This window comes from Littorina saxatilis, linkage group LG14, assembly GCF_037325665.1.
Source record: "Littorina saxatilis isolate snail1 linkage group LG14, US_GU_Lsax_2.0, whole genome shotgun sequence".
NCBI lineage: Eukaryota > Metazoa > Mollusca > Gastropoda > Littorinimorpha > Littorinidae > Littorina > Littorina saxatilis.
Genome location: NC_090258.1, coordinates 20,171,591 through 20,242,985, shown reverse-complemented (window position 1 = coordinate 20,242,985; position 71,395 = coordinate 20,171,591). Strand labels below are relative to the sequence as shown.

The window sequence follows — 71,395 nt, the reverse complement described above, 5'->3', positions numbered from 1 at the left end:
TTTCTCTCACTCTATCACCTTATCTCTTTTTATATTTAGTCAAGTTTTGACTAAATATTTTAACATCGAGGGGGAATCGAAACGAGGGTCGTGGTGTATGTGCGTGTGTGTGTCTGTGTGTCTGTGTGTCTGTGTGTTTGTGTGTGTGTGTGTGTAGAGCGATTCAGACTAAACTACTGGACCGATCTTTATGAAATTTGACATGAGAGTTCCTGGGTATGAAATCCCCATAGGTTTTTTTTAATTTTTTTGATAAATGTCTTTGATGACGTCATATCCGGCTTTTCGTGAAAGTTGAGGCGGCACTGTCACGCCCTCATTTTTCAACCAAATTGGTTGAAATTTTGGTCAAGTAATCTTCGACGAAGCCCGGACTTCGGTATTGCATTTCAGCTTGGTGGCTTAAAATTAATTAATGACTTTGGTCATTAAAAATCTGAAAATTGTAAAAAATAAATAAAAATTTATAAAACGATCCAAATTTACGTTTATCTTATTCTCCATCATTTGCTGATTCCAAAAACATATAAATATGTTATATTCGGATTAAAAACAAGCTCTGAAAATTAAATATATAAAAATTATTATCAAAATTAAATTGTCGAAATCAATTTAAAAACACTTTCATCTTATTCCTTGTCGGTTCCTGATTCCACAAACATATAGATATGATATGTTTGGATTAAAAACACGCTCAGAAAGTTAAAACAAAGAGAGGTACAGAAAAGCGTGCTATATCCTTCTTAGCGCAACTACTACCCCGCTCTTCTTGTCAATTTCACTGCCTTTGCCATGAGCGGTGGACTGACGATGCTACGAGTATACGGTCTTGCTGAAAAATGGCATTGCGTTCAGTTTCATTCTGTGAGTTCGACAGCTACTTGACTAAATATTGTATTTTCGCCTTACGCGACTTGTTTTTTCCCCTCTCTCTCTCTCTCGGAGTCGGTCAATGCCTGGCTGTCGTTTCATCTCTCACCCCCCCCCCCCCCGCATCCCCCCCCCAAACACTCTCTGTTCCATATCTCTCTTTCTCTCTCCCTCACTGACCTCTATATATCTCTCTCACTGACCTCTCTATCTCTCTCTCTCTCTATCTCTCTCTCCCTCTCTCCTCTCTCTTTTGCTCTCTCTCTCTCTCTCTCTCTCTCCCTCTCTCTCTCTCTGCCCCCCCCTCCTCTCTCTCTCGATCTCTGTCCTGTTTGAACTTATTTGTTTGTCCTCTCTCTCTCTCTCTCTCTCTCTCTCTCTCCCTCCCCCCCCCCCTTCCTCTCTCTCCCCCCTTCCTTTCTCTCTCGCTCTCTCTCTCTCTCCCCCCCCCTTTCTCTCTCTCCCCCCTTCCTATCTCTCCCCCCTTCCTATCTCTCCCCCCCTCCTCTCTCTCCCCCCCTTCCTCTCTCTCTCTCTCTCTCTCTCTCTCTCTCTCTCTCTCTCTCTCTTTCTCTCTCTCTCTCTTTCTCTCTCTCTCTCTCGATCTCTGTCCTGTTTGAACTTCAGGGCCGGACTACCGGGGGGTTATGGGGGTTGCGCAACCCCCCCCCCCTAGCCTAAACATGTACCTTACTTATTTAATTTTTTTTTATTATTGCTTATTTTATGCCGTTTCATGCAAGGAGCGACCATTTTCCTATCTCAGAATATGACCTACCCATCAGCTTCAGGGGGCTTCGCCCCCTGACCCCCACAATGGGCAGACCCGCCCAGGGGCGGACGACGGGGTGGGGGGGGGGGGGTGTTTCATGGGTTTCCGGACCCCCCCCCCCCCCCCCCCAGCCAAAAAATAAAAATATTGAATGAGGTATGCATTTCTTCATTTTACATTGAGTTTCAATTTTTGGGGTATTAATCAGTGACAAAATCTGCTGCCTGAAACTGGTAATGATCATCCTCAGAATGCACCAGATTGCACCATTTTGCATCCTTTTTTTTTTTAATTTTCCGGGGGGGGCATGCCCCCGGACCCCCCTAGCAAGCTAGGCACTTTGCGCCGTCGGATCGGCGCTTCGCGCCTTCACACCCATATCTTCACAATATACTTTTGACCCCCCCCCCCCATAAAATGAACTGATCCGCCCCTGCTGCCAGGGGGAACATCCCCCTGGACCACCACTGGCAAACCCCCCCCCCCCCCCCCTCCTCTTAGCCTAGTCCGGCCCTGAACTTCTTTGTTTGTCCTTTCCTCCTCCTACCGCTCCCTTCCCCTGTCCACTGAAGTTGCCACCAATCATAAGCTGTATGATACACACATATCTACTACAGCGGAACCACCTCTCAAGACCTCTTTGTTGAGACTCCACCCTTTAACGATCTTGCTATTCCAGAATCTTTTCTTCATAATGACAATGTCATTCCATGTTAATTGTCCCAATGTTAAGACTCCTTCCTGTTTAAAGCCTGATTAATCGATTATCTCAGCTTTTTGTAGGTCTTAAAAGGAAGGATCTACTGTGTGCGTTCCGGCACGGTTGGCCTAGTGGTAAGGCGTCCGCCCCATGATCGGGAGGTCGTGGGTTCGAACCCCGGCCCCTAAGACTTTAAAATTGGCAATCTAGTGGCTGCTCCGCCTGGCGTCTGGCATTGTGGGGTTAGTGCTAGGACTGGTTGGTCCGGAGTCAGAATAATAATGTGACTGTGTGAGACATGAAGCCTGTGCTGCGACTTCTGTCTTGTGTGTGGCGCACGTTATACGCACGTTGCTTTTTCAAATAGTGAACAGCTCGCTTTCGCTCGCAGTTCAATATTTTAAAAAAAAAACCTCGTGTAAATCTGGTACGACACAGCAAGCCATGTAGTATTCTCTATGTAGTATTCCAGCGTAGTACTCATAGTAGGATATCCTTATTTGGAAAATGCCAAGCGCAAAACTCCTCTCAAATCCCGTGCATTTCGTGCGTTTAAAAAAAGTGTGGACAGCGCTCCAGTGTCAAACTGTTGCTGCACTTGTTTGGGCGTGGCTATAAGCATAGTGACTTGAATTTGATTGGTCAGTATTTTTAGGCAAAGCACATGTTCTCAGGAAACAGAAAACAAAATATTGGAAGCGTGAGGCACGCTACCCAAAAATAAAATCTTTTTTTTACATATATTTTGTTTCTATAACTTTTTCCCCCATGGTTCATTCATCATTTGACATAACTTTTTAGCGAAATCTAACCTTAAGATTATTGAAAAAAAAGCAAAAATGTAGACGACCACCTTTAAGACTCTTTTCTGTTTAAAGCCTGATTATCTCAGCTTTTTGGAGTTCTTAAAAGGAAGGATTCACTGTGTGCGTTGCTGTTGTGATAATCATAAAGTAGGAACGGAAGCAGTTGCCTCTGCATCATCGCCAGCTTATTACGCTATCAGCATCAGCACACGCATCCTGTTTGTGAAGAACACAGTGGAACCTATCTGTACGTCCCGACTTGAAAAAGGAGGGATTTCCTTTAATGCCGTACTTTCTGGCGACTACTGATTTATAATTGGGACCTTTCTATAAACATGCCTTCCCATGCTTTCTCAAAAGAAAGTGAAGCGAAAAAAAGGAAGACGAAAAAGTACATGAACATTCGTAGCAGAATAATGCAATGTCCTTGGCAGTCTTTTCAGTGAAGAGTTTAGGACCTGTTCCTGAAACTGCAGAGAGAGAGAGAGAGAGAGAGAGAGAGAGAGAGAGAGAGAGAGAGAGAGAGAGAGAGAGAGAGAGAGAGACAAGGAGACAGAGAGACAGAGACAGACAGAAACAAAAAGAAACAGAGAGACAGAGAAAGAGACAAAGACCGACATATACTAGAGACAGAGACACAATCTGATACATGTCTCAGCACGATGCCGAAAAACAGGTTCCTCTGTCCAAACAGTCATTCGCATTAAAATGTGGAATGCTCTCTATTCATCTAGTGCACGGGACATTAAAACAAAACAAGAGTAGGAAGTGTATGCTGCGTGAGACTCCACACGTGTCTCCGTTTTCTTACAACGAAATTCGTTTTGCGCCAATGACAATAAAAGCTTAAAAATAAGAGATGGCATTTTTAAAAGCATTAAAGCAAGGACGCGGAAAGAACGGTAAGAATTCTAATATTTTGCTTTCTGATTTGGTCGGTCTTTCAGGAAATGTAAGTGCTTCTTACTACAGGTCCATACCATATTTGTCTATTTGTGTTTTCAGCGGTGGTTCGGATGAGAGAGTCTGTTTTGTTTGTGTTTCGTTTTACATATTATGTTCATGATTGTATTATATACCTTCCTCTGTTTGTTATTGTATACCTTCCTCTGTTTGTTATTGTATACCTTCCTCTGTTCATTATTGTATACCTTCCTCTGTTCATTATTGTATACCTTCCTCTGTTCATTATTGTATACCTTCCTCTGTTTGTTATTGTATACCTTCCTCTGTTCAATATTGTATACCTTCCTCTGTTCAATATTGTATACCTTCCTCTGTTCATTATTGTATACCTTCCTCTGTTTGTTATTGTATACCTTCCTCTGTTTGTTATTGTATACCTTCCTCTGTTCAATATTATATACCTTCCTCTGTTCATTATTGTATACCTTCCTCTGTTTGTTATTGTATACCTTCCTCTGTTCATTATTGTATACCTTCCTCTGTTTGTTATTGTATACCTTCCTCTGTTCATTATTGTATACCTTCCTCTGTTCATTATTGTATACCTTCCTCTGTTCATTATTGTATACCTTCCTCTGTTCAATATTGTATACCTTCCTCTGTTTGTTATTGTATACCTTCCTCTGTTTGTTATTGTATACCTTCCTCTGTTCATTATTGTATACCTTCCTCTGTTCATTATTGTATACCTTCCTCTGTTCATTATTGTATACCTTCCTCTGTTTGTTATTGTATACCTTCCTCTGTTTGTTATTGTATACCTTCCTCTGTTTGTTATTGTATACCTTCCTCTGTTCATTATTGTATACCTTCCTCTGTTCATTATTGTATACCTTCCTCTGTTCATGATTGTATACCTTCCTCTGTTCATTATTGAATACCTTCCTCTGTTTGTTATTGTATACCTTCCTCTGTTCATTATTGTATATCTTCCTCTGTTCATTATTGTATACCTTCCTCTGTTCGTTATTGTATACCTTCCTCTGTTCATTATTGTATACTTTCCTCTGTTCATTATTGTATACCTTCCTCTGTTCATTATTGTATACCTTCCTCTGTTCATTATTGTATACCTTCCTCTGTTTGTTATTGTATACCTTCCTCTGTTCATTATTGTATACCTTCCTCTGTTCATTATTGTATACCTTCCTCTGTTCATTATTGTATACCTTCCTCTGTTCATTATTGTATACCTTCCTCTGTTCATTATTGTATACCTTCCTCTGTTTGTTATTGTATACCTTCCTCTGTTCAATATTGTATACCTTCCTCTGTTCAATATTGTATACCTTCCTCTGTTCATTATTGTATACCTTCCTCTGTTTGTTATTGTATACCTTCCTCTGTTCATTATTGTATACCTTCCTCTGTTTGTTATTGTATACCTTCCTCTGTTCATTATTGTATACCTTCCTCTGTTCATTATTGTATACCTTCCTCTGTTTGTTATTGTATACCTTCCTCTGTTCAATATTGTATACCTTCCTCTGTTCAATATTGTATACCTTCCTCTGTTCATTATTGTATACCTTCCTCTGTTTGTTATTGTATACCTTCCTCTGTTCATTATTGTATACCTTCCTCTGTTCATTATTGTATACCTTCCTCTGTTCATTATTGTATACCTTCCTCTGTTTGTTATTGTATACCTTCCTCTGTTTGTTATTGTATACCTTCCTCTGTTCATTATTGTATACCTTCCTCTGTTTGTTATTGTATACCTTCCTCTGTTCATTATTGTATACCTTCCTCTGTTTGTTATTGTATACCTTCCTCTGTTTGTTATTGTATACCTTCCTCTGTTCATTATTGTATACCTTCCTCTGTTCATTATTGTATACCTTCCTCTGTTTGTGCGATTATAAGTCTGTTGGCTTGTGGTGTGGTTGAGATGGTTTCGCGGTGGCTTTGTTGACTGGCTGCATGATTATTTGACATTTTGTACTTGGAAAACTTACGATTTATGTACTGTTCGTGTGGCTTAGCTCTTTCTCTTTCGTCTTCTTTTTTGGGTGGGGATGGGGAGGTGGGTAATAATTTCTCGCGCTGTCCCTCCGTTTTCCTCTCTTACCTTCCCCACTCTTACCTTCCCCACTCTTACCTTCCCTACTCTTACCTTCCCCACTCTTTTTTCTTTCTATCCCTTTCTTTATTCATGTCTATGTGTTCTCTTCCTCGTCTCCTATATATATATATACGCTCAGTCCCTCACTCTCTGTCCCTGTTTCTCCGTCTGCCTGCACCCCTCTCGTTCTCTCTCTCTCTCTCTCTCTCTCTCTCTCTCTCTCTCTCTCTCTCTCTCTCTCTTCTCCTCTCTCTCTCTCTCTCTCTCTCTGCTTATTTATCTTTTATCCCTCTCTCGTATCTCTCTCTACCCCCCCCCCCCCCCCTCTCTCTCTCTCTCTGTCTCTCTCTTCGTTTCTTCTCACTCTCCGCTCTTCCAGCTCCGCCCCGCTTAAATAACAACTATACTGACATATATCGCCACAAATTATAGCACTTTTCTGCCATGATATCAGTTCTCACAGATATGTTATCATCTGCTCGTTCCCCCAGGCACAAAACAATGGATGCATCCGCCGGAGTCACTTCTGAAAGGGCAGATCATGTACAATGTCAAGGTTAGTATTTCAAGGTCTCCACGATGATATGGCCAAACGGTTTTGTTATAACTCTGCGATTTTGCATGAGGGAGTGACTGCATAAAGTAAATCCCCTAACCTTCCTGTGCATATTCAATTCCATTCCATTCCATATTCGATTCGATTCGATTCGATTCGATTCGATTCAATTCGATTCGATTCAATTCAATTCAATTCAATTCATTGTCTGAATGTGGAATATGCCTTTTGACTCATATACACAGATATTACATCACGTAAGATCACAGTCCTTACACACGAGTCACAAGCTCGATACATAGCAAATCACGCACATCTGCACACACGCTGGGTGTCAACTACCAGTAGAACAACAGACAGACAGACCTTGTGATTTTTATCACTACAATTAAGTGTCATTTGCATTAATCCATGTGCATTAGGTGGAAGCCAATTGAGTGGCATGACATTTTTGTTCAAGGAAGATTTTAATTGTTATTTTGTTGCATTTGTGGCAAGAAAGGAAGAGTGAGCGAGAGAATATGGAGAGTCTGCTAGCGCATTGCAACTGTGGTTAAAAGTGAATCTTTAAAACGTTGAATTTAATCTTTCCTGTGTGTTTCAGTTTCTAGGCGAGTGTGCCGTGGAACAGCCCAAAGGAACTGAGGTGGTCAAAGATGCCATCAGAAAAATGAAGGTAGATATTATTTCTATTTTCCTTTATTTCCTGTGTCTCTCTTTGTCTGTGTGTCTGTTTCTCTGTCTCAGTTTTGGTTTTATATTTCTGTTCTCTCCCCCCCCCTCTCTCTCTCTCTCTCTCTCTCTCTCTCTCTCTCTCTTTCTCTCTCTCTCTCTCTCTCTCTCTCTCTCCAGAATTCTTTTTACATCTCATTCTCCCTGCACATATCTTCTATCTTATATCCTATTGCTCCCTGTCCATTTATATTTATCTGTTTTGTGTCTCAGTTTTGTCTCCTTCTCCCACTTATATTATTTCTCAAATGAATACTATTTTTTTATTATTGCTTTTCACATCATGAGTTTAGTAAGTAATATATGTACAGTGAGCTGCTTTTCTGACGAGTGTCTTAATTTGAATTTCAGTTCAACAAACATTTGAAGAGAGCAGAGGGTCAGAAACCGCCGAAAGTACAGCTGACCATTTCTGTAGATGGCGTGTGTATTCAGGACCCTAAGACAAAGGTGAGCTCCAAGTGAAAGATTGTACCAGATGGTCTCCCATACAATGAAAGATGGTACCAGATGGTCTCCCATACAATGGTTTCGCTCTGTATCGGTATAGGCGCATAATTATGTTCAGCAAATTTTCAGTCTGACTGTAAACCTTACGTTACCAGCGCAAAAGTCAGGCGTTGAAAGAAGCGGTCAAGGTCATACGGGCAGTGTAGATCGAATTTCAGGCCGCCATCGCTGTTCAGATATCCGTTCAGGATTATCAGCCCTATCATTTTAAACTCGTAGCCCCAGATAGTCATACATAGACGACAGCTTTAAACTCTTCACAGGCAGTTGTTTTGGATGGTTGCAATGCACTCCCTAAGTCCCTGAGTGGTGAGATATTCGATCAATGTTAGTATGAACACCTCAGTTGTAGTGAAGGGATTAACTGCTTGCTCCTGAAGAAAGAGGAGACTTTGTTCAGGTTCAGTTTGACATTCGGTTTGGCACGAAATGCACACATGTGGACAAACAAATCAATCAGTGAAAACATTAAGAGAGAGAGAGAGAGAGAGAGAGAGAGAGAGAGAGAGAGAGAGAGAGAGAGAGAGAGAGAGAGAGAGAGAGAGAGAGAGAGAGAGAGAGAGAGAGTATATAAACAACAAGAACGGTTAAAAGAATGATATATGACGCATGAAAGATATGACGCATTACTTTTGCAATTGCAGATGCTTATTCGCCAGAATTTGATATGTGACGCATACAAAAATGACCCATTACTTTTGCATTTGCAGATGCTTATTCGCCAGAATTTGATATATGACGCATGGAAGAAATGACGCATTACTTTTGCAATTGCAGATGCTTATAAATGCACCAGAATTTGATGTATGACGCATGAAAGAAGTGACGCATTACTTTTGCAATTGCAGATGCTTATTCACCAGAATTTGATACATGACGCATGAAAGAAGTGACGCATTACTTTTGCAATTGCAGATGCTTATTTACCAGAATTTGATATATGACGCATGAAAAAAATGACGCATTACTTTTGCAACTGCAGATGCTGATGCACCAGTACCCACTCCACAGAATATCCTACTGTGCTGATGACAAATCCGACAAAAAGATGTTCACCTTCATCGCCAAGGCAGCCACCACCAACGACCACTTCTGCTACGTCTTCAACTGCAGCGACAAATCCGTAAGTGTACTGTCAACTCAACTCAACTCAACTCAAATTTTATTGGCTTCAATTTTCACATAGAAGAACTTGTCTTGCGCTTGGGATTAAGACATAGGCAGAAAGTAAGAGTATAACATATAAAAACAGCATTCATATCACATTTCATGTATCACACACAGTAATCACTAGTATAGGCCTAGGCCTACAGATATCACATTGTCCCTGTATCACACATGCAAATAAATAGTATCACATTTTCCACGTATCACACACAATATATACATTACATAACATACAGTCTTGTCCCGTGCAGAATGAACACCTGTACGTGAGATCATTACTGAAAAACAGTGTATACGGTGGAACCACCCTTTTAAGTCCTCCAAATATCTGAACAAATCATGCAGGTCTTGAAAAGGAGAGAGTCTTAAAACGGGGGTACATTTACAGAGGTTAGGAACAGAAATTCGTAGAAAACAGGGTCTTAAAAGGGAGGGAGTCTTAGATTGGGGAGGGGGGGGGGGGGGGAGGGGTTCCACTGTACTACGTGTATACTGAAAAACCTGGATTTTAAAGGCACATTCCTCCTTGTGAAAACAGATGGTGAGCTGAGTTGGTGAGCTGAGTTGGTGAGCTGAACTGTTTTCGCGAGAAGGAATGAGGGGGTATTTTCCTCTCGTAGAAACGTTTCCTTGGGAAAAAAACCACAAACAACTTGGTTGGCACTCTCAATGATCGATTGATTGATTGATTGATTGATTTCCTTGGGGAAAAAACCACAAACAACTTGATTTACACACTCAATGATCGATTGATTGACTGATTGTTTTTATTTTTATTGATTGGTTGATTGATTGATTGATTTGCAAGGTGAAAAAAACCACGTTTCCTTTGGTGATAAAAAAAACAAACCCTACAACAGCCTGGTTTACAAACTCATTGTTTTATTGATTGATTGTTTGATTGATTGATTGATTGATTAATTTCTTGATTGAAGTCTGAAAATCTTGATTGATTGATCGAATTTTTGATTGAATTCTTGACATCTTGATTGGTTGATTGGTTGATTGATTGAATGAATGAATGAATAAATGAATGAATGAATGAATGAATGAATGAATGAATGAATGAATGAATGAATGAATGAATGAATGATTGATTAAATTCTTGAATTTTTGAGTTCTTGCTTGCTTGACTGACTGCTTGGTTTGCAGGCGGAGGAAATCACGCTGACAGTGGGTCAAGCATTTGACCTGGCCTACAAGCGGTTCCTGGAAGAGGGGACCAGTGCCGCCAGTGCTGGAGGGGACACAGACTACAAGAAACAGTGCCTCTTGCTACAGAGGAGGGTCAGTTCATTTCAGATTTTAAATTTTTTTTTATTAAAAGAACGGAAGAACGGAACAAGAGTATCAATGAACGAAAGAAGAAAGAAAGAGAGAAAGAAAATCGCGCCTTGTTCGTTGTCACATGTTTTCTCAATCTGTCCGCACGTGTCTGTCCTTCTGAATCTCTCTCTCTCTCTCTCTCTCTCTCTCTCTCTCTCTCTCTCTCTCTCTCTCTCTCTCTGTCTCTCTCTCTCTTTCTCTCTCTCTCTCTCGCTCTCTCTCTCTCTCTCGCGCGCTCTCTCTCTCTCTCGCGTGCTCTCTCTCTCCCTCCCTCTCTCTCTCTCTCTCTGAATACCTGTGCCCGTGTGTGTGTGTGTGTGTGTGTATGTGTGTGTGTGTGTGTGTGTGTGTGTGTGTGTGTGTGTGTGTGTGTGTACGTGTGTGTGTGTGTGTGGTTTCGTGCTGGCGACTGTGCGCGCATGCGTGCGAACTTTGATGCAAAACAAAAAAGGGATTTATTTATAGGTTCTTTTTCTTTCGTACTTGTCAGTGCCAGTGAAAAGGATCGATCGATCTCTGTAACTTTTACAAGGCAGATGCGTTTTGAATTGTTCACCTCAAACGGTAGGAGAAGCGTGGATATATATAGATGAACCTGAAAGTGTAGTTCAGCGTGTAGTTCCCTTAGTGTGCACAGCTGGGAATTAGCCAATACATGGATAATACGCGTGTAAACAAGAATATAATAATTACCGGCACGGTTGGCCTAATGGTAAGGCGTCCGCCCCTTGATCGGGAGGTCGTGGGTTCGAACCCCGGCAGGGTCATACCTAAGACTTTAAAAAAAATTGGCAATCTAGTGGCTGCTCCGCCTGGCGTCTGGCATTATGGGGTTAGTGCTAGGACTGGTTGGTCCGGTGTCAGAATAATGTGACTGGGTGAGACACGAAGCCTGTGCTGCGACTTCTGTCTTGTGTGTGGCGCACGTTATATGTCAAAGCAGCACCGCCCTGATATGGCCCTTCGTGGTCGGCTGGGCGTTAAGCAAACAAACAAACAAACGAGAATATAATCAAGTCAAGTCAAGTAAATATTTATTTTTAAAAAAACCTAGGGTTACATTAATTTAAAATTAATTCATAACAAAAATAATTGTAATCATAATTTTTTTTTTACAGGACTGTATTTCACAATTTCGTCATATTTAAACCTTTCCTGTGCAGGTAAATTCTCTTCAGTTTGAAAAAGACGCCCTGAAGAAGCGTGTGGCTGAGTTGGAAAAACTCAAAGACAGGTCGGATCTGGAGGAGTACATGAAAAATAATCAGGTAAGCCACTGCTGCATGTTACTGTGAAAATGTTCCTCACAGCATGTTTTTGTCTTTTCTATGAAAAGTACAAAAGTTTGTGTTGAGTGTTCTGATTATATCGTTGACAATTCTATTCACTTTGCTTATCTATAGAGAATACTACATGGCTTGCTGTGTCGTACCAGATTTACACGAGTTGTTTTTTTAAATATTGAACTGCGAGCGAAAGCGAGCTGTTCACTATTTGAAAAAGCAACGAGTGTAAATCTGGTACGATACAGCAAGCCATGTAGTATTCTGTTTATCCTACATACTGTACTTACGTGTATTTTCCTGAAAATGTCCTGCAGTCGAGGCAGCTAAATTGAAGACGCTTGTTTTGGAACCTCGATCTCTTCTAAACCCTCGTGCAACCTATTACGTCAAAGCAAAGAAACGTCACTCTGAAAGAGGGTAAATAGCGAGCGCAATTTTTTTCTATAATGACGTTTGTCTCGGTGACTTTGGCATCATAAGCAGTGGAAAAACAGGTCCCTGCCAGACTTGCTTGACATGACCTCATTTACATGATATACACACGTGTGATTTGAACGATTATTATCTCACGAGTATCTCTCTCACGTAGTATGTAGGATAAAACAGTTTACAACCATCACCTCGGTTTGGTCACTTTTCTAAGTGCTTGGTGAACATTTGACTTGATCACTATTTGAAAAACTTCCTATTTAAGTCTGTAGATAGCTACCTCTTTCTGTATCAAGTCTGAGCGCGTGATTTGAGTGTTTGAAAAGTGTGTATGAAATGTATAGTCTGCTTGCAAATGTTTGCAGTGCTGATCATCAGACAGATGATTGAGATGGAATTCAGTCAAAGCTAAATATCGCTAGATGCTTCGCCATATTGCATTCGCCTAAATACGTTCCTGTAATATTACGCCTCATAGCTTTCATTCATAACCAGATTACTCAGCGCAGGGTTCAAAATCATCTATTGTAGGTTTGCTTTCTTAGATTAAAGATTGAGAATGAATAATATCTGATACACTCATTCACAGAAGAACACAATTGTGAAGATAACCGAAAAAGTCCTCAGTTAACCACTAGAAAGTTTTCAGACGCCTGCTTGTTTCTGCTTTTTTTTTTAGATTGTTTTTTTGATTCGTTGAAATTATTTGTGGGGATTAATACCTCCTGTAAGCTCTTAGTGAAAAATAAATATATCGCCCTCGTGTTTTTTCCCCAGTTGTATTGATATATGTGACGTTCAACACAAACAACAATAACTACTGAAATACTTCTGTTCTTTTGTGCTATCAGCGGCAATTTTGAAATGTCAGAATTGTTTAATTAGGCACTTGTATGCTCCGGAGGAACACTGGGACAAAAACATTAATGTACCTGTTGGGAAAGTTCTGCAAAGTTTATCCGTTTTGACCACAGTTAACATTCAAAACAAAAGCCACATTTCGTCAATTTCATGGCGTTTTCAAGCATGGCTAAACGGAAGCTGCAGTGAGCAAATATGACAAAGTAGACCTACCAAGCAAGGCATTTGCTGCATGAACACTAAATGCATTGTCACTTTTCTTCTGTGGATCGGTGTATTTGTTGCTTCAGATTTGTAACGTTACTAATGTGAAATAACAGGTTTGACTTGCGTACCAAAATAATTTGTTTGCATCAGGTTGTAAATATTGTGTATATTTGCTGTTTGATACACATTGACATTCCCGTCGCGATATAACCTTCGTGGTTGAAAACGACGTTAAACACCAAATAAAGAAAAGAAAGAAACACATTGACATTTGTTTTGCATGAAAAGAAACACTTTTTCGGATTGTTGTAAGTTATTAGGCTAAAGTTGAATGTGTCCGTGTTTAGGTTGTACATGATTGTATAGCAGCGTGTTTTGTGTTTTGTTTGTACAGTTTCTCACTTTCTGTTTTATGTCTTCTTTTTTTCTTTTGCATCTCTACCTACTGTGCATGCTTTGATGTCTGCCTCACCACGGTGTTTTTCTTCCTTCGAATCTGGATCTGGTTTCTTCTCCACCAATCACAACTGGGGTTTCCTCGTCACCGAATCGACCGACCAATCACATCGACTTTAACATCAAAATGATAACACCCACGCTACTGTTTTTAACCAATAACAATGTGTTTTGCACTTGCACCAATAATAACTGATGATCTATGCACACGATATTAACTCTAATTCATATTCAACCAATACACATTGGGCTTGCATTGACCAATCACCATGGGCCTGGTTTCAACCAATGACGTATTAGATATTAGGTAGTCTGACGGCAGTAACACTGAGCCTTCGAGATAATTCTGATGACGATGATGTGGGTGATGAAACTTCTGATGATTATGAGGTAATAGTAATAATTTTTCTTATTAGAATGCTGTATTTAAAAGTTCCTGGGGCTTTGGTTAAAGAAAGGTTCTGGAGAAGGTAATCTACAGGCGTGTAGTTGCATGCTCTCTTCACAAGCGATTTTAATTTTTTCGTTATTTCTGGGTTAAAGGCACACTCACGTGAAAGTAGTTATCAGTACTGGCTAGGATTTTGCAAGGGATGACACCAACCCTCCAGTTGAGCACATAGCAAAAACAAGTCGCGTGAAGCGATATAAAAACATTTAGTCAAGATCAACACTACAAACCAATCATCGCCTAGACTACATTCAGATAGTCTTGGCTAACCATACCGAAGACCAGGACGGGTCACACTCGCCGCCGCGAAACGCGTCCGTAGTACTTACTAAACCTATTTTCTTTCATTCTGGGCGCATTTTTAGAGTAAACATGACATATCTATATATTTTTGAATTTGGGAGAAGACAAGGAATACAATGCAATCATTTTGAAATCTGTTTGCAAAAAAATCGATTTTAATGACAACTTTAATGAGCAAACACATTAATTAATTTGTAAGCCTCCAAGCTGAAATGCAATACCAAAGTCCGGGCTTCGTCGAAGATTACTTGACCAAATTTTCAATCAATTTGATCTTAAAATGAGGGCGTGACAGTGCCGCCTCAACTTTCACGAAAAGCCGGATATGACGTCATCAGTGATATTTATCAACAATAAAAAAATGTTCTTGGGATATTATACCTAGGAACTCTCATGTGAAGTTTCATTAAGATCGGTGCAGTAGTTGTCTTGGAATCGTTCTACACACACACACACACACACACACACACACACCACACACACACACACACACACACACACACACACACACACCACAACCCTCATCTCGATTCCCCCTCTATGTTAAAACATTTAGTAAAAACTTGACTAAATGTAATGAACAGTCTGGGTGTTCAGTGTGTACAGTGAGAAGTTTTTGATGAATTAGTTCGTAAAAGTCATGTGGCTTTTTAGGAAATAAATTCATCAACAATCCTAACTCACTACAGCAAGCACTCAGTGGGGCTGATGGGGGTCTATGTCGAGCAAAAGAGTGGGATTCCCTGTAGGTGTAGTTCCTGTAGCGTTTCGCTGATATTGCTGCTTAGCGGCATCGGTAGAATTTGATGTTTTTCGATCCTGTTTGATATTTCTTAGAAATTCGAGTATGGTTTGCAAGTTTTATTGAAAAACTCCACCCTGTGGGATTCCCTGTATATATAGGGAATCCCTCTACAGGAACTCCACCTACAGGGAATCCCACTCTTTTGGTCGACGTAGATCCCATCAGCCCCAGTGGGTTGAGCTTCAGTATGTGTCCAAGGGGAGGGTGTGGTCTTATCCAATAGAACAGTCTGGCTAGATAATTATGTGATTGTGAGCTGAAGTGTTTTCGCCAGAAGGAGCCCACTGAGAGTCGAATGTGCCTTTTTGATTTGGTGTCGGTTTTTAGAGTTTTCTTCTTCTCGTTCGCTCCTTGGTTTGAGAGGTTTAATGCTGCTGAATGTCCTACAAAGTTGGTTTTTTGTGTGTGTGTGTGTGTGTGTGTATGTGTGTGTGTGTGTGTGTGTGTGTGTGTGTGTGTGTGTGTGTGTGTGTGTGTGTGTGTGTGTGTGTGTGTGTGCTTGATTAAACTTGAATCATGGGCTTTTTTGTTTTTGCTTTTTAGTGCTTAATTTCATTCTATCCTGACATTTGTTGGGTATATGGTGCATGTCCCGATTAAGACATTTTTCTGTACTAAAACGACGATGTTTACCCAGCGTCGATGGTGTGCCAGGGGGAGAAGGTGAAGAGTAGTACAGACTATATCAAAGCTTGTTTGATTGTAATGCTTTAGATTGCTGAGTATACAATGCAGGTTGAGTTAACGGACAGTACCATGATAAATCTGTAAAGATGTAACTGCTTACCTGCATGTCTTCCAAGTTACTTATCTAGTTTTCGTATTATTTTTCAGGAATGTGGAAGTAGAGGCTTGATTGGCTTGGTTGATTTCATATATTGGCAGTAGAACGCTTTTGTTATTTTTGACATTTATTGGAAAGCAACCTGCGATTGTGTTCTCCATTTATCTGTTTATTTAGGAAAATACATATATTTCGCACTCAAATTAAAGCATTCATTCCCGTGTCATGTCATTCAAACGTTCTATGCCAGTTAAGGCCGTTCACTTGACTTTCTGGATCCCCTTTCGGATTAAAGATTTCTTTTACAGGCTAGGGATCAGGTGACCGCCGCTCAAATAAGGGTACCCTCAAAATAGACCGGACAAAAAACGGAAGGGACAAATTAAAAATCGACCAAGGACTACTACTACATGTACTACTTTAGTAGTAGTCCTTGAAATCGACGAAAAATAACAATAGGCAAAATTTCAAGTGAAAGTCAAGTGAACGCCCTTAACTGGCATAGAAAGTTTGAATGACATGACACGGGAAATAATGCTTTAATTTGGGTGTGGAATTTGTCGCAATGATTTGTTGGCCAAGTTTAGAAGCCTTGCCAGGTCCGGTGATGTTGTACTCAAGAAGGATGGTACCGTTAACGTATTGTTATAAGTGTACTTCTGAAAAGTTTGGTTTGAATTGTTCTCCATTTTTTTTCGTCTCCTGTTTTATTATTCTTATAATTAGCAGAAAAATAAGTCTGTTCAATTGTTCACCATTGCCACTGGTTTTTGTTGTTGTTGTCACCGGTCTACTTCGGGTACGTATTTATGGCTTTTGTATAGTTTTTGACGTGCGACTTGGATCTGAAATCAATGTTTTTTGTACAGCTTGTTTTCTCTTGCTTCAAAGTTGCCTCTGTCTGTATAAAAACATTTTTTTATTGCAAATAGAGCGGCCTCTGAGTTATAATTATTCTCCTTCCTTTCCTCCACTTCGTTCATTTCGTCCATGGTCTGTATACTTTATTTCAGCCACCAAAACAGAGCGCACAACAATCCTCGGTGGGGCGACGACTGCAGAACTTGGTGTTTGACAGTGACACCGCGCAAAGCAACGGCACGTCCAGCTCGGGGCCACAGTCTCCTGCCCCAATGTGTACGTTGTGTGTGTGTGTGTGTGTGTGTGTGTGTGTGTCTGGGAGGGGGGGTTATGGTGGTGTGTGTGTGGGAGGGTGTTTGTGTGTGGTGTGTAAGTGTGTGTGTGTTTGTGTGTTTGTGTGTGTGTGTGTATATGCGTGCGTGTTTGCGTACGTGCGTGCTCGAACCCGTTACACAGGTATTTAGTCACTTTTGTGTGTGAAAGAACAACCCTTTTTTTTTTTTTTTCTTTTTTGTGTGCCTCAGTTGCATGCAGTCCGCTTCAAGCTGAAAAATAAAGGAAAAGAATGAAACCCTACCTTTTTTCTTTTTCTTTTTCCTTCTTTCTTTCTTTCTCTCTACAGCTGAGCGTCCTTCTTCATTGGAGTTTTATAAGTTTATCAATTGTGTGTGGTTTTCTACAATGGACAAAATCTTGCATCTTTAATGTTGGTTATTCTTACATATGTCTGTGTTTGGGTTGACTTAAGTGTTGTTTGTGGCGGTGTCATAATGGAGTTAACATAGTAACAATCACAATAAGTAAGAAAAGAACAACCCTTGTCACAGTATGATGGCGTCATTCTAGTCCCCCAGTTATTTCACAATTTAGAATTAGCATGATGGAACAATTCTGATGCATGAAAACGGGTTTTGTTGCAGTACCCATGTTATACCAATAAATGGTTGATTGTTGAATTCCAGTGAGCCCCCCACCCCCAGCCACCCGCCATCATCGTAGTCTGGCGCCGGGCATTACCTCCCCTGGACAGGCCCCGCAGCTGTCCACAGGCAAGCCAATCAGGCAACAGTCACGTGAGTTATGACGTCACTCGTCGTGTTTTCCTTGATTGATCGTTAAAGGTCTTAATGTTATTTTCAGCGGTCAGTTAATTTTGCTCTCTTGACTGACTGTTTCTCCTTTTGATCTTTGCATATTATCTAAATCACTGAAATTGTCATCACCATTGAAAGTGACATATTTGTTACTTACACATTAACATGCTTCCATTTGAAACTTCGAGGTCTTCATCGGGGAATATAGCTATTCTGATGGACACGTGGGGGGATTCGGGGGCTGTGATTGGATGGTCTCACACATCCCTTTTCCGATCATCAAAGCATAACGCTACGAAAGTTGGCCATTTTTGCCGATATCCAAACGATATCGGCAATAACAAAGACGCATGGTTCCGGTTTCTTCCACGCCAGTGTATAAAGTACACGCATACCTCGCCAGGCTAGTCTGTGGCTAGCCGAGAGACGATGCAATTTGCTTTGTGTGTGTTTTTGTTGTTGCTTACTGTACATGACATACATTACGTGTAAAATCCAGTTCTTTAACAGGCAGCAAACCTTGCAAATTTCCAGAAGCTGCAATCTGAAGCGACCTATCTCTGATTTTTGCAGACGATCTCTCCAATCACCAATGTTTAACACAAAATCAGCAAACTCTCCTGTCACATAGAACGTCCATTGTGTAGTGCAATGTTGAAATGAAGTTACCGGTCTGAAACATTTCGTCGTTTCTTCTGAGACAATCCTTGTTCTCTTATCATCTACAGATTTACCGCAGTCTTCACCACGCGAATTCCCAACAGAAGTCAGACTTTCGAACATACAATCTACGTAGGCAAGCATGATACGTCATAACGTCATATGATTCCTAACATATTGACGTAATGCTAAGCATCCGGTTATCTTGAGTTTTCTCCGTAATACATGTCCGTGGGTTTTTCAATGTTCGGTTATTTCCGTGGCTTCATGCAGAAAGGGAACCGTCGTCTGCAATCAACGACATGGACCATTCTGGTCCTTGTTGCTGACAAAAACATGATTTTAACACAGAATTTAATGTCAGAATAGCTATATAAACGCTATTGTGTTTTCATCGTAGCAATAGGGTCCGATATTTAGACTCGAACAAGTATAATGCGACTCGTCTTCGACTCGTCGGCATTATACTTGTCTCGTCTAAATATCGGGCCCTATTGCTACGCTGAAAACACAATAGCTGTTATTGACGCCCGACAAAAGCTCATTTGAAGCCCGACGGAGCGAAGCAACGGAGGGCTTCAATTAGACTTTGGGAGGGCGTCAATCCACGATGAATACCGAGAAGTTTCAAATGGAAGCATGTTAATGTTATTGTAATTCAATCTGACGACGATCTCTTTCCTGCTTTCATGCGGTTGTAAACGGACAGAATTGGTTCTGTTCTGTTCACACACTACTTTCAGTCCACCTACCTGCAAGGGTCAAGTCCCAAGAAATATGTCTCTGTATTCCTATCGTATCACTCTGCTCCTGTTCTGTTTTCTTTCACACACATTTTTCCTTCTTTTTTGACGGGTTTCTGGACACCAAACTCTAAAACAAATTCTTTCATCACAAAAGCGATCTTTGGAATTGACTGACGTAGTCCGGAAGAATTCATGCATCAACTTACGTCACGTATTCGACGTTATCACTTCGCATACCTTATGGTCTCGGTATTTCGTTGGCCTTCATATTTCCTACTTGTAAAATGACCCTCAAAGCTAACCGAGACTAGTCAGGCGGTATCAATGCGCCTCGCCAGCAGGTTGTTTATGGATTTTTTTTAGCGAGTGGCTATCGAGAATAATTAGTCACCGGTAATTTTTAATGAGTTGGGGCATTCTGACCAATCACAGGATCTGTTTCATTAAAACGCCAACTTGATTGAATTACAATGTTATTTATGATTATTTGTATTGGCCACATTTCTAGAATCGTTGTCTTTTCTGTGGTACCATTGTCCTTTTTGTCTGCAACTGCCCCTGGAATTGCTTTTAGTTTGTTTTGATTCACAGTTTTCTCGCCCCTTTACCTGCTCTGGATGTTATCATGTCATCGTCAGGATCTTGTCATCCTGTAGGGATGCAATCTGTACCTGTTCTTTCCTTAAAGGTCTTTCCTGTCCTGGCGTTTCGTACAGCATCACTCTTTCTATGCTATACCTCTTACACGAGGATGAACGTCGCTTGTTCATTTCAATTGCTTGTAATTCTCGCAGGTGCCAGGAGACAGGTTCCGAATAACTCGCACTTACTCTATTACACATGTCTTATGCATTTAGAGCGCTTATTTTCCCTTTGTTTATCATACCGTTACATGATTCTTTTTATCTTTTTTTTTTAATTTTTTTTAATTTTTTTTTAATTTTTTTTTATACAGTGGGTGAACTGCCAAGCAGCAATCCGTTCGCCAGTCCTGGACCTTTTGGGGCAACCAACGATCCTTTCGGTATGGGCGCCTTCAACCCTTCCAACGGTGCTTCCCCTCCCCCCGGCAATACCAACGGTGCTGCCTTTGGGCCCTCGTCACACCAGGAGCTTATGGATATACAGGTGGGTGATGTGATGGGATTGGGTCGGGTTGGTGTTGGGCGTCTGAGTGGAAGATGGGGGAGGGGGGTTGGAGTAAGGGGAAGAGGTTCAACCCATTCTACGTTACTTCCCCTGGCTTCTCCAAGCAGTTACGACTGACCGACCTTTGGAATTTTAGCGACATACCAGCAGTAACTTATTGATGTACCTGTAGCAAATGGGCTTAGAGGTAAAATCGGCTTGGTGTAATGGGGATAAGGTGTGGATAGGCGTTGGGATAGTTGATGTGTCGTAAGGGGAAGGGCTTAAGTAAGGGGTGGGGGGGGGGGGGGGGGTGATAAGGAAGATGTTTTCAAAACATCTGCGTTTAGGCGACCGTATAAATCAAACGACTAGACTGACAGTGTCGTTGCAAGCCCCTGGAGCAAATTTTTGATTAGTGCTTTTGTGAACAAGAAACAATTGACAAGTGGCTCTATCCCATCTCCCCCCTTCCCCCGTCGCGATATAACCTTCGTGGTTGAAAACGACGTTAAACACCAAATAAAGAAAGAAAGAAAGACTGACAGTGTAGTGCGCATACAGAGTGAGACACCTCTTAGGCTTGCTATACTGTTTTGTCGAAGACTTGTTTTGCTACTAACTTTTTCCTTCAAACCTTTTTTTGTGTTTCAGGCGGGCTTCAGTCGAGGACTGTCTTTCGGCACTGACGACTTCAACCTCGATGACCTTGACCCCTTGAACCAACGACTTTGAAGGAATGTCAAGGACACCGAACTTTCAACTTGCAATGCTAATGTTTGGATGAAAATAAAATGTCAAATAGCCATCTACAGAAAATACTCACACGCACATTGGCAGTTGCTAATGAAAAGGGATTACCGAATGGTGTATATGCTGGGGCCAGTTTCATAAGATAGCAGTGAACCGACTGACAGTCGATCGACTTCCCAGTCGATGGACTGTGGTTGATCGCCGGGTCACCGAAAAGCGCGTTTCATGAGCGAATCACCGTCACCCGCGGACAACCGCAGTCGACCGACTGTACAGTAATCCGAATGGCCAAGTCGAGGGCTAAATTTAGCAACATTACCACTTCCGTTTGCTCATTCGCACGTGGAAATGGCCGATTTCGAAGAAAAAACAAGTCTCGGCCCGCTCAAAATAACAATGACCGAGACTTTGAGTAATTCCTTCGCGTGACGTCTAACCCTCTTACGCCATAATGTGACGTCTTCAAGACATAACCCTGACTTGTCTCCTGGATTACTGCGTCATGATAGATACATTTCGAAGAACAATCACAAGGTTTGGCTCACAATCCAAAAAAGTGTGAGCATTCTGCCATTGACTGTGCGGATAATTACATTTATTTTCGGTTTACCGCAGTAAGCCGAACACAGTGTTGGGGGGAGAGCATCACCGTGTTTGGCCAACTTCCGGTGAGACGACCCGCAGTCGGCCGACTGAAATTTTGTTCGTGAAACCCAATAACGTCGGATTACTGTGGTTCTCTCGGACAACTGCAGTTGTTCGACTGTGTTTCTGGCTTATGAAACTGGCCCCTGGTGTCTTTGAACGGACGGGTTTTCAACTGAAACTAACGAACGAAGAGGAATGCAAGGTGGAATAGAGATGAATTATGTTGTTGTGGTATGACGCCTGTTAGAGTGTTCTGGCGTCACCACCCCATACGTCACTTAAAGTCGGGTTTTGGGTTTTTTAATTTTCTATCCTGGGAGGTGAAAATGCGCCCGTGCAATTCGAATACACACCGTCGTGGATGAACTTTGTCTACGTTGGCATCAAGCTGTTGACCATGCATGTTATTTTTTTTAACCCACAGCTCGCTAACATTTTACTCTGTGGCACATATTCGTAATTGTTAAACTCCCCTCCCCCGCCCTCCACCGAAAAAAATGTAGGTACTAACAAATGGCCAAAACGAATTATGTGAAAAAGCTATGAAGTGTTCTTGATACAGGTCAAAGAATAGAAATGTTGTGGCATTTTCACATGTATTTGATGCATTGGTATTTTGTAGGTAAAAAGTACGTAGGGCAAAGAATATGTGGTGTTTCTTCGTGAGGTATTGCTTTCTTGTTTACCTGTCTTTAAATAGTGTACATATCATAACCAATGCTGCATAAGAAATGACCGCTACTGAGGTGCAATCAGTGCTAACTATCGTCACCGCCATTGTGCGAATATTTTCTGCATATTGATACAGCTTTTCTTTGGATATATGCATATATATGATATACACTAACTCTTTGTGATGAACCATGATTATGAGTCACGTGACCCGTTATTGTCAAGGGTCCACATTGATATACCGTTCTGCACAAGTCAACACCACTGGGCGAGATAAACACACACACGCACGCACGCACGCACACACGCACACACGCACACACACACACACACACACACACACACACACACACACACACACACACACACACACACACATAAAGAATTCTAGTCTACAGTTGGCATATTCGTATTTGGTACGATCCCATCGGATAAATCTAATATAGGTAAATTCACACATCAGGGGCGGATCAGTTGCTTTGTAAGGGGGGGGGCACTTTGAATCGAAAGTGAATGTGATGGGCGCGAAGCGCCCGAATTTGCTAGGGGGGTCCGGGGGCATGCCCCCCCGGAAAAAATTTTTGCCCAAAGAAGCAAAATGGTGCCATCTGGTGCCATTTGAACTTAGAAATGGTCATAGAATCAGCATAGAAAAATCTTTTTTTTTTCTTTTTTTTTCGGGGGGGGGGGGGGGCACGTGCCCCCTGTGCCCCCCCCCTCGTCCGCCCCTGCACATGATATAGTTTCACACTTGGGAAATTCACTTTTAATATTTAAAGTGTTAGGTTAGTCGATGCATGAATTTGATCACTCTTTGGTCGTAGTGGGAGAACCGTTTCTGCAGATTCCGTCACATACGCAAAGAAGAGTGAGCTATTTAAGATTCACGCAATATGACGATTAAGCACACACAGGGCCGAATCTGAATATTGCCAAGATATTGTTTCTTTCTGTTTGTGGGAAGCATTTGATAGTTCGAATAGAAACATTGATGGCTAGCAGAGAGCTCTCCTCAAACGACCCACCGTTTGCTTTTGTATTCACATAACAGAAATAATAATTATGAACCATCATTTGGTCACAACGACAGGGAAAGACAGATGGTGACTATTCTGTATCTCTGGGGTGTTTTTTAAATGATTTTTTTTTACTTCCCTTTGTAGTGATAAGGTAACTCTCTGGTAAAGAGGTTTGATTAGTGAAGGAACCAAAGATCCATTCAAGTGCGTTTGGTATGCTTCTGTGGTGACACATCTCCTGACATGGTTTTTTTTATGCTAACTGAAATGTAAATCTTTTGTTTTCACAAAATCAGCGTTTTTCATTCCCTTGACTAAATTAAACGGCATGATTTCATTGCTAATGCAAATAATGTGTCAGCGACCATAATGACACTTCGTGAAGTTCTTGCCCACTGCCTGCCTCTTGACCGTTATGACGTCACAGGGGAAGACCCTATTTGCAACATGTGATATGCAAGCACAGTACCAAACTCAAACTGAGTGCCACAATGTGGCGTTATTCATTCCTTAGGATTCAGGCTAAACTGCGATTTTTCATACGACCATATGTTTGCATCTGTTTGCATACTGTGCTAGAAGATCGCCGAGAGAGAGAGAGAGAGAGAGAGAGAGAGAGAGAGAGAGAGAGAGAGAGAGAGATTTCAAAAAGATGTGTGAGCGAGTGTGTGTTAGTAATTATTGCTTTTTCCCTTTAATACAGTCTTTTTCGAATGGTTTGTACAGTACAGCTAAATGAAAACTCTCAAAAGTATTTTACTCTGACATATCCAGGTATCCGAACTGACTAAATAGCCCTTTATTGTACCCTCATGATTTAATACGTACGGGTTTTTTTTCTTCTCTATTTGTCGTATTTTCTATGCAGCAGATATACGTGACCTCTTTGTAGGCAAAACAAATATGGTGCAATTATTAGACAATGAAGTGCTAAAACTGACACGCATTATTTACGTTTGCTATTCTGATCTAATGAATAATCTAGTCACGACACTAGAACGATCTTAGTTTCAGTTTGTCAGCTAAAGAAGTATTAGTTCACATAATTATGGTAACTTCGTTGAAAAATGTGTCTCCCTAGCTTTTTCTCTTGCAACGGTTTTGTTTCTCTTTTTTTTCCTCCTTTTTAAATTAATATATATTTTTTTTTTACCTCAGTTGTATTCAGGCTGCTTCAACCCTGACTTTTTTTGCCCTTACAACTGTTGCTGGTTAGGCCAAAAAAAAAATTGTCTGTTTCTGGTCACCCGACCGACCCTAAATTTCGGCGCCGACCCTAAACTTTTTTTTTCCAAACTCAAAAAAATTTTTTTTTTTTTTTTGGTGGTAAAGGACAGGGTGAGAAAATGAACAACAAAAACGTGTGAAAACGAAAGTCCGCTGACGATTTGTAAATGTGTTGAGTGTCTTGTCTCTATGTATAGTGAATCCAGTCTCTTTGCGCGATTTTTAAAGTTAGTTTTATTGGTCTACATTTGGGGTTAAAAAATAAAAATAAAAAAATAAAAAAAAATCCCGACCTACCGACCCTATTTTTTTTAGCCATGTTACCAGAAACAGCCAATTTTTTTTTTTTGGCCTTATGGAAAAAGAAAAAGAAACAAAAAAGAAACACTATCCACAAGAAATGTACTTGAATAGTGAGAAATGTAAACGGGGTCGTTGTTTGACGGAAACATTATTTGTGAGTATGCAGGGAGTTAGTGAAAAGATTCCAGGAGTTTGAAATTCGGATACTCACCAATGCACACATTTCACAAAGACAAAAATACGCCGGAATGGAGTGAATAGTAGAGAAGAGGGTAGAGGGGTCAAAGGTTACCGCAGCTGATGAATATTCACCCTGCTCCACACATGTATTTGAAGTATATAATTTGATTGACATTTTCGTTCGTTTTGGAAATGTGCAGTTTTGTTTATACCCCCCGCGGGTTTGGGGGAAGAATTTACCCGATGCTCCCCAGCATGTCGTAAGAGGCGACTAACGGATTCTGTTTCTCCTTTTACCCTTGTTAAGTGTTTCTTGTATAGAATATAGTCAATTTTTGTAAAGATTTTAGTCAAGCAGTATGTAAGAAATGTTAAGTGCTTTGTACTGGAAACTTGCATTGCAAGCCCCTGGAGCAAATTTTTGATTAGTGCTTTTGTGAACAAGAAACAATTGACAAGTGGCTCTATCCCCTCTCCCCCCTTTCCCCGTCGCGATATAACCTTCGTGGTTGAAAACGACGTTAAACACCAAATAAAGAAACAAAGATGCTTTTGTGAACAAGAAACAATTGACAAGTGGCTCTATCCCCTCTCCCCCCTTTCCCCGTCGCGATATAACCTTCGTGGTTGAAAACGACGTTAAACACCAAATAAAGAAAGAAAGTTTTGTTTATCTTTTTCTGTTTGCCTTTCAATCACCATTCTTGCCATTTTTGTCGACTTTTCTCACTGTATTATGAAGTGCTGTAATAATCGCATGTTGTTGACTTTTGTTCATTGTAAATAATCTCCATGCAATGTAAAATCACCATGAATAAACTGAGAGCATAATTACGACCGTGTGTAACTATTGTGTGACAGCGAGTACGACCACGGTTTTGAGAGTGTGAGGTTATAGCAGGGGTTAATTAAAAGATTGAACTCTGATGCAGTGCGCGCAAATAGGCCGGCTGGATACTGAGTCAACAGAGGCTGGGATAAAACACGTGTGACAGTGTATGGTGTTTTACCGCGCAGAGCGCCACTGAGAACACAATCTGTCAGTCAATCTGTCTGTCTGTCCGTTTGCATCTCTCCCTCTGTGTGTTTGTGTGTGTGTGTGTGTGTGTGTGTGTGTCTCTCTCTCTCTCTCTCTCTCTATCTCTCGCCGATGTGTGTGTGTGTGTGTGTGTGTTTCGCGGGTGTGTGTGTGTGTGTGTGTGTGTGTGTGTGTGTGTGTGTGTGTGTCAAAGACATTCTAACCATATAAGCTCTCAAAAGAATGCACATCATCCAGTTCCTCCAAAGAGGCGATCTTGACTTCGTTTGAACAAAATAAATAACAAGGCAGGTGAAATCGTTCACCTTGTTGTTCTAAATGCATTGCCGCATCCCTCTCCCTTGGAAAGAACGCTCACGTGGGACGACCTGAGGTCACCCTCGGTCCGGTAAGAACGTTCTCACTACGTTTTCTGAATGACTACTATTCATAATTATTCAACATTCGTCAGAGAATTGTCATCAATCTATTGAATACAACAAGTTAAAAAAAAAAAAAGAAAAAAAAAGCTATTGGTATTATCAACTTTTCTTTCTCAAAACAAACTCATCGTGCAATTTCCTGGAAGAATATTGACGTCATTGTAGTAAATACTACATGTACTACTACTACCACTACTACTACCACTACTGCTACTACTACTACTACTACTACTACTACTACTACTACTACTACTACTACTACTACTACTACTGATGATAACAAGAGCGAAAATGGTCATTAAAATTCTAATTAAAAATAAAATCTTAGTAATCGTTCCAAAAATTATTTCATCTTCATTTCCTGATTCAAAAAAACATTTAGATATATATGATATGTTTGAATTAAAAACAAGCTCAGAAAGTTAAAAAGAATAACTGACCAAAAGCGCGCTTTCCTGTGAAGCGCTTGACGCTACATGAGTTACTTCTCATTGTTACGGGCCGCTACTAGTTTCTGTGCACTGACTACGTTTTTTACGCGAATCAGTGTGTCGGCGCTTTCAGTCTCGGTCGCGGGTGAAAAGTATTGTCTTCCTGGCAATGCAGTGCGTTCAGTATCATTCTGTGACTTTGATAGTTGACTAAATGTATTATTTTCGCTTCACGCGATGTTATGAGTTATTTCTAATATGCTGACTGTTAGCAAATGATAACAAGACATGTCGAGAAAAAAATATATCGAGCATGAGCCTTTTAGGCGAATGCTGATATCTATGGCATTCCGTTTGTCAAATAATTATTTGGATACTTTTTCATGTTTTTTTCACCAGTTTTAGCTAAATAATTATTATTTAGAAGCTCATGTGCTAAATAAGTAATTGTTTATAAACAATGTAAAAAAGATTCTAAATAATTTTTTGTTTACGTAAACCATTCATTGTTTACCTAAACAATTCATTGTTTACGTAAATAATTCATTGTTTACGTAAATAATTCATTGTTTACGTAAATAATGTATTGTTTACACAAATAATCACTTATTTCACAAAATAATATTTTTTGGGTGGATAAAGTGAGCAGTTGCTAAATAAATCATTATTTACCTATAATTATAATGCATTATTTAGCAGATTCGCTAAATAATGAAAACTGCTTTCCCAAAACAATTCATTGTTTATGGAAAGCAGTTTCCATTATTTAGGGGAATCAAGAATTGACTTCTAAGCTTAATTTTGTTTTTCTTTGTGCATATACTATAATTCAATACAAGGTATCTCCAAACATTATTTATCAGAAAATGTTCGTAAATTTGTTTATAACAGCAATTTCGGCTTGTAAAATAAACAAAATAATATCCAAACAACAGCTATTTTAAGATAAGAGTGTGTGGAGAGACCTTGTATTCAATTATAGTAATCACTGAAAGACATAAAACTTAGTTCAGAAGCGAATCCTAGAAACCCCTAAATAATGGAAAATGTGTTGGCTAAACAATTCATTGTTTACGTAAATGATTAATTGTTTACGTAAATAATGATTTATTTAGCAACATTGCTGATTGTTTATAAACAATGCAATATAAGTCTAAATAATATATTGTTTAACAATATATTATTTAGACGTATTTTACATTGTTTGTAAACAATCAGCAATGTTGCTACATAAATCATTATTTACGTAAACAATGAATTATTTACGTAAACAATGAATTGTTTAGGTAAATAATGAATGGTTTACGTAAACAAAAAAATATTTAGAATTGTTTTACATTGTTTATAAACAATTACTTATTTAGCACATGAGCTTCTAAATAATGATTATTTAGCTAAAACTGGTGAAAAAACCATGGAAAAGTATCCAAATAATTATTTGACAAATGGTATGCCATAGATATCGTTTGTGAGACATGTCTGTTATCATTTGCTAACAGTCAGCATATTAGGCAAAAAAAAAAAAATAGGTGTGGTTACGGTAACATAGCCAAAAAGAATAGGGTAGGTAGGTAGGCAATCACTTTTTTTTTTTTTTTTTACTTTTTTTTCTAATGTGTACAAATTAAACCTACTTGACAGGGAAATAAGTGTGCGACTCGGGCGCTTTCGCTTTCATTGCGTTTTTTGCACTCGTTTTTTTTTGTGTGTGTGAAATGTAATAAAAAGTTATAGGATCGGCCCCTAAAAATAGGGTAGGTTACCGTAACCACACCTATTTTTTTTTTAGGCCTTAGAAATAACGGTTTAATTCGACCAAAAGAAATTTCGAAGCAACCCCGCGAATTAGACAGAACAACCGCAATGGGAACTTGACTGAGGGCTTCTACCTGATTATGCCCGCTGTCAGTCAAAGAATTCTCGTGACCCGAGTCAGCCAATCAGAGTAACACACCTGACGTGATGAATATTCACAGGTCAAATGCATTTGACACACAACAATCTCACAAGATAAACCATGTTGAACATGCGTTTCGGTTGCTTCGCTTTTTCTCGTTGAACAGAGAGCGACAGATTTGGAACCGACTCCAGACGGATGGGAAATGACGTAAAGATACATTTGATGTAAAGCGAGTGGCGCAATTTCACTTGATTTTTGCGAACTTTGATCATTTAGATTTCAAGTGAGCGGTCGGGCATTGCACACGCGATCAGACGATGGGCGGCGCCTTGCTGTTCCGTTACGCACCCGGCACCGACAAAACTCGCTTTTCGGTATTTTTTAGATAAAGAGAGTATTACCTGACAGCATTTGAAGTATCATTCTTTAGAATAAATCACGCTGATATTGTTGAATTACATTTTTACTTTGTCTTGTTAATTTTTAGCGTGATAAACAAAAAGGATCCCTGTCTGAACGTTATAACATTTAGAGGGTCACCTAGAATCCGTCCTGATTGGTCAGAAAGCCACACTGAATTGGTAATAAGTTGTCATATCGTTGCAAAGTTACGCGCGGTAAAATATTTTTTCTTTTTTTCTCTTTTCAGTAAAGGGATATCATTCTGTCTCAGTAATCACTGAGTTGTGCTCTGCATTGTGCCAATGTTAGTTTTCGTGACAACTTAAAATTATGCGGCAGTTGATTATGACTCGAATACAATTTTTTTTTAAACACAAGAATGGGAACGTTTAATTTATGACAAAAAAATTAAACGTCCCAATCACTGTACATCGACCCAAAGATGACGGAATCATAGTCAACCTGGTAAAACCTGGGGTCCAGGGGAGAATCTGAAGAATTTGAGCTATTTTATAAACAATTTGTGGCTTATCCTTGATTTTAAACATGATCAACTGGTGTCAGCAGCCACTCATTATTTCTGTTAAAGTTAGTATTAAATAATGGCAATTTATCTTCACTGATATCTGCTCCCGACATCATACAGCATGGTTAGAAGAAAGACATGTCGCATATGAGTGGCAGTTAAAACTGTACAAAAATGATACTGAGAAGGATTCTATTGAAAGTACATGAGTAATGTCAACACATATTTGTTTACAAATTAATGAATGACTCGATGAATGAATCTTTTTTTTCTTCTTTTTTTTCACAGACAAAATCTTTTTTTGTTTCAGTGTTGGACAGCCGGGGGGGGGGGTCTGGAACCCCTGTAACACCTCCCTAAATCCGCCCCTGAGGCCTACCATCATTGACATTTCTCGTCTTTCTTATTGTGACGAAGTTCTCAGTACTTTCAGTTCGAGTCAGTTGATATGTCCACTCAAGGGACATAACCGGACTTAATTTACGGAAATGAACGAGCATTGCCGAACAGTCATTCGTCTGCTTCCGGCTCACGTCCAAAATGGCTGCGACCGATTTTCAGAGTCTTCTGACTCTGATAGATGCTGAAATTCCGGAGGGGCGGAAAAGTTTGCAGGAAAACTACACCCACTTAGAACATGTCGCCAAATATTGCGAGTCAAACTATCTACAGGTGAGTTATTTTGCGCTCGTTATTTATGAAATAAGCGCTTGTTTGCAATGCGGAAGTGCTAATTTCAACACAAGAAATGAGGAATCGATCCAGACAGCAAGACTGTCTCCTCGTTATGCATTAATGTGCGAATGTACTGTCTATGTGCACTTGTTGAAAAAAGTCCGACGCCTTTAGTATTGACAGAGCATTACTAACATTGGGTTGGGTTTCTTGTACATTGAACTTAAAGCTAGGCAATAGGCATACATTTCTATTTGTGTTCATGAGTTTTTCATAGTCGCTGTATAATTTATACTAGTAAAACTCATAGTCATACTCAAGAGACTCATACTCATAGTCATAGTGAATGTCAGAGGCTAGAACTAAGTAGAACCAGAAATATGGAAGCAGTAATGACAATGACAGTGTACATGTTTTTTATTTTTTATTTTTTTTACCACGAACATGATGAATTGATAACTCACATGAAACTATACTACTATTGAAAGAAGTTTGTGGTGTTATGATACCTACAGTGAATAAATCAATTTGAATAATATAGGACGAAGACTGATCGTGGATTTGGATAATTAGACCTTTTCCGAAATCGGAGTACCTCTCATATTCGCAGGACATTCTCTTTTTTATGCTTCAAAATTCTCAGAAGCTTTCTTTGTACATCGTGCTTTGCAAGTCTCGCAAGATAGCTGTACCATGTGCTTTGCTGTGCTTCGGAGTTTTCGGGAGCTTGTGAGAGCTTGGAATACCGATGAGGTCTATAGTATAGATTACAATTTACGCAGACCTTCGAACCCATACAAATTCGCTGTATTTTGTACGCATGATTCATTGATTGTCTAGAATACGAGCACTACGGTTAAACCCCAGTAATACGACGAGAACAATTCCTAGACTACTTTTCTTCACAAGAGCATCCTGAAGCCGATCCAGTATTTTGACACATGATTACAGTTTTTGCCAGTAAACATTGAAAGAAGCATTTGTTTTAGTGCGACAAACTCGTGTGAAACATGTTTGAATCATGGATGTTCAAATGCTGTGAGGAGTACGCTCACTTCTCTGAAAATACACCAAGTTTGCTTGATAATACTCCAAGTGTAAAACAGGGGTTCCCATGTCTGATTACATTTTTTAACAAAATTAACAATAACATGCAAAACAAAGCTAAAACATAGAATTAAGAACATGAGGGGACATCAAAAACCAAGAAACCTCTAAATATTTGACCACTGATCATTTTGAACAAATAAATCATGTACAGGCTAATGACAAGAGAAAAGCTCTGGAGGAAACCAAGAACTACACGACGCATTCACTGGCATCAGTGGCCTATCAAGTCAACCAGCTGGCCACCAACTTCCTGAGACTGTTGGACCTGCAGCAGTCCCAGCTAGCAAACATGGAGTCTTCAGTCAATCATCTGTCACAGGTGTGTTTGCATACATGTGTGTGTGTGTGTTTGTTTGTATGTGTGTTTGTTTGTACAGTCGAGATCGCTTTACACAAAATGAAAGGGACCAATATTTTTTTTCGAGCTAACGTTTTTTCGCGATAACGAAAATGATCAAACTGAATTTTTTTTATTTAAAGCAAGATAAAGAAGATAAAACAGTGGCATACCTTAAAAAATAAGCTTTGACTCGCTTATTCACGGGACATAACTGCACTCCGGACTGTCCACAGTGTTGAGCAATTTAGGAGACTACACTACTGACACCTTCAAACTTCACTGCCTGAGGAGAGTTTATTGATTCAAACGAACGCGTGGTTCTATATCGCGTCACTCGGTCACGGATCGGGGAAAACAAAAAAACAGTTCCAGATTTCGAAACCATGTTCGTCAGCCATTGTTTTTAGCAAGACAGACCACATGTGCACGAGCTTCGCTGACGTACATCGCAAAATGTCATGACGTCATCACAACTTTCGGTTTTGGTTCGATCTGCGGATTACTTTCATGACGTTTCTGTAACTTTGCCTGTTTATAAGGTAGGAATTCCTGCACAGTTCTTTGCAAAATGAAGCAGATATCTGGCAACTGACCTTTATCTAGTCAAAATAAAGTAATGACCTGGATTAGAAATGAAAAACCATGGCTTCAGCCGTTTGAGTGCCGAAGTGATGTTGTACATGTGATGTTGTACACGTGAACACTTCTCGCTTCAATCACGGTCAGAAGGAAAATGAGATATTCAGTCAGTCATGCAAACACGTGAACACTTCTCGCTTTGGAAGCTACAACAGGGTTCGTACAGGTCATGAAAAATCTGGAAAGTCATGGAATTTGATTTTTAATTTTCCAGGCCTGGAAAGTCATGGAATTTCAATTCAAGCCATGGAAAGTCATGGAATTTAACAAAAATAAGAAAGAAAAAAAAATTAATCTTTAGCACGCCAGCGGCGATTTTCGTCGCCCAGCCATTTCCTCCCCCCCCCCCCCCTTTGCCAGCCAGCGGCGATTTGCGTCGCCAGCACAAGGCTTGTTTGTATGACCAACTTCTCGTTCGTATTTGCATACAAGAATAACGGTATTTTTAATGGCACTTGAGCCAAAGCGAGGCTCACTTCCTTCCGTTATCTCATCGTGTCGTCTGCGCTGCATTTGAGTCGGTTTCGTCGAAGTTTTCTGCTTTTGTTTTTGCATCGATAAAGTACTTTAGCGCTTCGACAAGCAAGATGGAGGATGATGAGTTTGAAACTTTCTTTCGAGTTGTTTCTTGACAACAAAAAGTATGCGGAATTGGAACGAATTACCGAGGAAGATCTTCGCAATGAACTGTGTATCGCGGTGAAAAAAATGACAGTTCGTCAAGTCACAGTGACTGTTACGAAACGGAATTTACGAAAGTGCAGATGGATACAAACAGTGGCTGGTCCAGTTTAGTGAAATGACAGGACCAGCAAACATTACCGATAATCTGACTGCGTAGAAAATGCTTGACTTGCTTGTCGAAGAGACACTGCGTAGAAACTGACTCAAATTCAGTGCAAAGCAAGCCAGTCAGTGTCAAAACTGGCAGTGACAAGACGTAAAAAGTTTGCGTGTTCGGAAATGGCGACCTGTGGATCTAGTCATGGAAAATATTATTGAGGCTCATGGAAAGTCATGGAAAAGTCATGGAATTTTGTTTCTAAAAACCAGTGGGGACCCTGTACAAGTTGAAAAAAACAGTTGTTTGGTGGTGCAAGAGACCGAGAATCGGCTTCGTGTAAACGTTTTTTGCGTGAGTCTCAGATCGTTTTATTTCGCGTCATGATGTTTTGTTTAGTAGGGTTTATGAAGGGAATGATTGGGACTGACAACACGTTTCGCGTAATGGGTTTTTTCGGCTTATCGTTTTTCGTGTTAAATGATCTCGACTGTATGTGTGTTAGGTTATGACTGTGTGTGAGTGAATGTCAGTAACTGGGTTTGTCTGTGACTTAGTGTGAGTGCAAATTGTGTTTGTGCATTAGTGTGATTGTGACAAAGGTATGTGATGCGGGGGTGTCGTTTGGGTCGGCCCTTCGGCCAATCGCCGATTTTTTTTTACTTTGGCCGAAAATTTCATGTCCCTATCGGCCAAATGTCCGAAGAGTATTCGCCTGAATCGGCCAACGTTTGTCCAGTTGTATGTGATAAAGAAGAAAAGACAGACCTTCAACAATAGGACAAGGGATGCAACTCTGCTGAATCAAAAGCATAAAGATCACCTGTGAACAATTCTAGGATCAGGAAATCTGAACATCTGTTTGTTTTCATTAGGAAATAGAAATGAAATATAATGCTTAAGCTGTGGTAAATTTGGCTGGTATGCAACTTTTATACTTCTGCTTGATCTAACAGTAATATTAATAACACGGACATAAAGAAAAAGAAACAAAACAAGAAAGCAACTTAGAAAAAGATTTGTTTGTAGTCAGCTTTTTATACTTGGTTTTACACAACAAAAAACATAATTTAGATTAAAAAAAATTGCTGATTTACTCTTTTGTAGTGTGTGTTTATGTGGTAAGTAAAGTTCCACAGTAAATTACTTTGTAAATTGTGTGGTAGGGGGTACATAAATGGGGTAACTTTTAGTGAGGTTTAGTGTGTGATTGTGTGACAGGGTGTGAATGTGGTTTTGATTTCTTGTTTCTTTGTGGCGGCTTTTATTTTAAATTCTTTATTAAAACAAGGTTATTTATCATTATATTAAAACATTGCATTTTTGTCATCAAGTTTTGTGTGTGTTTGTGGTAGTTATTAGTAGTGCAAATCCACATGTATGCATTATAAGTATGAATATGTCTTTTGTGTATGTGGTTAGCACGCGACGAGCCGCTGGGGCGGTTGTAAGAAATCCCGGCAGGTTGGGGGCCGGTTGGGATTTTGGGGGGCCGGTTCAATTTTTGACTTACCGGCCCCCCTGGCCGGTAGCAAAAAAAGTTAAGGTACACCCCTGTATAGAGATAGACTCTCCTCCCTTCTAAGACTAAGAGTAAGACCTGATTTTCTCAGATTTTGTGTAAGTCTTAAAACTAAAAGTGGTGGTGCCGCTGTACATGTAAATTAATTTCTGAAGTGATGTGCTTATTTTGTTTTGTCCTTGTCTTTAGATTGTGATGATCCACAAGGAGAAAGTGGCCCGGCGGGAGATTGGAGTGCTGACTACTAACAGGACGGCGTGTCGACCAATGGGAGTCAAGAGCGGCATCCTGTTTCCCGAGCAGACTGAGCGACCAATCAAGTACACTCGCAAGCCTATCGACTATTCCAGTTTGGACGACATAGGTCATGGAGTCAGAGTAAGACGGAGTTATGAGGAGATGTTTCTTGGCGAAAGCATTTGATTTAATGAAGTCTGGCTGATTAACAAAATTATGTTGCCATGAATTTCTATGAAAAAAAAAAAAATGTGTACTAAATTGGCAGGTGTTAGTTTTTCTTCTAGTCTTTTGATTGTATGTAGATTGTAAGTTGTACTGAAGTGTTTGTTGAGGCTTACACACATACTTAAACACAGACAGACAGATGCACATGCGCACAATATATGCATTATTTTTTTAACCAAAGCCCACTTTCAGACTTTTTCGTGCATCCTTGCTCCTATGTCTGAACAACTGATTGCTGTTTTCAGCCACAGTCACAGGCAAACACACCCCGCACAGGCCGAAGCCCTTCTGTCAGCAGCAGCGGCTCAGGCAGTCAGGCACCGACCACAAGGCCCCCCACGCCCCCTCAGTATCGCCAAGGCAACTCCAGCACCCTGGGAAGGGCGGGGGGAGCGCACTATCGCCCAATCGGCCCTCCGGTTGTGCCTGCTGCACCACAACAGCAACCGAATGCTGGCCAATACTCTCCAGGTGTGTAGAGTTTGAAAAGAGGTGGGGGGGGGGATCGAGGAGGTCTGGTTTGAAAGGGTTGGGAAATATTGGTGATGTTCTTTTGATTATTTGAATCTGTGGTTCTCTGACTGTTTGCACTGGTTAACATGGTTCATTGTGGTGATTGTGATGGCTTTGTCTTTGACTTTGTCCATACTTTTTGTGTGTGTGTCTACTGTATAGTCTTGGGCATATAGGTTTTACTCTATTTGTTCACACTTAAATCTCTCGTTTTTGACTCACATGCGAAGCAAAAGTGAGTCTATGTACTCACCCGAGTCGTCCGTCCGTACGTCCGTCCGGAAAACTTTAACGTTGGATATTTCTTGGACACTATTCAGTCTATCAGTACCAAATTTGGCAAGATGGTGTATGATTACAAGGCCCCAAAAAACATACATAGCATCTTGACCTTGCTTCAAGGTCAAGGTCGCAGGGGCCATAAATGTTGTCTAAAAAACAGCTATTTTTCACATTTTTCCCATTTTCTCTGAAGTTTTTGAGATTCAATACCTCACCTATATATGATATATAGGCCAAAGTAAGCCCCATCTTTTGATACCAGTTTGGTTTACCTTGCTTCAAGGTCAAGGTCACAGGAGCTCTTCAAAGTTGGATTGTATACATATTTTGAAGTGACCTTGACCCTGAACTATGGAAGATAACTGTTTCAAACTTAAAAATTATGTGGGGCACATGTTATGCTTTCATCATGAGACACATTTGGTCACATATGATCAAGGTCAAGGTCACTTTGACCCTTATGAAATGTGACCAAAATAAGGTAGTGAACCACTAAAAGTGACCATATCTCATGGTAGAAAGAGCCAATAAGCACCATTGTACTTCCTATGTCTTGAATTAACAGCTTTGTGTTGCATGACCTTGGATGACCTTGACCTTGATGTATTTTGGTTGGAAAAATGTGTAAAGCAGTTCTTAGTGTATGATGTCATTGCTATGTAAAGGTCAAGGTCAAGCATGTGAGTCGTATGGGCTTTGCCCTTCTTGTTATTTCTTTTTGTAAGGTTTATTTATTTGTTGTGTTTCTTCTTCTTGGTTTTCTTGAAATTTCAAAAACATAGTTTACCTTTTCCTACATATTGCTCTCCAGAGCAGAGCGTGAGGATGTCTAACTCTATCTGTCAACATTGAATTGAATCAAAGTTTTGGTTTTGTTGTGAACGTGTGAAAGTGTCAGCCCTTGACTAACCTTGGTGTGTGAGTAATATTATTTTCCAAACATTTTCTTCTCTGTCTACATTTTCTTTGTGTGTGAATTTAAGCAGTATAGCTTTGCAAATCTTCTTTTTTTTTCTGAACTCATAGCGAAAAGGTATTAGTAAACAAATGATTCAAAAACAATTTCTACACCAACTATCAAAGAACGTTCTCTACATTTTCCTCTTTGTCTTCATCTTCTGTGTGTGTGAAATTGAATAGAATCAACTTTGCAGTTTTTCTTCTCTTCTTAACTTATAGTGAAAGGTATTTCTACACCTTCACACTGGACTAACCAATCCCCAAACTTGTCTCTGACCCAAAAGGCAACAGCAATACCCCAGTCAAAATCCAAGGGCCGTACGCTCCATCTCCTAACGTCCAAATGGGCCAGGTGCGTGTGCCCCAGGGGATGATGGGAAGGCCGGGAAGTCAGATGGGGCGTGAAACCATGCACATCCAAGGTGCCCCGACAATGATGATGCCCGGAGGTCCAGGTATGGTGCCCGGAGGTCCGGCGGGTCAGGGCCCGAACATGCGGCCAAAGTCCAACACACACATAGTCCAGCCTGCGCCTGCACCACTCACTGGGCAAGACTCCATGGGTAAAGGGTTTTTCTCTCCGTCTGTAGTTTTAACTGTGCTCCTGCTAACACTTTATCGTTACAGTGGAACCTCCCTTTTAGGTCCTCCAAAAATCTGAAAAGGCAAGGGGGAAGCTTTAAAATGGGGGAAGTTTTAAAATGGGGGTTCCACTTTGCACTTTAACTTTGTGTATGCTATGCTCAAGGTTAGATTTATATTAGGCCAAAAAAAAAAAATTGTCTGTTTAGGGTAACCCGACCGACCCTATCGATTTGGCGCCGACACAAAAATTTTGATTTCAAAAAAAAAAAGAAAAAAAAAGAGGTAAAAATGCTAAAAAGAGACATTTGGCGTTTCTTTCTCTCCCTTTCTCTCTGTTTTATTTATACGTTAGTTTTGAAACATGTATTCATCAAAATATAAGAAGTGAATGTTCAGCCAACATAGCATTTACACACACACAAAAAAAACACCAAAAAACAAAAAAACAACCTACCTACCTACCGACCCTACTTTTTTTGGTCATGTTACCCTAAACAGACAATTTTTTTTTTTTTGCCTTACAGCATTCAAAAACTTGATATTTCTTTTCAAAGCAAGCAATATGTCAGCATTAACAAACAGTTTCTTTTGAAAGCAGTTATGTTTTTTAGATTACACTTATTTAACTGCATTCAGAAATTCTGCTTCTTTTTAAAGTGAGTTATACAAGTTGTCAGCATTTCAATGCACCTTAGATAAGGCCAAAAAAAAAACATAGGTCTGTTTAGTTACGGTAACCCGACCGACCCTAGTTTTTTCGCGCATCTAGACTTTTTTTGGCATTTGGGGAAAAAAAATTAAAATCTTGTTTTTTTGGCAAAATAACGTAAAAATATGGTTTTTTGGAAAAAAAAACAAAAAAACCAACAAAAACAATCCCGACCTACCGACCCTATTTTTTGGGCCTATGTTACCGTAAACAGACCTATTTTTTTGTTGGCCTAAGAGTGTGAACTTTATGGAAATCTGTTACTCTTTAGTTCAAAGCCAGTGATATGCCAGCGTAAAAAAACTTCCTCTTTCTTTTCAAAGCAGATCTCTTTCAGCTCTTTCAGCTTTAAGAAACTCTTTGTCTTCAAAGTGAGTTAGCTATGTGTGATATTGTGCAGAATATTTCTTTATTTTCAAAGTGCAAATTTATACGTAAGCATGTAATAATTGAAAACTTTTTTAGGAACCAGAATTAAGTTTATGCTTAATCACGGGCGTTTTTGTTTTTTTTCTCTCATCAAAGGCAAGGTTTAAATGTAAGCATGTATTCGTTGAGGAGTTAGTTAAAGAGCAGAACTATTTCCAAGAGTCACATTTTGTTTTGCTATACTGTTAATAACGTATAAAACGTTTGGAACTTTCTGATGGTGCTAGTGTTTTTAAAAAAAGAAAAGCACTGAGAGATTCAGTGATAATGCTTTATGAATACAGAATAGGTAAATATTGTTAGTTTGACAGTTAGGCTGGTGTTTCTTTATACTGCAATGCTTATAGAGCTTGCAAACTGGTATAGACTTTTTGCACTTTTTAAATTCTTAGACCTTAGCAGTAGTACACTTTGATACCAGTAGATGCCCAGACTTTGCAGGCAGGAGATTGTACTCTTGAACTGCTGTGGGGTTTTAGGTGGTGTCGTGACCTGAAATGTCATGTGCTTTATGGCTTTTCGTGCAGCTCTGTTTCGATTCCATTATCAAAGTGGTATGAGGCCGCAGTACACTGGTGAGAGAAATCGACAATTTCAGTGAACACTCGTGAATGGTTATGACTGTCGTTATGTGGTAGATGTTGTTCGTACATGTATTCTTTTTGCAGCATATGAGTAACATGCCTACGTCTTACTTTCTACTCTGGCGATTGAGTTGTGCATGTGACTGGTTTGTTGTTTTTTCTCTGCAGAGAGTACGTCTTGTTTTCAGCAGATGTCATGATGATATTATTTTTTTAGCGATGGTGTGCTTTTTGCATGAGCTGAAGTGAATTGTTCCCTATTACAGCTTTTCTACTATCTGCATAATAAATGTTGCCCTTTTATTTTTTTTAAAGACAGTCAATTTGAAGCTTTGACCTTGAAAACGGAAGTGCAGTCCTATTGCTTTTATATGTATCTTTGTTTTGCTTGGTGTTGTGTTTTGTGAGAAATCGGTCAGTTTACGTGTATTCATGTATCAGTGTTTTGTTATTGTGGAGATGCTAGAATCAAGAGGGAACAGAGATTTAATTTTTTTTATTTTTTTAAGATTAATCAAAGCAGTTCTGGTTGTGGTTTTGCTTGGCTTATGGGACGTCTGTTCGATAAAGACATACAAATACACAAAACATATACTTGGAATCCAAAGGTACGGTGTGTACTGTCATATAAGGAGAAGATATACAAGATAAATGTAAAATTTTCTTTCGGTGCTCACCTTTTCTTAACTCATTGTCTCCCAGGTACGGATATATTCGTACATACTCATATGGCTCTATCTGACCAGGTACGGATATATCCGCTCAGACTGTTAGCTTCAGTCGCTTCCTGTAACATCCATCTAACGCCTGCATTCCAGCGTGTTGATACACAGTTACTACACAGTTACTACAATTCTGAGTGACCTGCTGCAGCACAGCTGGTCTCGGCTAAAAAAACACTTGGTCAACATAGGTGGGGTAGAAAGTGTTAATTGAGATAGAGAGAAAGACTGGCTGACTGATCTTTATTTTATGAGAGAAAGAAAGATAGATAACGCTGCAAGTGCAACTGTAACATGAAACATTAACAATGGTGTATGTTAAACATCTAAAAAAACAAAAACAACAAAGCATAATTTTTGCTTCGGAAACTGTTGTCGTTGTATGGCTTGTTCAGTTTTACTGTAACTGTTCAATATGACTGACAGTGACACTCGAAAAGAAGGTGTTAGTACAAAAATAGGCAAAGCGATGTGCTAGACATTTTGAGTAATCTGACTAATTATTGTTCAATTTACTTTTTGTTATAGTGTGATGGATCTTGTTTTGTGCTTATACTTTTCCTTTGTTTAGGCCTAAAAAAAATAGGTGTGGTTACGGTAACCCGACCTACCCTATTTTTAGGGGCCGACCCTATAACTTTTTATTACATTTGTCAACAAAAAACAAAAAACGAGTGCAGAAAACGCAATGAAAGCGACAGCGCTCGAGTCGCACACTTATTTCCCTGTCAAGTAGGTTTAATTTGTACACATTAGAAAAAAAAGTTAAAAATAAAAAAGTGATTGCCTACCTTCCTACCCTATTTTTTTGGGCTATGTTACCTTAACCACACTTTTTTTTTTTTTTGCCTTATGTATTTTGTTATCTGCAGGATTTGTTTTGTTTCTACATGTGTTGGGAACATTTTTACTTCCAAGCTTTCATTGCTTTGAATGGGTTTTTTTCTGGCTGTATTTTGTTGAATGTTGCGTTCATGTGTTGTGCTGTGAATTCTTTTTCAGACATGCCACCCCCTCCCCCACCTTTGTCAGGGGACACAATGTTGTTGGAAGGTTTGCATGATTACTCCCCTTGTATTTTGCTCTTAGATGTTTCTTCTCGCTCGACTCGGGTCTGGTTCTACTGTAGTGAACTCTGCTAACGGGGGTCATCGTCATTATCTTTGGACCAAGTTTTGTTTTGTTTTGGGTTGTGCTGCTGGGAGCTCCTGATGAAGACTGAAGGCATACAAGCACACAGAAAAGGATTTGTGATTAATTGTTCAAATGTAGACCCTCTTTCCCCCCCCGGGTTAGGGGGAAGAATTTACCCGATGCTCCCCAGCATGTCGTAAGAGGCGACTAACGGATTCTGTTTCTCCTTTTATCCTTGTTAAGTGTTTCTTGTATAGAATATAGTCCATTTTTGTAAAGATTTTAGTCAAACAGTATGTAAGAAATGTTAAGTCCTTTGTACTGGAAACTTGCATTCTCCCAGTAAGGTCATATATTGTACTACGTTGCCAGCCCCTGGAGCAAATTTTTGATTTGTGCTTTTGTGAAGAAGAATCAATTGACAAGTGGCTCTATCCCATCTCCCCCCTTTCCCCGTCGCGATATAACCTTCGTGGTTGAAAACGACGTTAAACACCAAATAAAGTTAAAGTAGACCCTCTATCCCTTCGGCGAAGGATTTATTGCCCAGAGTCAACTTTGTACTGAATCTCCTTGGTATCCGAACACCCACGTGTGCACGCATATGCGCGATAAAGATCCCAAGTTCACAGCAAAAGTCTCAGGGTTTAGAAACATGAAATACCCCCATTGCAGGAAAAGGAAAAAACAAGTCGCGTAAGGCGAAAATACAACATTTAGTCAAGTAGCTGTCGAACTCACAGAATGAAACTGAACGCAATGCAACGCAGCAAGACCGTATACTCGTAGCATCGTCAGTCCACCGCTCATGGCAAAGGCAGTGAAATTGACAAGAAGAGCGGGGTAGTAGTTGCGCTGAGAAGGATAGCACGCTTTTCTGTACCTCTCTTCGTTTTAACTTTCTGAGCGTGTTTTCAATCCAAACATATCATATCTATATGTTTTTGGAATCAGGAACCGACAAGGAATAAGATGAAAGTGTTTTTAAATTGATTTCGAAAATTTAATTTTGATCATAATTTTTATATTTTTAATTTTCAGAGCTTGTTTTTAATCCAAATATAACATATTTATATGTTTTTGGAATGAGAAAATGATGGAGAATAAGATGAACGTAAATTTGGATCGTTTTATAAAAAAAATAATTTATTTACAATTTTCAGATTTTTAATGACCAAAGTCATTAATTAATTTTTAAGCCACCAAGCTGAAATGCAATACCAAAGTCCAGGCTTCGTCGGAGATTACTTGACCAAAATTTCAACCAATGTGGTTGAAATATGAGAGCGTGACAGTGCCGCCTCAACTTTCACGAAAATCCGGATATGACGTCATCAAAGAAATTTATAAAAAAAATGAAAAAAAGTCTGAGGATATCATACCCAGGAACTCTCATGTCAAATTTCATAAAGATCGGTCCAGTAGTTTAGTCTGAATCGCTCTACACACACACACAGACAGACAGACAGACAGACACACATACACCACGACCCTCGTCTCGATTCCCCCCTCTATGTTAAAACATTTAGTCAAAACTTGACTAAATGTAAAAAGTGGGTATAGCGCTGTACTGTAATCGGCAGCTTGCTTTTCCTAGTGAGAAAGCAACCTCACAGGACTATATACTGTAATAACTTACCTTAAAGGGATAACATCTATCAAGAAAACTGTCTCCAATCGCCACCCCCCAAAAATATACAGTTCAGGTTGGGGGTTGTAATTGTGTGACCACACACCAGGAATACCTTAAAATAAACGTGTGAGCGCTGAGTTACTCAAATTGAAAACGGCTGTGTTATGAGCAGGAATCCTGACAGGAGAGCTTGGGCGAAGAGGCAAATTTATTTAATTATTTGGTATAGTTTCGGAGCAGTTTTGAGCAAATCCTTGCAGGTGTTTTTAAATTACAGTACAGCGAATGTCCCTTGAACTTTTGAAGGTCCAAATCGTCAGAAAATTGTCCAAAATGGCGCCTTCAGTATACTCTCTTTGACCTACCTTGAAAAGATAATAGACAAAGGGACAACTGAAGATGTACTTTTATGGAAAGTGCTTCTCACCTTTGGGGCCTAAAACACAGGTGCCACTTTACATGTGTCCTCCCATTCCCCCCCCCCCCCCCCCCCCCCCCCCACAGTCTTTTCTCCTGACCGCCTTTCAAATATGTGACCCTCCACCACGGAAAGAGTCGCATGTCACTTTTGCATGATTTTCATATTTTTACATTTTCTTAAACTTAAAGCGTTTTTTAAGCTCGATCTATCCAGTGGTGAAAACCGTTTCAGAAAAGAGCGAAAACTGTTTGAGTTATAAGCCTGTGACTAAGGTGACCCTCACACTGTTACCAGACACTCCCCAGACTTATATTTAAGCCTCGCGCAGAACTGCGCGAGGTGACATGCGACTCATTTCGTGGTGGAGGGTCACATATTGTACAGTCTCCAGACTAACTCCTAATTTGTCTCTTCATCGTTTTCATAATTCTTTCTTTTCTAGAGTGTCCATGGCTGCAGCTAATTGTACTTGCATGTGAATGTGTTTTTGCTGATGCCATGCCAAGCTGTGATGCTTTGAAAATGACGCTGGTGTGGCCTGCTGAGCATCTTGGTTTCTTTTTTTCCCCTCCAGATTTCTCTCCGTCTTCTGATTTTATCATTCTTTTGTAAGGTCTTGCTTCTTGCCTTTGGGTTTTGTTCTCTGATTTTACAAGTTGGTCTTTTGATAATGCACACATGATCTGACACATTCCGTCAAGTTTAGGAGAGGAATTGACTTTGTTCCTCTTCTAAAAAGGAGAATAAGAAAGGGAAAGAATATTGCAATCAAAAAGAGAGGAAAGACTTTGTTTCTCTTCTTAAAAGGAGAATAATAAAGGGAAAGAATATTGCAATCAAAATGAGAGGAAAGACTTTGTTTCTCTTCTTAAAAGGAGAATAATAAAGGGAAAGAATATTGCAATCAAAAAGAGAGGAAAGACTTTGTTTCTCTTCTTAAAAGGAGAATAATAAAGGGAAAGAATATTGCAATCAATTTTTTGTTTTAAAGTGAGGGTGTGTTTTGATGTTTTCCCTTGTTGGCTGTACTCAAAGATCAACACATGTTTTGGTAAACACTGCTACACGCTTTTAACTGTGATAGGTGTTTTGGTCATGTGTAAGGGGCATTGTCAAAAAGCCAGCCTGATTACTGTGTTACGGTACAGTGGAACCCCCCTTTTCAGACCCCCCCCCCCCCCCAATTTAAGACTTCCTCCCTTTTAAGACCCTGGTTTTTTTCTCAGAATTTTTTTCACAACCTCTGTAATTTTACCTCCTTTTTAAGACTCCCTCCTTTTTAAGACTCGATCCTCCTTTTTAAGACTCGATCCTCCTTTTTAAGACTCGATCCTCCTTTTTAAGACCTGATTATCTCAGATGTGTGGAGGTCTGTAAAGGGGGGTTCCTCTGTACCTGTTATTCTTTCTTTATTTCTTGTGCTACATTTATGTTGTCCATTTTCTTTGTGCGCTTTGATTTAAAAAAAAATGCATCATTCACATTAGATGCTTCTTTTCCCTATGTAGTTACAGGGGAACTTTTTCTTGCATTTGCTTCTTTTGCTCAACAGCTCTTTGTGTGTGTAAATCATGAAGGCATGTGATTGTAAATTGTGCTTTGAATTCAAATATTGTCTGCATGATTGTGAAGGTATTAATCGTTCATCCGGTTTTATTGATATGTTTTTGTTTCAGCTGTTGTCTTCGTGATATTTTTCATGTTTAGAGAATTATTTTTTTGTATCGGTTTGAAAACCTGAATACATGTATTGAAAAGTATTAAAACAGGTTTTATACTTTGAGAGTGTGACAGAGTGAAGAACAGTTAAATGTACTAAAGGATATTATAAGATGTTTGGTGGCTTGTTGACAGACCCGCTTTTTTGTTGGTCCAAGGGGACCATATCGTCTTTTGTTTCATCTTTATCGACCAAGGCCGAAGGCCGCGGTTGATAAATAATGAGACAAAAGGCGATATGCTCCCCGAGGACCAACAACAAAGTGCTGGTCTGACAACGAGCTACCAAACATCGTTTTTGTCATCATTTTGGTTGTGCAACAAAATGCACAATAACCCACAGGGAGACGAATTTTTAGAATCCAACTCCGGGCCACAAAGCATTGTCACAGTAGCACGAGATAACACGTCAAACTTGTATGTGACGTCAAACGTAGCTTGTTGACGCTTTTCTTCCAGTCTGAAAATGTACAGAGCTGCGATCATACCTGTGAATTCAGTAAGTGTTGAGCATATTTCTTTTCTTTTAAGTGTTTATGACTTTTCGTTGTGGATTTTGCGATTACAGAGGTAAGTTGCAAATTGACCATGAGTCGCCGCGGTAATTATAAACATTGATTGGGTCTTTGAGAGTGAATGCTTACAATCGTTGTCCTCGGAAACACAAATCCAAAGCCACGATGGTTCCACACATCAAACAATCAGCCTGATTGGCTTTTACTTTGACAATCCACGTTTCACCTGAAAGCTCAAACCCATTCACCACCTCGAGTTATTGCATGGGGAACATGAGATTTATTTACCAGGTGTTTGTGAATGAAAACTCGTGAAAATGATGACAAACCTCGTTATTGATATCACTTAATTGGACTGTTTCATTAATCAAAGATTTGATACCGATGCATTCATAATTGTTTCAGCAGAGATTTTTTTGTCATGTTGCCAGTTGTCGATGGTAATAACACACACACTTTTGAAATATCCTGTTAATCAAATCAATTCACAACTCAGTGTGATGTAGTATTGGTTAGCATCTGTAGACATGGTTGAATCATGGATGTTCAAATGCTGTGTGGAGTACGCTCAATTTTCTGAAAATACACCAAGTTTGCTTGAGAATACTTCTAAGTGCAAAACAGGGGTTCCCAGGTCTACTTTTCATTGAAGGATTATGATTTCATCAGAGTGTGATTACTGTAGTAGAGATATATTACATGCAGGATTGTAGATCTGACTGTGTTACCATTTGACCATGGTGTTGGAGTAAGCACATCCTAAATCCTCTCATACTGCATGCATATTGTGAATAAAGTGAAGCCGTGGGCCTATTCATATCATTGCCATATAAAGGTCTTGTTTTTTTACCAACAGTTTTTAATTTGACACAGAGAATTGCATGTGAAATCATTCAGTTTAGTGGTGGCATTGTTCTTTAGATTAGTTCAAATTGTATTTGAATTGCACCACAGACGGTAGCTAAAGTCCTTATGTGTGAAACGTTTAGAAAAATGAAGTGGGTTTTTTCTTCTTCACAAGGATGCTTTTCTTTCTGTCCGACTACAAAGAATCTCTCCAAAACAGGAACTAAAAAGACAAAAGTTATAGTGAATGTAGTCAATAATCAGCTGTTCGGTTCCAGCTTGTTTATTTGGCTTTTTGTTTAATTTGGTACGGAAAATTGCCTTAGATGTGTCAAAGGGAATTTTCCGTTTTAATGTATTCATTTTAATGGACAATACAGTGCTGTTATTGTTAATATCATTATTGTTATTGTTTACTTTTTGTCAGTGGACAATTTCCGAGAGAAGCTAAACAACAGTTTCACATTTTTCAGCATCCCCTCCTTTGCCACCCCCTCCGGAGGCTATGGGCGGAATCAACTTTGACTACTCCCAGGCTGCCCCTCTGCCGCCGCCGGAATTCAGCGACCATCAGGACACCAGCAGCGAGGATTCCAGGTCACAGATGGCGCATAACGATCAGGATCCCTACGCTGCCACGGGGCCAGGATTCCTGGGGCCGGACCAGTTTATGCCTGCCACCTACCTGGAGAAAGGTGTGTGTGGGTCTGGTTTAGAAGTGATACATGTTCGGCAAAACTGGTAGCAGGCGGGGAGATTTTGATTTTTTGGGTCAGACCAGTTTATGCCTGCCACCTGTGTGTGTGGGTTAGGTTGAGAATTTATGTCTGTACTAAAGTTGAATAGTAAAACTACACATGGGGAAGGTATGTTGGGGGGTGGGGTGGAGTGGGGGGGGGGGGGGTTGTGGGGGGGGGAGTGGGGGGGGGGAGAGAGAGAGAGGAATAAATAGTGGTGGCAGGGAATGCACCTGGCGAAGAAGGGAGAATACTCTTGTTGCTGTGGTGTATCAGTCACCAGGTCATCTCCCTTAGTATACACAAACACTGTGTGTTTGAACTCTGTACTGTATACATGAACAGGACACCATCCCAGATACTGGGGAATACATCTGGGACAACAGTATTTATACGATAAGCATTAAAAACCTGGAGTCCTCTAAATTGCTGATCTGATTTGTTGAAAACATCATCAAAATACAGTTTACTTGTCCTATACAGGAGTGGGCACCTCTTGCATTTTTTTTTGTTTTGGTGACACAGCAGCCGCAGTTTTTATTTAACCTATGGAATTGATGTCGCGCAACCACAAGAAAACAACGTAGATCCACATCCAATGTTTTTCTTTTTGGCACTGTACTGTTTGGTAGATTTTTATAAAATTGATATATTGTATAGGTATCTTTACCACGGGGATTGTTTTTTCTTGACAATAGCAGGCTGCTGTGACTTCTTTTCGTGAGAGCCTTCCTTGAAACGAATTTTCCTGTTGTGTTTCTCTTGAAATTGGGTGAGAGTATGCCCCCCCCCATGCAATTCTGCAGGTGTTCCCCAGTATCTTTGATGCTCTCCCATGCAAGTGCAGTTTAGTGACAATATTTATTCACTCATAGATCAGGCCTGGGAATGACACACCTTTCGTCGTAAATACGACAAAGTCCTTTTCTATTTGTGTAAGAAAAGAGCCTCCGTGTGCCCTTAAAAATGCTTAAAACGCAAAATGTTCCCATCAGTACGCCCAAACCACTTGTACTCATTCCCGGGCCTGATAGATTTATAAAGTTCATAATCCTCACAGAACTCACTGAATTTCTTGTTTCATTTCAGTGGTTGCTATTTATGACTATGAGGCTGACAAGGGGGATGAACTCAGCTTTTCCGAGAACTCCGTCATCTATGTCATCCGCAAGAACGACGATGGATGGTGGGAGGGAGTCATGGACGGAACTGCTGGCTTGTTTCCCAGCAACTACGTCGAGCCTTGCATGTAAATTACAACCGGCAGACAGTCTTACGCTGATGGAACAAAATGGTGTGGGCGTTAAGTTATTAAGTTAAGTGGTTACTTTTTGAAGACCACCTAAGATCTGAGAAATTCGGGTCTTGAAAGAGAGGGAGTCTAAACATGAAGAGGGACACAACCACCTCACAAAATGTGGTCTTACAGCAGAGGGAGGCTTATAATGGAGGGCCTTAAAGCCCCCCGCGGGTTAGGGGGAAGAATTTACTGGATGCTCCCCAGCATGTTGTAAGAGGCGACTAACGGATTCTGTTTCTCCTTTTACCCTTGTTAAGTGTTTCTTGTATAGAATATAGTCCATGTTTGTCAAGATTTTAGTCAAGCAGTATGTAAGAAATGTTAAGTCCTTTGTACTGGAAACTTGCATTCTCCCAGTAAGGTCATATATTGTACTACGTTGCAAGCCCCTGGAGCAATTTTTTGATTAGTGCTTTTGTGAACAAGAAACAATTAACAAGTGGCTCTATCCCATCTCCCCCCCTTTCCCCGTCGCGATATAACCTTGAACGGTTGAAAACGACGTTAAACACCAAATTAAGAAAGAAAGAAAGAAAGAGAGAGGGCCTTAAAAAGCAGGTTCCACTGGACGGCAATTTCTGTAATGTGAGATCCCCTGTAATGAGAGGACACCTCCCAAGAAAGGACACTTTCTGCTACTCCTTGATCTGTAAACTTTACTCAAGATAAGGTGCATGTGTGATAATTTAGGCATTTTGATAGGCGTTGTGGTAGACAGTTTGGCAGAAGAAATGGAGTTTGAATGCTGCAAGGGTTTGAACCAAGAAAAAAAGAACAATCATTCTATCGTATGATAACCTCAAGAACATTTTCAGGTAGGGGGTTTGAACCTCACGTGTGTCCCTCCTCCCTGCCATGAAAGGACACCTGAAATGTAGGGCCACTGGTCAGTGTCTTCTGAGCACAGTTAACACCAAAGCTAGTCCATACTAGTGGAGTACTGCTTATTGTGCGTGATTTGGGGGGGGGGGGGGGGGGGGTGGGTGGGTGGGTGGGTAGCTACTCAGGCTTGTAAACTTAAAAACAAACAAATAAGTTTTGAAGATGCATGTATTGGCTATCTAACAAATCAAAATGTTCAAAAGATTTATTCTAGGTGTAGGGAGAGGGGTATTTATAAACCATTTTATTTGAATCGAAACGATTATCACTGTTTGTTGCTTTTTGATTCACAGCCCACAGTCATGGGGTTTCACCTTTTCAGAGTTGTGTAAGGAAAGCGTAATTTAGAACTGTTAATTGCATGAACCAATTGGTTAAAAAGTGTCAGGCTAGCTAACTGATATGGGAACCTTTATCTTTTAATAGTAATAATGATAAGGGTATCTATATGGCTCAAATCCTAATATAGTTCTAAGCGCCTTACAATTGCTGTTCTATATAATAAATCCTCATTGAAGCAACAATACACATTTTAAAGAATCTTCAAATAAATAAAAACACAGAGGAAGTTGTCCTTTTCATCCTTGCTTGGTATTCATTTCTAGACACAGAAATGGATAACTTTTGCTGATTTTACAAGCTGTAAAATTGCTATCATTCTGATTCTAACCATCACATGCACAGTTTCAACCATAAATTCAGGGAATTCATAGGAATCGGGTGATGCTTCTCATTTTTATATCTTATTTTGGACTTTGGGGCATTTGCTTTTCTCCTGTTTTGAGTTAAATATGAAAAAAAAACCACAACCTGCTGCTTTTGTATCAGAACCCTGATCTTAGCATTATTTAATTATATTTATTTGCTTGATTAAAGATACTGTTACTCTTAATTCTGAATGGGTAAATGCTGCTTAGATGCGCACTGTAGTTTTGTTCATTTTTGTCCAACCTTTGGACGCGTCACAGTAGGTAAATGGTATATTTCTGGAAGACAGATACTTCTGACCATATGACTTGTTCAGATTGTAGTTGGAAATAAGAACACTTACATTGCTTTTGAGTTGCTTATGTTTGGATGTGTTGTTTTCATGGTCTTATGTGGCAACGCATTGACCTGTTCATCGCCAAATACTGAAGAAGAAGAATCGCCATGTTTATCAAAGCGTTGACATTAGCCTCGAGTGTTACCCAAGGGAATTAGTTTCATGCAGGAACATGTACAGTCGAGATGTTCTCTTTCGACACTCCCACTCACAAAAGTGAATAATGTAATGGCTCAAGCATTTAGAAATACACAAGCAAGCGAGTGTGTGACTGGCAAACCCCTGTATTCTTAGTCATGTGTGCTGTCAGAAAACCTCTGTGCCTCAAGCAAGCTAGTGTGTGACTGGCAAACCCCTGTATTCTTAGTCATGTGTGCTGTCAGAAAACCTCTGTGCCACAAGCAAGCTAGTGTGTGACTGGCAAACCCCTGTATTCTTAGTCATGTGTGCTGTCAGAAAACCTCTGTGCCTCAAGCAAGAACTGTTTTGCAGAGAGCTATAAATTTAAACCATAGTTTTTCCGGGAAGGGAATCCCAAGTTAATACGTCACACAGCGGCTTCGAAACTCGGTGATCTTTACACAATGGCCTTGTTGGCTGTTATATTTTTCCCACCATGGTAAGACTTGCTCTTGAAATAGACACTGGAAACCCATATTAAGGAGTCGTCTATGAAGCCAGGAACCACGCATTTGACGACAATAAGGCCAACAAAAAATTAGTCTGTTTACGGTAACATAGGCAAAAACAATAGGGTCAGTAGGTCGGGATTTTTTTATTTATTTTAAAAATTATTTTAAAAAAAACAAAACATTTTTCAGTTATTTTGCCAAAAAAACAGCTCCAAAATGCCCCCAAAAAGTCTAGGGTCGCGCGAAAAAATAGGGTCGGTCGGCATACCGTAAACAGACTATTTTGTTGTTGTTGCCAAATGACCCTTCATTGTGCATTACAGTGGAACTCCTGTTTTCAGACCTCTACAAATCTGAGAAAATCGCATCTTTAAAAGGAGAGAGTCTTAAAAAGGGGGTAATTGTACAGAGGTTAAGGACAGAAAGTCTGCGAAAACAAGGTCTTAACAAGGGGGTAATTTTACAGAGGTTAAGAACTTCGTTTTCAACCACGAAGGTTATATCGCGACGGGGGTTAAGAACAGAAAGTCTGTGAAAACAAGGTCTTAACAAGGGGGTAATTTTACAGAGGTTAAGAACTTCGTTTTCAACCACGAAGGTTATATCGCGACGGGGGTTAAGAACAGAAAGTCTGTGAAAACAAGGTCTTAACAAGGGGGTAATTTTACAGAGGTTAAGAACTTCGTTTTCAGCCACGAAGGTTATATCGCGACGGGGGTTAAGGACAGAAAGTCTGCGAAAACAAGGTCTTAACAAGGGGGTAATTTTACAGAGGTTAAGAACTTCGTTTTCAACCACGAAGGTTATATCGCGACGGGGGTTAAGAACAGAAAGTCTGTGAAAACAAGGTCTTAACAAGAGGCGAAGCCTTCCAGGCTCAGGTAAGAAATCAACAAACAGTAACACAAACTCAATCACTCCGTCACACATACACACACACAGTAAGCACGGTGCAAGAGTGCGAGACGCTAGATCTAGATCTGTCTGTCTGTAGCCTACTTACGGGGACACGACTGCCTGAGATGGCCAGATCGACACTGCGCTTTCGACAGCGCTGCGCTTCCTCGGGCAGACACTGGAAACACGCTGTGCAGATTAACCTGTAGGAAATCTCCTTTGGTATCTTCTTTATCTATTTTTCTGGAGCTACGAAACCGAACAATGTCAAATCGTCTTCTCCGAATCGGCGAACTGCAGCTCGGTGATAACTGTATCTATACCACAATCCTTCACGCGATCTGACCTAACCTTGACCCCTGACCTGGTCTACATACCACACACGACACAAACCAGTCACCTGTTTTTACCCCCCCCAAAACCCCCCACCACCCGTTTTTTTTGGATACACACTTTAACTACATACCCGGTAGGTGCCGACGAAATGTTGATCATTGCTTCAATACTTTGAAGCTGTTGCTTAAATAATAAACCAGGTAAAATTAGTATTTCGGTGTTCAGTCAAATGTTAAAGTTTCTACCACAGACATACATACATATTACATACGCACACACGCACGCACGCACGCACGCACGCACAGACAGACAAAAGTTAGCATCGCACAGGCTACACATACGTGAGCCAAAAAGGAGGGAGTCTTAAATTGGGGGGTCTTAAAAGGGGGTTCCACTGTATTCTCATTCTGCTTCTGGTACTGATGTATATAGTATGTGTTAGACCCACGGCAAAATGACAAAGACAAGACTTCTAACACTGTTTGCAAGTCACCTCCTCTTGATATGTAGAAGCCAAATTCAGTTTATTATTTGTTTTGGACTGTGTTGATTTGTTGCATGTATTTTGTTGTGTTTGATTTTCCCTCTTGCTCCTGCATATTGCTGACTCACTGTGTTCAAGTTTGATACAAGGCCGCGAAACCTTTTGGATCTATGTAATGCATGCCACTTTTGTTGTTGCTTTGATTTATGCTGTTATTATATGCTCTGTATAGCGATCACCTAGAAATTCAGCGAACGTGTGTGTGTGTGTGCGTGCGTGTGTGTGTGTGTGTGTGTGTGTGTGTGTGTGTGTGTGTGTGTGTGTGTGTGTGTGCGTGTGTGTGTGTGTGTGTGTGTGTGTGTGTGTGAGAGAGAGAGAGAGAGAGAGAGAGAGAGAGAGAGAGAGAGAGAGAGAGAGAGAGAGAGAGAGAGAGAGAAAAGAGTGCGTGTCTGTGTGTGTGTGGGCTTGTGTGAGAGAGCAAGTGTTGTGTGTATGTGTCTGTCTGTGTGCGTTTGAGCTTGTGTGTGTGTGACAAAGAGAGGGAGATTATGCAAAATGTTATTTTTTTCACAAATTTATTTATATTACATGAAAAAATTCACTCATGCACATACAGACATTTCTTTCTGATTTGTTTAGTGTTAGGCCTAAAAAAAAAATAGGTGTGGTTACGGTAACCCGACCTACCCTATTTTTAGGGGCCGATCCTATAACTTTTTATTACATTTGTCAAAAAAAAAAAAAAAAAAAAAAAAAAACGAGTGCAAAAAACGCAATGAAAGCGAAAGCGCCCGTGTCGCACACTTATTTCCCTGTCAAGTAGGTTTAATTTGTACACATTAGAAAAAAAAGTTAAACAAAAAAAAAAGTGATTGCCTACCTACCTACCCTATTTTTTTTGGCTATGTTACCGTAACCACACCTATTTTTTTTGTTGGCCTTAGTAGATTGGTCATTGAAAAAAAATTAGCAAAATCTGGCGTACATTTTGATAACTACTTTTCCTTCAGTAAACGTTCCAAAAGTTATTGCAATTTACAAATAAATTTATGAATAATAGGTGAACCGTTGTTTTCAAATTAACTTATTTGTTTTGTCTAAGATTAATGGTTTCCCTCCCCCTACCCCCTCCCCCTCCCAACTGCTCTTTTATTTATGTAAACATGATGAGAACTCTGTAGTTCAATGAAATAAAAGACAAAATTTGAGGTGGTATGACTGTATTTGACTGTCAGTGTCAGTTCGCAGACTTTCAATAAACACAATTAGTTCATATATTATACGTTGTCGTTGTTGTGTGTTCAGAGGTAGATGCTTGTTTGTGTCAGTGAGAGAGAGAGTTTGTTTGTGTGTGTGTGTGTGTGTGTGTGTGTAAGAACAGATATTTCTACCAAGATTTACTAAATCTAATATGTACAGCGAATGAAATGTACACACAGACAATTTCTAAATACCATTATTCATTCTATTGGTCATGGAAATAGAAAGCAAAATGTTCCATACAATTTTTGTCTCCATAAATATACTTTTGTTTAATATACTGTGTAAATACCTTTTAAAACCTTAAAGTTTTTGCAGTGTACAATTTTTAAGAAAGTTAAAACATTTCCAAATTGTGTTGCCATTGTCTCAGAAATGTATTAAATAGCTTGTCAGTAATCAGTTTACCCATGATGAAGTATGATAGTTTGACGATGAAAATAGTCAGGAAAACAAAAGCGTTTTATACAATTCATATTCTTTTCAGTGTGGTGTTAGTTATACGAGTTATAATTTGTTGAGGTATGGCTGTATCTGACTAACACAACTTAGTCTGTCAATACAAGTTATTAGTTGACACCTTACATGCATTGCTATGCATGCGTACACACACGCGTGTGTGTGTGTGTGTCTCTCTCTCTCTGGAAGTGGGATAGTTTTGCCTTTTACTAAAAAAAAAATCATGAAAACATTTCAAGCCAGTGACTCCTGTTATAACTCAGGGTAAACAAGCATAAATTGTAATAATGGCCGTCACACGCAAGCAAGCACACACACATTTCACACAATTTACAAAAGAAATAATCTGCTACCCTGCCGCTTCCACTCCACCTTTCCCTTTCCTATGAAATAAATAACACGTGTGTGTGTGTGTGCGGGCGTACATGTGTGTGTGTGTGTGTGTGTGTGTCCGTGCGTGTGTGTGTGCGTGTCAGTGTGTGTGTGGGTGTGTGTGTGTGTGTGTGTGTGTGTGCACATGTGTGTGTGTGTGTGTGAATGTGTGTGTATGCGTGTGTGTGTGTGTGTGTGTGTGTGTCAGTGTGTGTGTGTGTGTGTGTGTGTGTGTGTGTGGTCACTTTGTCTCCCCTTAGTAAACTGGGTCTCATATACTCGGAGGCAAAAGAAACGCAAATAAAGGATGCGTTAATTAAACCTTTATGGACTTGAAATAAAAAGAAAATAATGATACTAGCATGTTCTGCACGTGTTGTTTTAGCGGTCTTATCTTGTCAGAACCGTGTTTGCCGTTATCTGGGTCACACGTGAGGTCTTGTTGACGGGGATCCCAAACCGTCATGGGGACCACTTTCAGCACATGCACAATGTGGAAAAGCAGCTTTTCGTGTTCAGAGTGTTCAGGCAAGCTGTACCGTACTCACAAAACTGTTACAACATTCATTTCTGCGACACAGGCGCGATGCCGAGACTATCACCAGATCAGCGCCAACAGGCGATCGGGAGACTTGATGCCAGACAATCAGTTCAGCAAGTTGCTAGGGCATTTGGAGTAAATGTCACCACGGTTTATCGCCTGCAGCAACGTTTTCATGCCAATAACAGTCCCGGAGACTTACCAGGACGTGGCAGACCCCGGGTAACAACAGCCCGACAAGATCGCCATCTTGTCCATCAACACCAGCGAGATGCATTCGAAACTGCCGCCAACACAGCCCGTAACACATTTGGGGTGCATGGACAACCCGTCAGTGCCAGAACTCTACGCCGACGCCTTGGTGGGCAGAACCTGGTAAATCGGCGTCCTGCTCGACGTCCCGTCTTGACAGCTCAGCATCGCCTGGATCGTCTAGCCTGGGCCCAGCAGCATGCCCACTGGCGCCATCGGGACTGGCGGAGGGTTCTTTTTTCGGACGAGAAGCGCTTTTGCCTGGAACCTGGCGATGGGCGTGTCCGGATCTGGCGAAGACCTGGACAGCGGTTTGCTAACAATAACATCCTGCAGCATGATCGATGGGGAGGTGCCAGCGTCATGATATGGGGCGCCATTGGTGTCAATTAGCGAATGGGACCTGTCGTCTTTCAGAACGTCGGCCAAGGTCGTGGGAATGGTGTCAATGCAGACCGCTACATCAATCAAGTCCTGCGTCCCTATGTGGTTCCATTTGTCCAGAGGTACCAGAACTGCCTGTTCCAGCAAGACAATGCCCGTCCCCATACTGCACGTGCTACCCAGGACAGGTTGCGTCACAACAGCGTGAACATTCTGCCTCATCCTGCTCGATCTCCGGATCTCAACCCAATCGAACACTTTTGGGACATCATGCAAAGAAGGATTAATGCCCTTGCCCGGAGACCCCGCACAGCAGCAGAACTGCGTGCTGCCGTGACCCAGGTGTGGGCTCAGGTCCCTCAGCAGCAAATTAATCACCTCGTCCTCTCCATGTACCGGAGGTGCGCCCCAGTCATCAACGCCCAGGGAGGAGCAACACGCTATTGACTTCAACAGTCTTCAAACAGTGTTCAGTGGAACATGGCACGTCATGCTCTCATCCCAATACACTTTTCCGTATGGTTTTTGTATCGGTCAATTCGTTTCCTTGTTATTGTTAACCCGAAATAATTAATTCGACATTAAAATTCATGGGTAAGCCATCTTCACTGCAGCATTTGCGTTTCTTTTGCCTCTGAGTTTACAAATATTAAGCACATGTTATACAGTCCCCACGTACCTAAAACGCTACACCTAAATCAAATAAACTGGACACAATTTTGATTTGAATAGCGATCAAGAGCAAAGCAAATCTCACACATATATTTTATAATGGGCAAGCAATCAAGCTAAAAAGTCAATACTACAATACTCACTTTTGCCATCTAAAGAATAATACCGATATATAATTCACGAGGAAGGTCAGAAGAAGCATATCACATTTCACATACGATTGAAAATAGAAACAATTCGCGTAAGGCGAAATTACTACATTTAGTCAAGCTGTGGAACTCACAGAATGAAACTGAACGTAGTACGCCGCTAGTGCAAAAGGCAGTGAAAGTGACGAGCCTGTTTGGCGCGGTAGCGGTTGTGCTGTGCTTCATAGCACGCTTTACTGTACCTCTCTTCGTTTTAACTTTCTGAGCGTGTTTTTTATCCAAACGTATAATATCTATATGTTTTTGGAATCAGGAACCGACAAGGAATAAGATGAAATAGTTTTTAAAACGATTTCGGAAATTTAATTTGAATCATAATTGTTATATTTTTAATTTTCAGAGCTTGTTTTTAATCCAAATATAACATATTTATATGTTTTTGGAATCAGAACATGATGAAGAATAAAATACAAGTAATTTTGGATCGTTTTATAAAAACATAATTTTAATTACAATTTTCAGATATTTAATGACCATAGACATTAATTAATTTGTAAGCCTCCATGCTGAAATGCAATACTGAAGTCCGGCCTTTGTCGAAGATTGCTTGGCCAAAATTTCAAACAATTTGATTGAAAATTGATGGTGTGACAGTGCCGCCTCAACTTTTACAAAAAAGCCGGATATGACGTCATAAAAGACATTTATCGAAAACAAAAATTCCGGGGATATCATACCCAGAAACTCTCATGTCAAATTTCATAAAGATCGGTCCAGTTGTTTACTCTGAATCGCTCTACACACACACACACGCACAGACACACACACACACACACACACACACACACACACACACACACACACACACACACACACACACACACACACACACACACACACACACACACACACACACATACACCACGACCCTCGTCTCGATTCCCCCTCTACGTTAAAACATTTAGTCAAAACTTAACTAAATGTAAAAAAGCAATCACACCATCACAATAAAGCTGCAACATCAATGGAACAAATGATTTTTACTATTTGAAAAGTATTGCGTATGTAAACAATGAATTCATTAGAACATATTAGAATACAGTGGTCCCTTCCATTTCCGGCCCTTTCGTGGGCGTGAACCTGCCCGGAGCGGCCAGCTTTCCCATGACTAATGAGTTTTCCTTCTATAATTGACTCTTAATGGCCGTTAACCTGTCTGACGCGGTCAACGGTCACTGATTTTTGCCCTAAGGTGCCCCTCTTACTCGACAGGAGCGGCCACTTAACGGCCACTTGTCACTTTCGCGGGCGAGCGCCTGTGGCTCTCCCCGCCCACCCACCTCCCACCTGCTATCTGGCCGTTAGAAATCAGCACCTGTCCACTTTCTATAACTGTTAACACATGTATCGCCTGTTAATAAACCTGACGAGTTAAACTCAAGATTGTTTTTGTTTACATTGGAGTGGGGTGAGCGATCGCTGCGTGTTTGTGTTTGTTTGTTTCGTACGTGTGCGAATGAGGTGTGAATGAAGACGTGAGTGATTGTTGAGTGATTATTTGAAGCCTTTGCAAGCCCGTCAAGAATTTGTTCAGTCTTAAAGTGCTTGAATCATTAATATCCAGCCGTTGTGTGTGTGTGTGTGTGTGTGTGTGTTGTGTGCACAGACGACAGACGACATGAATACTTACGCATGCGCAAACTGTAAATACTGACATGCGCATACATGTACATTTACGGCAGTCACTTCCGGATCGATCACAGCTGATGTGAGTTTGAAACACTTGTTTATCTGACACTCAAATACATATATAATAATCCAAACAACACACATAGAAACATACGAAACAATAGCTTAGCCAGGACGATCGAGTTAAACACGCAAATAATTAAGATGTATAAACGAAAGCAAAACTAACAGAGACAATGAATCGGCGGCTGGTGGATGATCGCTTTCTTTTCTTCATGAAAACTTGATCGTGTTTTTGGTTTTTTTTTGGAGGAGGAGGGGGCCTGTAATGAACGGCCACCTGATATTTGCGGTCACCTTTGCAATGACTAATGGGTGACCGGATATGGCAGGTACTACTGTATAATGAAGACAGAATCTTAAAAAAAAATAGAGATCAATATCTAACAGTTCGCTGGACTATATGCATACCATCTAAGGAAACAAACACGAACAAAAATGGATTTAAAAGAATATACGATGTTGTTATAAACATTGGAACCTATACATCCAACACTTTTCCATTTAATTGAAATAATAACAAATAGAATAAATGTATTCACTCAATTCCTAAAAGAAGACAGGCAAATCACAAGCGCATTTAAATAAAAAGACAAGCAATCACACAATAGCAATAACGCTTCAACATCAATACCACTAGTAATCTTGTTTGCCATATAAAGTGTTCTTACTGCACACTTATGTAAGTAAGGAATTTACGAGATATAAAAAGCAAAGCAAATCACACAAAAATAACTTGAAATCGACAGGCAGTCACACAAATGCAATCAAGTTCAATAAAATCATTACTATTAATCATTTTATGCCAATTAAAAAGTGCTATATATATACTCTCCTAAAAAAGAAACTTGATACGGGTAATTTTTTGTTTTGTTTTGCAATTCAATAAAAGGGCGACCACCCAGTAAAGTCTCGCTTCAATGATGTTCTTTTTGTGGTTTAGTGGTTAGCAACAATGTTACTGACAAACTTCAAACTGAATTTTGTTGCTTTCCTCTAACATATCTAAAAAATAAAATAAAAAATGTTTACCTGTGTCAAGTTTCTTTTTGGAGAGAGTATATGTTAATAATGAATCAACGAGAAAGAATATAAGAAGCAAACTAAATCTCACACACATGACTAAAAATGGACATGGAATTACACAACGGCAATACAGCTGCAACACCAATATTACCAATAATCGTTTGTGTTGCCATTTAAAGAGTATACTGCATAAATAAATAAACAATGAATTCACAAGAAAGAATATAAATAAGAAAGAAGCTGTGAAAACTAGAGATCAATATCTGAAATGTAATCGATGGATTATATGGATATGATGGAATAAACACAACAATCATCGACAGTTATAGCAAGTGTGTGTAGAACAATAATTTACAAAATACTTTGTACAAAGCCATATAAATACGACATACATATCTTAAGATATCAGATTTGCTTGGTTACACAAGGGTATGCTGTAGGTTACAAGAATGAATAATTGTATTGTATTTAAAATAAATATCTATCTGGGGATGCATGTTAAGAAACAAGTTGTTTTGAACATGTCTTTCTATTTCTTGCTGGTTTACAGACAAGTTCACATTTTTTCAGAGTGTAAACTTTCTTGAAAGTGACTAAGTGCTTCATGATTAACCTATTGTCATAAATATGACTCAAAAGAGTAAGTTTGCTTGTTACTGATGTGGTCTAAATAATATCGCTTTAAATTTTACATTTTGGTCCAGAAGTTAGCATGTTTTCTCTTGAAAAGGGACACTCATTTGAAGTGTGCTTCTTCTAAACTGAAGAGGCATGCCAATCTACACCCTCCAATAAAAAAAAAGAACTTAAATACGTGATTTTACAAAGATGATCGATTTAGTATTTATTTAAATTGATAAACAAATGTGTCCACATGGAATTTCACTCAAGAGTGGACGCATCCTAGACGGTAGTTTTGTCCATTGTAAATGACCCAAAGGCATCATGACTGACTTCTCTTAATGGGTTTTTGTTACTGAGAGGATTGATTCAGTATTTGTCATCGTTGATTGACAAGTTTGTCCACATGGAATTCCGCTTGAGCGTGGATGCTTCGTTGACGGTGACCTTGCCCTTTCTCAGTGACCCAAAGGCGTCATACTGACTCATCTCGCTCAGGTTGTTCAGCATGCGCATCTCCAGGCTGTCCTGGCTGGAAGACAGGTTGTTCATCTTGGGCAAGTTGCTATAATTGTCAGAGACAGGGACATTGGAACCAAGGTTTTCAGAGTAGAGGTTATCAGTGGTCCACAGCGCTTCCTCTTTGCGCTGCTGCTTGCGATGATGCTGGATGTAGAGGTAGAGGCCTATGCAGGCCACACCACCGATGATGAAGCTGATGATGGCGGTGATGACCAGGTAGAGGACCCCCAGACGACGAGTGTGGCTGCTGCTGCTGCTGCCTGCTGACTTCACTGCTCCCACGTTAACGTCTGAAATGTAGAATAGTTGTATCAGGTAAGTTATGAGCTATATTTTGCCGAGCATGTTTTTATGCCTTCTGCTGCTGATTTATTTATTTAGATGGGTATTCATAATTGAGAGTTTATTGACTTTTTGCTGTCTTGTTTGGTTCACTGAGCATATTTCCTACCTTAGGCCTTTGACTTTGCAATGATGTCAGTATCAATTCATTGTGGGAAGTGTATTAAACTCTCTGTCCCCCTGCCCTTTTATAAGAACGAAAGGTCTGTGTATTACCGAAACTGACAGGGCCACTGAAACGGTAGTAAAGAGGTATCTTGAATGCAATCCATTGATATTAGCAGGACTTTAATGTGTCCCCTTTGGACATCGATTACCTTGTAGAGGCTATACTATATATCATAATAAATTATAATATTCTACTTGCATCGGAAAATACAGCCAAACCCATCTGCCATTCATATACATGTATCAACTTAGTACCAGGAACATATCAAAACAACAGACAAAATCTTCAATTAATCTTACCACTAGTTCCTTCTGTGCTTGCTATGACGTGATTGGTGATGACTTCACATGACCGCATTTCTAAGCGTTGAGAGCAGGCTGGGACAGGAAACAGCTGACCCCTGGGTGGACTCCTGTGTCGATACTGGACACCGCTGTGCTGGATGCAGGGCGACCAGTCTGACCAGGTCCATCCGATGCACAAGTCTGAAAAAAAGAGTAACATTTCACTTTGACAAATTATTGATCAGTACAAGGTAACTCAAGGCTGAGAATTACCAAGCTTAAGGGCAGGAGCTACCATAAAATACACCGTTTTTCTCTTCAAGTTTGTTTGTTTGCTAAACCCCCAGCCGACCATGAAGGGCCATATCAGGGTGGTGCTGCTTTGACATATAACGTACGCCACACACATGACACAAGTCGCAGCACAGGCTTCATGCCAGACGCCAGGCGGAGCAGCCAATAGATTGCCAATTTTAAAGTCTTAGGTATGACCCGGCCGGGGTTCGAACCCACGACCTCCCGATCACGGGGCGGACGCCTTACCACTAGGCCAACCGTGCCGGTTTCTTTTCAAGTCATTTGACCGCAACATTCATGAAACAGAACTGTTTGTGTTAAAATTTGGTGTGCATTTGCTGTTTCATGAATGTTGTGGTCAAATGACTTGAAGAGAAAAACGGTGTATTTTAAGGTAGCCCCTGCCCGTAATTGAGAAAAATGTCACAAGCAGAGTAGAGTAATCATTACTACCCCAACCTCCCTTAACAAGTGTTTGGGAATAGAACAATGGCACGTGATTGCTACGACAAAAGTTGGTCACATGACCAGGGCCCGTATTCTTGAAAAGGCTGCAACATTGTGTCCTTTAAAGTCAAACCGTCGTTTAACTACCGCCCAGTATTTATTTTTACTGCCCAGTAATTATTTATTTTCCCCCGGTATTAATGTGTGTCTGGCGGAAGGTCGGCAGCTACCAAAATTGGTTATTTTTAGAATAGGAGATTCCTCATGCTAGCTCCTCTCTACAAACAATATTTGAACAAAATTTATTCTTGAAAAAGCTGCAACTCATATACTGGCCTGTAAAACCACTTACGCTCAATAAGTCCGCCAACTGCTAAGTGTTATTTATGAAACACCGGTAAGTCCTTACCGGGTTGTCTCCGAGCTGTAAAGTTAGAGGACCCATCCCCCTCCTGTAAAGTCGCTACCTGTCAGTAACTTCACCAACACTGTCCATTAAAACCGTCAAGTTTGAATAAATCTTGTTCAAATATTGTTCGTAGATTTATGTCCCTCATGGACACACATTGGTGTCATTTAAGCACCAATGCATTGCGGTAAAATACGAGATTCTGCTCGCGAAAGATTTCAACCGATGCTCGATTATAACGGCGTGTTGCGAAAGCGTGCTAGCGTCTTATTTAATGCATAACAGTGGCGAGAATTTGTTGTCTGATTCCGTAGCCGAATGGTTATCGGATTCGCCCGATGCGCGTTTGAGTTGAGTTCAAATCACCATCAGGCCTTACTTTTTTCAAAAATATTTTTTGTCATTAATTTTGTTTGTTTTTATTTATTTTCTTCGTGTGCAAGAGAGTACGTTGTGATATAAAATTGATTTTAAAAATTAATTTAAGGCGAGAATGAGGTTTTTTAAAATTGTTGGTTAACATGATATTACTGTTATCTACCTTGTATACGCCCACCCACCCTATGCACCAATTTTGCCCAAAAGTGGGGGGTGGGCGTTTAATAGGTACTATACCCTTGGCAGGAGCAGTTCCTTAGCTAGAAAAACGATATTTTAGTCATTTGCCATAGAAGTGTTCAAAGGATGCGTTATTGCACAAAACTTCCCCCCCTCTCTCTCTCTCTCTCTCTCTCTTTTTCTCTCTCTCACACACACACACACACACACACACACACACACACACACACGTACACACACACACACACACTAACACACACACACCACTGCACACACACACTAACACACACACGCACACACACACACACACCCGTGAATCAACCTCTTCAGACATCACTTCCCGCCAAAGATGAAGCTTTGAAGATGAAGACTATTGTTGGAGCAGTCCGCTGTACAAGCCATCAAAAACTGTACGACGAGTCAGGCTTTATTTCACTTTTAGAGAGGCGTAAACGTCAAAAATTGATATTATTTCACAAGATTGTACACCGTAAGGTGCCAAACTACTTACTTGCGATATTGCCACCATTAATATCAACTAATAACCCATATCGCCAGCGCAGACCTTTAGATAGGAAAGTTCCATCGTTTAACACTGAATTATACAGAAACTCATTTCTCCCATCTTCAACACAACTCTGGAATTCTTTACCAGACTACATAAAACTTAGTGAGTCCCTAAGTGAATTCAACCACTTTTTGTCAAAAAAAAGTCCGCCGTGTTATTGGTATTCTGGAGATCGCATATCACAAACAATTCACTGTAAGCTCAGGCTATATATAAGTGATCTTATTAACGATCTAGTTGCTACAGATGCATCTTGTGACTGCGGATTTCCGTCCGAAACCGTAAAACACTTCCTATTCGATTGTCCTAATTATCGCGAAGCACGTCAAGAAACCATACATACCCCCCTAACCACAGTATTCACCTCCCCCACCTTCTAAAATAATGGAGACAGACAGTATTCTCTAGATTTGAACAGGAAATTTTTTTCCATAGTACACTCGTCCATTGAACGTTCAAGCCGCTTTGGGCAAACCAGAATCAATGCTCCACAAACCGGACAACAACTTTAATTTCTGTACAACTCCTACCCATCCCTCTTCTTTTTATATTTAGTCAAGTTTTGACTAAATATTTTAACATCGAGGGGGAATCGAAACGAGGGTCGTGGTGTATGTGTGTGTGTGTGTGCGTGTGTGTGTGTGTGTAGAGCGATTCAGACTAAACTACTGGACCGATCTTTATGAAATTTGACATGAGAGTTCCTGGGTATGAAATCCCCGAACATGTTTTTCATTTTTTTGATAAATTTCTTTGATGACGTCATATCCGGCTTTTCGTGAAAGTTGAGGCGGCACTGTCACGCCCTCATTTTTCAACCAAATTGGTTGAAATTTTGGTCAAGTAATCTTCGACGAAGCCCGGGGTTCGGTATTGCATTTCAGCTTGGTGGCTTAAAAATTAATTAATGACTTTGGTCATTAAAAATCGGAAAATTGTAAAAAAAAATAAAAATTTATAAAACGATCCAAATTTACGTTTATCTTATTCTCCATCATTTGCTGATTCCAAAAACATATAAATATGTTATATTCGGATTAAAAACAAGCTCTGAAAATTAAATATATAAAAATTATTATCAAAATTAAATTGTCCAAATCAATTTAAAAACACTTTCATCTTATTCCTTGTCGGTTCCTGATTCCAAAAACATATGATATGATATGTTTGGATTAAAAACACGCTCAGAAAGTTAAAACAAAGAGAGGTACAGAAAAGCGTGCTATCCTTCTTAGCGCAACTACTACCCCGCTCTTCTTGTCAATTTCACTGCCTTTGCCATGAGCGGTGGCCTGACGATGCTACGAGTAAAATGGCATTGCGTTTCATTCTGTGAGTTCGACAGCTACTTGACTAAATATTGTATTTTCGCCTTACGCGACTTGTTTATTTCTTTTCTTCCCCTCCTTCCTTCCTCTTACTGTCTTTCTTTATAATGATTATGCAACGTTTATTATGTTATTAATAGATTTGGTTTATTTAGACAAATTGTTCAGTCGTTACCGCCTTACGTTGTAATATCCATGCAGGAACACCACTATCAGCTTCTAGCTTGTTGCTGTTACCTGTGTCTTTTGTATACATGTCATGATTGTAACATTTGTTGAAATAAACTTATGTTTAAACCAAAGATGAAGCTTTCGTTTCTTCTTTTTCCTCCCAGTCAAAAATGTATTGTGATTCTCTAGCCACTCCAGAAACCTTTTTCTGTCCAATCCCCGAAGCATGTCTAAGGAAAGGAAACAATTGAAAAACAACAATAACAGCAGACTGAATAATCTTTATTTATTTTCCTTGTCTACCGTCCACTGGTCGAAACTGGAGGGTGGGCGTTTACTAGGTACTATACCATGTACGCATCAGGCGAACGAGAGAACCGTTCGGCCACGGAATCAGTTGAAAATAAATTGACACTGTAATGCATTAAAGAAGACGCTAGCACGCTTTCACTACAAGCCGGTATGATCGAGCATCGGTTGAAATCTTTCGCGAGCGGTATCTCGTATTTGTCCGCAATGCATTGGTGCTTAAATGACACCAATGTGTGTCCATGAGGGACATAGATCTACAAACAATATTTTAACAAGATTTATTCAAAATTGACGGTTTTAGAGGAAGGGGATGGGTCCTCTAACTTTACAGCTCGGAGACACCCGGGTAAGTCCTTACCGGAGTTTCATAAATAACACTTAGCGGACTTATCGAGCGGAAGTGGTTTTACAGGCCGGTGTATGAGTTGCAGCTGTTTCAAGAATACGGGCCCAGGTCACGCGTGCATGAGACCAACACAACAACAAAGGTGCGTTGGGTGTTAAATATCATCGGTCATCTCCCTTCTCCCCCAACACACACACACACACACACACACACACCTCTGTGTATTTGTCTCTTAGTTTAGACACACTAGGTTTCTCCTTGTAAAAACATAGCGAACAAGAAATTCCTTCGAGGTAGGAAAAACACCCCCGTTGGTCAAAGGGAAATAACCATTCTCACTGCACCCATTCTCACTGCCACCAACTGAGAAGGTTATTTCCCTTTGACCATGAATATGTTTCTCTATAAGTCCTTGTAGAATCTTAATCCACCAATAACTCCCTAACCGTGTGTTTGACTGGTCCCAATTTTTGTAAGGACCGTCTCAGGAATGTATAGAACCTGTTCACCAAGTTTGGTGACGATCAGTCCGTTCATTCTTGAGATCTATATGCGAACACAAACACACAAACACACAAACAAACAAACACATCCAGTGAAACCTGTACACACCCCTATACCGGGGGTGTAAAAAGGCGACACACTTGCCTGACCCTTTTACTTGGTTCGTATAGATCGAGTTATCTTACATATACTACGCTCTCTGTGTGACGAAGAATCATTTTATATCTGTTACTCTGAACAAAATCGTATATCTCTTTCTCTCTCTCTCTCCCCCCCCCCCCTCCCTGTTTGTCTGTCTGTCGGTCGGTCTGTATATCTGTCTGGCTGTCTTTCTTTATCCCCTCGTTACCTTGGTGACGAAACTCAACAGAAGGTGGGCTGGTCACAGTCTCTGTAGGACAGGTCTCCATCACGCAGAGGCGGCTTTCCACAGAGTTGCCAAAACACGGGATTCCGCCGACCTTTGAACTCTCACAGTGGCGTGACCTTGATTTGACCCCTGACCCACAGGTCACAGTGCAGGGGGTGAAAGGTGACCAGCATGACCAGGTTCCTGTCGATCGAAGACGACGTGGGAAAAAGATAAATAAAGACACACACAAAAACCACTATCAACAACCAGCAACCACAACCAGTTTTAAGAAAAGCAACACACGGTATAACGTGTATTGCAAAAACACCTGACATAGACACCATCCCCAACATTCGTTTGACCAAGCACGAAACTGTAAGGACAATAACGCTTTTTATTGTAAATAATATTCATTGGCTCATTACGAATGTAGCTCTATATACAGCTCTTTGCCAGGGTTTTTTCGTGCCACTCTCTTCTACTACGTCTTGCACTAATGTCCTCCTGTTTTAACCCTTATTTCTCCCCTCTGAGATGTATCCCAATTACAATGAAGTCAGAGCCGTCTATAACCATCATGTTATGTTATATGAAGTCTTATATCGCGCGCGTATCTCCAGACTCGGACTCAAGGCGCAGGGATCTATTTATGCCGTGTGAGATGGAATTATTTACACACAACATCACGCATTCACATCGACCAGCAGATCGCAGCCATTTCGGCGCATATCCTACTTTTCACGGCCTATTATTCCAAGTCACACGGGTATTTTGGTGGACATTTTGTTTATCTATGCCTATACAATTTTGCCAGGAAAGACCCTTTTGTCAATCGTGGGATCTTTAACGTGCACACCCCAATGTAGTGTACACGAAGGGAACAACCAAAGTAGTTGTTATAGACAAGAGGTTGCTATGGAAGGTGAATCGTCAACGCGCACAATCCGGAAAACCAGAGCAGCCAGTACCCCAGCAGCTGAACCTTCTCATGTGTGTCCAGCATGCGGGAGGGGTTTCCTGGACCGGATTGGCCTTATCAGTCATTTCCGGACTCATCAGACCATGCAGACACCCAAGCATACCATGGGTCTGCGGTCATCTTCGAAAACGAAGGACGAACAACACGGAAGGTGAATCATATGCATACACGAAAAATGCTCGTCTGGGTGGTCGTAATGGGCAGGTGGTCGTTGTCGAGAGGGGGTCGCCAGGGCAGGTTCCACTGTACTATCCTTACACGCCAGTGACCTCCACCACAGCCGCCCCTTCTTCTTCTTCTTTGTTCATGGGTTGAAACTCCCACGTTCACTCGTGTTTTTGCACGAGTGGAATTTTACGTGCATGACCGTTTTTACCCCGCCATACGCCGATTCCGGGGGAGGCATGCTGGATATTTTCGTGTTTCTATAACCCACCGTACTCTGACATGGATTACGGGATCTTTTCCGTGCGCACTTGGTCTTGTGCTTGCGTGTACACACGAAACAGCCGCCACTAACATTCCCTGACCTTGACAAGAATCTGTGTTGCACTGTCGTCCTTCCCTCTCGTGTCCTTCGCAGTCTTGACCGTAACCTGATGGAGCCGGGCTGTCGCAGGTTCGATTCCTCCACTGCATCCCTCCATCGCAGCTACGAGAACAGTCTGACCACCGGGCCCATGCTGACCATTGGCCGTGCAAGTTCAGAGAGGCCAGATCTCCTGGTGAGTCTGAAAAGTTCATGAGAACATTGTGAGACAACTTTATGAAGCTTTCTTTCTTCCTTTCTTCTTTATTTGTTTGTTTGTTCGTTTCTTTCTTTCTTCCTTTCTTTCTTTCTTTCTTTCTTTCTTTCTTTCTTTCTTTCTTTCTTTCTTTCTTTCTTTCTTATTATTTTTCCTTGCTTTCTCGCTTCCTTTTGTTCTGTGTATGTTGATTTATGTAATTCATCTACACTTGATCAACGAATTATTGCGACAAATTTCGCACCCAAATTAAAGCATTAATTCCCGTGTCATTTCATTCAAACTTTCTATGCCAGTTAAGGCCGTTCACTTGAATTTCTGGATCACCTTTCGGACAAAACATTTCTTTCACACGGATCATGTGACCGCCGCTGAAATAAGGGTACCCTCAAAATCGATCGTACAAATACGGAAAGGACCATTACAAAATCGACGAAAAATCACAATAAGCTAAACTTTGCAAGGTTTACATACGAAAATGTTTGTTTGTTTGTTTGTTTGTTTGTTTGTTTAACGCCCAGCCGACCACGAAGGGCCATATCAGGGCGGTGCTGCTTTGACATATAATGTGCGCCACACACAAGACAGAAGTCGCAGCACAGGCTTCATTACGAAAATGTTGAGCCCAGAACATGTTGTTTCGTTTAGCTCGCTTGCGTATCTCGTGTGCTATGCTATTCCTACTGATGCCGGTGTCGTTCGCATGAGCGGTCAAAAAACCCTTAATTTTGAGGGGTATCATGACAAAAAGATGTACAATATGACTTGGTAACACGGATTCTATTGGTAAAAGGTTGTGAGGACTGGCCATACTACACATGAACACGATGCTGTAATTTTTCAATGATGTTAAGACAAGTAATTTAAATCATCAACGAGGTGTTAGCACATACATAATTGATGGTAGACGAATGGATCTTATATAAACAATGGCAAAGTGTGAAGGAAAATATAACGGAGAAGGCCGTCCACTCCCTCCACCAAAAATACATACAAATGACACAAACAAACAAACAAACAAACAAACAGAAGATGCGACCAATGACATTGTTTTGAAGATAGCAAACAGTGAAGCAGATTTTAAAACATATTAGGTTTAACACTGCAAGCATTCAACATCATTCCATGCAAAAACACAAAAACTAAAGCATTTCCCAATCACAATGCATCAAAATGCAACCACATTTTGAATAACTGAAGATATGTGAAAGTGCTATCTACATCTTAAATGTATTTTTTTCTAGGGGAAAGTATATGCTTAATTGCGCAAAATATTTGACTATGAATTGTCTTAAATATACAGTGATATTAAGCGCAAGAGAAATAGGGGAAATACAATTGTTTTTCTATACAAACGTGAAAAACGAATTTTTCTGAAAGTGTATTCAAGTATGATTATCTGTTATTCTGTGCCACAACAAGAATGACAAACAACAATAAACAACCATAAACAACCAGGGAAAATGACGGAATCAAGACTAGAAATTCAGAGATGAAATCTGGAAATGGAAAATAGGAAAATACACACGTCAAGAGTTTAAAACAAGTCGCGTAAGGCGAAAATACAACATTTAGTCAAGTAGCTGTCGAACTCACAGAATGAAACTGAACGCAATGCAACGCAGCAAGACCGTATTGGCGTATACTCGTAGCATCGTCAGTCCACCGCTCATGGCAAAGGCAGTGAAATTGACAAGAAGAGCGGGGTAGTAGTTGCGCTGAGAAGGATAGCACGCTTTTCTGTACCTCTCTTCGTTTTAAGTTTCTGAGCGTGTTTTCAATCCAAACATATCATATCTATATGTTTTTGGAATCAGGAACCGACAAGGAATAAGATGAAAGTGTTTTTAAATTGATTTCGAAAATTTAATTTTGATCATAGTTTTTATATTTTTAATTTTCAGAGCTTGTTTTTAATCCAAATATAACATATTTATATGTTTTTGGAATGAGAAAATGATGGAGAATAAGATGAACGTAAATTTGGATCGTTTTATAAAAACCATATTGTTTTTACAATTTTCAGATTTTTAATGACCAAAGTCATTAATTAATTTTTAAGCCACCAAGCTGAAATGCAATACCGAAGTCCGGGCTTCGTCGGAGATTACTTGACCACAATTTCAACCAATTTGGTTGAAAAATGAGAGCGTGACAGTGCCGCCTCAACTTTCACGAAAAGCCGGATATGACGTCATCAAAGACATTTATCAAAAAAATGAAAAACACGTCTGGGGATATCATACCCAGGAACTCTCATGTCAAATTTCATAAAGATCGGTCCAGTAGTTTAGTCTGAATCGCTCTACACACACACACACACAGACAGACAGACAGACACACATACACCACGACCCTCGTCTCGATTCCCCCATCTATGTTAAAACATTTAGTCAAAACTTGACTAAATGTAAAAAAGTACAAGAGGAAGACAAGGTAAAGTTAACTTTTTTTTAAAACAAACACAATCTGGACGTGGGTACAGGAATTATAAGCTATAAGATGATGTTAACTCAACTCTGAAATGATACATACAAAATGAACAGATTTGAATTTGAAATAAAATGAAAATAGATTGTTAGTATAAACAGGTTATATATAAGCACATTTGCGAAT

At 40.2% G+C, this 71,395-nt stretch overlaps 3 protein-coding genes across 6 annotated transcripts in view; 2 read left to right on the top strand and 1 right to left on the bottom strand.

Moving 5' to 3' along the window:
• The first annotated feature begins 3,903 nt into the window (after nucleotides 1-3,903).
• On the top strand, nucleotides 3,904-21,736 carry LOC138947318 (PTB domain-containing engulfment adapter protein 1-like). Of its 2 annotated transcripts, XM_070318763.1 has the most exons (12): nucleotides 3,904-4,050; nucleotides 6,671-6,735; nucleotides 7,340-7,411; nucleotides 7,819-7,917; nucleotides 8,960-9,100; nucleotides 10,297-10,431; nucleotides 11,634-11,738; nucleotides 14,010-14,099; nucleotides 17,066-17,189; nucleotides 17,876-17,986; nucleotides 20,369-20,541; nucleotides 21,196-21,736. In XM_070318763.1, exons 1-12 carry the CDS (start codon nucleotides 4,008-4,010, stop codon nucleotides 21,274-21,276), a joined length of 1,239 nt encoding a protein of 412 aa, XP_070174864.1. In that variant the 5' UTR covers nucleotides 3,904-4,007; the 3' UTR covers nucleotides 21,277-21,736. The 2 variants fall into 2 exon arrangements, with proteins under 2 accessions (XP_070174864.1, XP_070174865.1); XM_070318764.1 differs by lacking the exon at nucleotides 14,010-14,099.
• Nucleotides 21,737-30,585: 8,849 nt separating this feature from the next.
• Nucleotides 30,586-49,658, top strand: LOC138947316 (abl interactor 2-like). 3 transcript variants are annotated; one of them, XM_070318760.1, is made up of 8 exons: nucleotides 30,586-30,735; nucleotides 32,000-32,167; nucleotides 35,320-35,508; nucleotides 35,841-36,066; nucleotides 37,635-37,913; nucleotides 41,382-41,432; nucleotides 47,121-47,342; nucleotides 48,474-49,658. In XM_070318760.1, exons 1-8 carry the CDS (start codon nucleotides 30,604-30,606, stop codon nucleotides 48,635-48,637), a joined length of 1,431 nt encoding a protein of 476 aa, XP_070174861.1. In that variant the 5' UTR covers nucleotides 30,586-30,603; the 3' UTR covers nucleotides 48,638-49,658. The 3 variants fall into 3 exon arrangements, with proteins under 3 accessions (XP_070174861.1, XP_070174862.1, XP_070174863.1); XM_070318761.1 differs by lacking the exon at nucleotides 41,382-41,432 and adding an exon at nucleotides 39,601-39,648; XM_070318762.1 differs by lacking the exon at nucleotides 41,382-41,432.
• A 7,028-nt stretch (nucleotides 49,659-56,686) lies between these two features.
• LOC138947321 (semaphorin-5A-like) overlaps nucleotides 56,687-71,395 on the bottom strand; it is a 43,831-nt gene continuing 29,122 nt past the window's right edge. The window contains exons 17-20 of the mRNA XM_070318768.1: nucleotides 68,564-68,764; nucleotides 67,052-67,255; nucleotides 61,778-61,963; nucleotides 56,687-61,257 (exon numbers count right to left, since the gene is read on the bottom strand). Coding sequence (XP_070174869.1) covers nucleotides 60,815-61,257; nucleotides 61,778-61,963; nucleotides 67,052-67,255; nucleotides 68,564-68,764 — 1,034 coding nt within the window. The 3' untranslated portion in view covers nucleotides 56,687-60,814. The remainder of the gene's footprint in view (nucleotides 61,258-61,777; nucleotides 61,964-67,051; nucleotides 67,256-68,563; nucleotides 68,765-71,395) is intronic.

What these genes read in the sequence shown, in the direction of transcription:
- LOC138947318 (XM_070318763.1), top strand. Translation starts at nt 4,008, where the DNA reads ATGGCATTTTTAAAAGCATTAAAGCAAGGACGCGGAAAGAACG. An exon ending in GCAAGGACGCGGAAAGAACG is followed by an intron (nt 4,051 to 6,670) that starts GTAAGAATTCTA and finishes TCGTTCCCCCAG; the next exon opens with GCACAAAACAATGGATGCAT. An exon ending in ATGCCATCAGAAAAATGAAG is followed by an intron (nt 7,412 to 7,818) that starts GTAGATATTATT and finishes TTTGAATTTCAG; the next exon opens with TTCAACAAACATTTGAAGAG.
- LOC138947316 (XM_070318760.1), top strand. Translation starts at nt 30,604, where the DNA reads ATGGCTGCGACCGATTTTCAGAGTCTTCTGACTCTGATAGATGCTGAA. An exon ending in TGCTGGCCAATACTCTCCAG is followed by an intron (nt 36,067 to 37,634) that starts GTGTGTAGAGTT and finishes CTGACCCAAAAG; the next exon opens with GCAACAGCAATACCCCAGTC. An exon ending in GGACACAATGTTGTTGGAAG is followed by an intron (nt 41,433 to 47,120) that starts GTTTGCATGATT and finishes CACATTTTTCAG; the next exon opens with CATCCCCTCCTTTGCCACCC.